Genomic DNA, 66,714 nt, shown 5'->3' on the forward strand with positions numbered 1-66,714 from the left:
TAAGGAGAGAGAGATGGGGGATAAGAGAGAGAGATGGGGGATAAGAGAGAGAGATGGGGGATAGATGGGGGGAGAGAGAGATGGGGGATAAGGAGAGAGAGATGGGGATAAGGAGAGAGAGATGGGGGATAAGGAGAGAGAGATGGGGGATAAGGAGAGAGATGGGGGATAAGGAGAGAGATGGGGGATAAGGAGAGAGAGATGGGGGATAAGGAGAGAGAGATGGGGGATAAGGAGAGAGAGATGGGGGATAAGGAGAGAGAGATGGGGGATAAGGAGAGAGAGATGGGGGATAAGGAGAGATACACTGAACATAAATATAAACGGAACATGTAAAGTGTTTCATGAGCTGAAATAAAATATCTCAGAAATGTTCCATACACACAAAACACTTATTTAGCTCAAATTATGCGCACAAATTTGTTTATGTCCCAGTTAGGGAGCATTTTCTCCTTTGTCAAGATAATCCATTCACCTAACAGGAGTGGCATATCAAGAAGCTGATTAAAAGTCATGATCATTTCACAGGTGCACCTTGTGCTTGAGACAATAAAAGGCCCCTCTAAAATGTACAGTTTTGTCACAACACAATGCCACAGATGTCTCAAGTTATGAGGAAGTGTGCAATTGGCATGCTGACTGCAGGGATGTCCATCAGCGCTGTTGCCAGAGAATGTAATGTTAAATTCTCTACCACGATGTTGTTTTAGAGAATTTGGCAGTACATCCAACCAGCCTCACAATGGCAGATCATGTGTAACCACGCCAACCCAGGACCTTTACTTCCTGCTTCTTCACCTGCGGGATTGTTTGAGACCACCCGGACAAATGATGAAACAGCCTCAGGGAAGCTCATCTGTGTGCTCGTCGTCCTCACCAGGGTCTTGACCTGACAGCAGTTTGGTGTCGTAACCCACTTCAGTAGGAAAATGATCACCTTCGATGGCCACTGGCACGCTGGAGAAGTGTGCTCTTCACGGGATGAATCCCGGTTTCAACTGTACCGGGCAGATGGGTGAGTGGTTTGCTAATGTCAAGGATGTAAACAGAGTGCCCCATGGTGGTGTTGGGGTTATGGTATGGTCATAAGCTACAGACAACGAACACAATTGCATTTTATTGATGGCAATTTGAATGCACAGAAATACGGTGACGAAGCCGCCCGAGTGGCGCAGTGGTCTAAGGCACTGCATCGCAGCGCTAGCTGTGCCACTAGAGATCCTGGTTCGAGTCCAGGCTCTGTTGCAGCCGGCCACGACCGGGACACCCATGGGTGCACAATTGGCCCAGCGTCGTCCAGGTTAGGGGAGGGTTTGGCCCAGCGTCGTCCAGGTTAGGGGAGGGTTTGGCCCAGCATCGTCCAGGTTAGGGGAGGGTTTGGCCCAGCGTCGTCCAGGTTAGGGGAGGGTTTGGCACAGCGTCGTCCAGGTTAGGGGAGGGTTTGGCCCAGCATCGTCCAGGTTAGGGGAGGGTTTGGCCCAGCATCGTCCAGGTTAGGGGAGGGTTTGGCCCAGCATCGTCCAGGTTAGGGGAGGGTTTGGCCCAGTGTCGTCCAGGTTAGGGGAGGGTTTGGCCCACGGAGTCCCTCCGGCAGTTGCAGCGATGGGACAAGACTGTAACTACCAATTGGATACCAGGAAATTGGGGAGAAAAAGGGGTGGAAAATTAAATATGACAAAAATAAATAATTAAAAAACATGAGATCCTGAGGCCAATTATGGTACCATACATCCACCGCCATTTCAGCATGGTAATGCACGGCCCCATGTCGCAAGGATCTGTACACAATTCCTGGAAACTGAAAATGTCCCAGTTCTTCCATGGCCTCCATACTCACCAGACATGTCACCCATTGAGCATGTTTGGGATGCTCTGAATCGACGTGTATGACAGCGTGTTCCAGTTCCCTCCGATAACCAGAAACTTCACACAGCCATTGAAGAGGAGTGGGACAACATTCCACTGGCTACAATCAACAGCCTGATCAACTCTATGTGAAGGAGATGTGTCGTGCTGCATGAGGCAAATGGTCACACTAGATACTGACTGGTTCTTTGATCCACGTACCTACCTATTTTAAAGACATCTGTGACCAACAGATGCATATCTATATTCCCAGTCATTTGAAATCTATAGATTAGGGCCTAATGATGTGCCAGTCGCTGGTTCGAATCCCCAAGCCAACTAGGTGAAAAATCTGTAGACGTGCCCTTGAGCAAGGCACCCTAATTAACCCAAATTGCTCTGGATAAGAACATCTGCTAAATGATTAAACCATTTTAAATAATGTAGATGGACAGTCTTCTGTTAAAAGAGAGAAAGTGAGGCACGGTATGAGCGTTTACACAGCGCGTGTCCATTTGTATGGTGCAAGGTTCAGGGGCGCAAATCTGGGCGGTAAGAGTGACTGCGTGCAGTGTGACCTGTCATCAGCAATCCATCCCATCTCACACACAACGGCAGGGCAATTTGAGGCAGATAGCGTGGGGAGGGTAGGGGTTTCCCCTCCCTGAAACGAGATCGGGACTTAAGCTTTACGGGCTGCTATGTACCTCCAATACGTGACAGAGGGAGATGTGAGGAGGAGAGGAAGGCAAGTTAGAGTTATTATAGAACAGCTTCGTCCATTGGAGAAAACCGCCAAGGTCATCATGTGGACACACACACGCACGCACACAAGCCTAAATAGAATATACAGGGCATTCGGAAAGTATTCAGACCCCTTGACTTTTTCCACATTTTGTTACGTTACAGCCTTATTCTAAAATGGATTTAAAAAAAGATTTCCCTCATCAATCTACACACAATACCCCATAATGACATCACAATACCCCATAATGATGAAGTGAAAAAAGTTTTTAGAATTCTTTACGAATGTAAAAAATGGAAACAGAAATAGCTTATTTACGTAAGTATTCAGTCCCTTTGTTGTGAGACTCGAGAATGAGCTCCGGTGCATCCTGTTTCCATCGATCATCCTTGAGATGTTTCTACAACTTGATTGGAGTCCACCTGTGGTAAATTCAATTGATTGGACATGATTTGGAAAGGCACACACCTGTCTATATAAGGTCCCACAATAGACAGTGTATGTAAAAGCAACAACCAAGCCATGTAGTCGAAGGACTTGTTCGTAGAGCACAGAGACAGGATTGTGTCGAGGCACAGATCTGGGGAAGGGTACCAAAACATATCTGCAGCATTGAAGGTCCCCAAGAACACAGTGGCTTCCATCATTCTTAAATGGAAGAAGTTTGGAACCACCAAGGCCCTTCCTAGAGCTGGACGCCCGGCCAAACTGAGCAATTGGGTGTGAAGGGCCTTGGTCAGGGAGGTGACCCAATGGTCACTCTGACAGAGACGCAGAGTTCCTCTGTGGAGATGGGAGAACCTTCCAGAAGGACAACCATCTCTGCAGCATTCCACCAATCAGGCCTTTATAGTAGAGTGGCCAGACGGGAACTACTCCTCAGTAAAAAGGCACATGACAGCCTACTTGGAGTTTTCCAAAAGGCACCTAAAGATTCTCAGACCATGATAAACAAGATTCTCTGGTCTGATGAAACCAAGATTGAACTCTTTGGCCTGAATGCCAAGTGTCACGTCTGGAGTAACCTGGCACCATCCCTACGGTGAAGCATGGTGGTGGCATCATCATGCAGTGGGTGTTTTTCAGCGGCAGGGACTGGGAGACTAGTCAGGATCAAGGGAAAGATGAACGGATTAAAGTACAGAGAGATCCTTGTTGAAAACCTACTCCAGAGCACTCATGACCTCTGACTGGCCCAGCCAGATTTGCAGAGAAGAATGGGAGAAACTCGCCGAATACAGGTGTGCCAAGTTTGTAGCATCATATCAAAGAAGACTCGAGGTTGTAATCGCTGCCAAAGGTGCTTAAACAAAGTACTAAGTAAAGAGTCTGAATACATATGTAAATGTAATTTCAGTTTATGTTTAATAAATTAGAAAACATTTCTAAAAATCCGTTTTTGGCTCGTCATTATGGGGTATTGTGTGTAGATTACTGAAATTGTATTTTATTTTATTTTAAATAAAGCAGCAACGTAACAATATGTGGAAAATGTCAAGGGGTCTGAATACTTTCCGAACTCACTGTGACACCACACAGAGATAACAAGCACGACACCACACAGAGATAACAAGCACGACACCACACAGAGATAACAAGCACGACACCACATAGAGATAACAAGCACGACCCCACTCAGAGATAACAAGCACGACCCCACTCAGAGATAACAAGCACGACCCCACTCAGAGATAACAAGCACGACCCCACTCAGAGATAACAAACAAGCACGACACCACACAGAGAAAACAAGCACGACACCACTCAGAGATAACAAACAAGCACGACACCACTCAGAGATAACAAACAAGCACGACACCACTCAGAGATAACAAACAAGCACGACCCCACTCAGAGATAACAAACAAGCACGACCCCACTCAGAGATAACAAGCACGACCCCACTCAGAAATAACAAACAAGCACGACCCCACTCAGAGATAACAAACAAGCACGACACCACTCAGAGATAACAAACAAGCACGACCCCACTCAGAGATAACAAACAAGCACGACCTCACTCAGAAATAACAAACAAGCACGACACCACTCAGAGATAACAAACAAGCACGACACCACTCAGAGATAACAAACAAGCACGGCACCACTCGGCTAACAAACAAGCACGACACCACTCGGCTAACAAACAAGCACGACACCACTCGGCTAACAAACAAGCACGACACCACTCGGCTAACAAACAAGCACGACACCACTCGGCTAACAAACAAGCACGACACCACTCAGAAATAACAAACAAGCACGACACCACTCAGAGATAACAAACAAGCACGACACCACTCAGCTAACAAACAAGAACGACACCACTCAGCTAACAAACAAGCACGGCACCACTCAGCTAACAAACAAGCACGGCACCACTCAGATAACAAACAAGCACGACACCACTCAGATAACAAACAAGCAAGACACCACTCAGATAACAAACAAGCACGACACCACTCAGATAACAAACAAGCACGACACCACTCAGAAATAACAAACAAGCACGACACCACACAGAGATAACAAACAAGTACGACACCACTCAGAGATAACAAGCACAACCCCACTCAGAGATAACAAGCACAGAGATAACAAGCACAACCCCACTCAGAGATAACAAGTACAACACCACTCAGAGATAACAAGTACGACACCACTCAGAGATAACAAGTACGACACCACTCAGAGATAACAAGTACGACACCACTCAGAGATAACAAGTACGACACCACTCAGAGATAACAAGTACGACACCACTCAGAGATAACAAGCACGACACCACTCAGAGATAACAAGCACGACACCACTCAGAGATAACAAGCACAACCCCACTCAGAGATAACAAACAAGCACGACACCACTCAGAGATAACAAACAAGCAGAGTGCTGACACGGGGATATGCTGTTCTGTTTACACAACCACACTATGATCAGACTCCTGTACAGACAGTTAGGTGGCACTCGATCTTCTCTTAAAACCTGTTAGGGAAGTCGAGAATTTAAGCAGCTTTTCGCAGCTTTTTGTTAAAAATCACTCAACATTTCAGCGCCCTGCTATTCATGCCAGGAATATAGTATATGCATATGATTAGTATGTGTGGATAGAAAACACTCAGACGTTTCTACAACTGGTTAAATCATGGCTGTGACTATAACAGAACGTGCGTTTCATCGAAAAGTGCATGAAAATCTGATCACTGAAAATGGAAATAAATATCCATGCGCGACTTCAAGGAATTGTTCAAAGTGAACCAAATTAAATTAGGCCGAGGTTGCAGTGCCTACAGCTTCCACACGTTGTCTAGAGTCTTGTTATTTGATTCAGCTTTGATTCTTGGTCTAACCGAATCAAGGGAACCGATTCCCTCCGGTCTCCGACCGGATGTTTTGGTCGAGCTCTCTCGAAGACATTTTTTCGAGACGGACATCTATAGAATTTACATCGCCTCCTGATGAATTGTATCGCTTATTAACGTGTACTAATACCTAAAGTTGCATTACAAAAGTATTTCGAAGTGTTTTGTGAAAGTTTATCGTCGACTTTTTTAATTTTAAAAAATGACGTTACGTTAGAAAAAGCTATTTTTTTCCGTTGTTCACACAGTATTCTTAGATCGATATCTAGGCTATATATTGACCGATTTAATCGAAAAAAGACCCTAAATGATGTTTATGGGACATCTAGGAGTGCCAAGAAAGAAGCTCGTCAAAGGTAATGAATGTTTTATATTTTATTTCTGCGTTTTGGTTTGCGCCGGCTAACTGTCGTGTTAGGTGACGTTGCAGTATTTTGAGGGTGCATGGTATCAGATAATAGCTTCTCATGCTTTCGCCGAAAAGCATTTTACAAATCTGACTTGGTGGATAGATTCACAACGAGTGTAGCTTTAACTCAGTATATTGTATGTGCATTTTAATGAAAGATTGAGTTTTATCAAAAACGATACGTGGCGCACTTGAAATTTCCGTTGATATATGTTCCCACCACGGGACCACTGCCCTAACAACTTCTCACCTTTCATTCTTTTTCATTGCGTCTTCCCCTAAACTGCAGAATCAGAGCTGAGAGAATTTTGCCATTTTAAAGCAAATTTCCTGAATTTCTACATATTCTGCCTTGGAGCTGGGATAATTTTGTTTTAAAGCTAATTTCCTGAAATTCTACATCGATCGGGTTTAAGTCTGGCTCAGAATGTCCTTGAGTGGCCGAGCCAGAGCCCAGACTTGAACCCAACGAATATATCTCTGGAGAGACCTGAAAATAGCTGCGCAGCAACGCTCCCCAACGAACATGACAGAGCTTGAGAGGATCTGCAGAGATGAATAGGAGAAACTAGACCAAATACAGGTGTGTCAAGCTTGTAGCGTCATAAACAAGAAGACTTGAGGCTTTAAATCGCTGCCAATGGTATTTCAACAAAGTACTGAGTAAAGGGTCTAAATACTTATGTAAATGTGATATTTAGGTTAAAAAAATTATAAATTAGCAACCGTTTCTAAAAAAAATAAGTTTTTGCTTTGTCATTATGGGGTATTCTGTGTAGATTGATGATTTTATTTGATACATTTTAGAATAAGGCTGTCACCTAAAACAATGTGGAAAAAGTCAAGGGGTTTGAATCATTTTCGAAGGCACCATATGTCTCCTTAACTCATCTCCTCACCCAAGACACTACAGAGTCATTTGCTCACTGAAAGAGTATCCCGCACCCCCTACCCCAACAGACACGCCTCCCCAGCCCTCTCCAGATGAGAGGCGGTATGTTAAGCCCTGTCCGGCCTCAGAGCCCCAGTGAGAATGAGGCTCCGGTTACCATTGTTTTGAAAAGTGTAAAGTGTCCAGCTGAAAAGGCATTTTGAGGATGACAGTACTCAGACTGGAATAGACCCGACAGAACTCTAGTGTCAAAGAGCGGAGACACGAACAGGCGCTCTCTCTGACTTTCATACACTACACGAGTGACACACACACACACACACACACACACACACACACACACACACACACACACACACACACACACACACACACACACACACACACACACACACAAGTTATTGGATGTTAGTGCTGTTATTTTCACTCCTGAGATTAAACATCTACTGTAAATCTGTTTAGAAATCCACGTGTGAATTAATCACCGTCTCACATTACTACACAGAACAACACAAAGCTCAGTAGTAATTACATACACTGTTATAACCCAACAATGACCCCAATAATTACATACACTGTTATAACCCAACAATGACCCCAATAATTACATACAATGTTATAACCCAACAATGACCCCAGTAATTACATACACTGTTATAACCCAACAATGACCCCAATAATTACATACAATGTTATAACCCAACAATGACCCCAATAATTACATACAATGTTATAACCCAACAATGACCCCAATAATTACATACACTGTTATAACCCAACAATGACCCCAATAATTACATACACTGTTATAACCCAACAATGACCCCAATAATTACATACAATGTTATAACCCAACAATGACCCCAATAATTACATACAATGTTATAACCCAACAATGACCCCAATAATTACATACAATGTTATAACCCAACAATGACCCCAATAATTACATACAATGTTATAACCCAACAATGACCCCAATAATTACATACAATGTTATAACCCAACAATGACCCCAATAATTACATACAATGTTATAACCCAACAATGACCCCAATAATTACATACAATGTTATAACCCAACAATGACCCCAATAATTACATACAATGTTATAACCCAACAATGACCCCAATAATTACATACAATGTTATAACCCAACAATGACCCCAATAATTACATACAATGTTATAACCCAACAATGACCCCAATAATTACATACACTGTTATAACCCAACAATGACCCCAATAATTACATACAATGTTATAACCCAACAATGACCCCAATAATTAATAATTACATACAATGTTATAACCCAACAATGACCCCAATAATTACATACAATGTTATAACCCAACAATGACCCCAGTAATTACATACAATGTTATAACCCAACAATGACCCCAATAATTACATACAATGTTATAACCCAACAATGACCCCATAATTACATACAATGTTATAACCCAACAATGACCCCAGTAATTACAACAATGACCCCAATAATTACATACACTGTTATAACCCAACAATGACCCATACACTGTTATAATTACATACAATGTTATAACCCAACAATGACCCCAATAATTACATACAATGTTATAACCCAACAATGACCCCAATAATTACATACAATGTTATAACCCAACAATGACCCCAATAATTACATACAATGTTATAACCAACAACAATGACCCCAGTAATTACATACAATGTTATAACCAACAAACAATAATTACATACAATGTAATAACAACAATGACCCCCAATAATTACATACAATGTTATAACCAACAATGATAATAATTACATACAATGTTATAACCCAACAAACCCCAATAATTACATACAATGTTATAACCCAACCAATAATTACATACAATGTTATAACCCAACAATGACCCCAATAATTACATACAATGTTATAACCCAACAATGACCCCAATAATTACATACAATGTTATAACCCAACAATGACCCCAATAATTACATACACTGTTATAACCCAACAATGACCCCAATAATTACATACAATGTTATAACCCAACAATGACCCCAATAATTACATACAATGTTATAACCCAACAATGACCCCAATAATTACATACAATGTTATAACCCAACAATGACCCCAGTAATTACATAATGTTATAACCCAACAATGTTATAATTACAACACTGTTATAACCCAACCCCAATAATTACATACAATGTTATAACCCAACAATGACCCCAATAATTACATACAATGTTATAACCCAACAACGACCCCAATAATTACATACAATGTTATAACCCAACAATGACCCCAATAATTACATACAATGTTATAACCCAACAATGACCCCAATAATTACATACAATGTTATAACCCAACAATGACCCCAATAATTACATACAATGTTATAACCCAACAATGACCCCATACACAATGTTATAACCCAACAATGACCCCAATAATTACATACAATGTTATAACCCAACAATGACCAATAATTAATAATTACAATACACATACAATGTTATAACCCAACAATGACCCCAATAATTACATACAATGTTATAACAACAATGACCCCAATAATTACATACAATGTTATAACCCAACAATGACCCCAATAATTACATACAATGTTATAACCCAACAATGACCCCAATAATTACATACAATGTTATAACCAATAATTACAACAATGACCCAACAAATAATTACATACAATGTTATAACCCAACAATGACCCCAATAATTACATACACTGTTATAACCCAACAATGACCCCAATAATTACATACAATGTTATAACCCAACAATATAAACCCAACAATGCTACCCCAATAATTACATACAATGTTATAACCCAACAATGACCCCAATAATTACATACAATGTTATAACCCAACAAACCCCAATAATTACAATGTTATAACCCAACAACCCCAATAATTACATACAATGTTATAACCCAACAATGACCCCAATAATTACATACAATGTTATAACCCAACAATGACCCAATAATTACATACAATGTTATAACCCAACAATGACCAATAATTACATACAATGTTATAACCCAACAATGACCCCAATAATTACATACAATGTTATAACCCAACAATGACCCCAATAATTACATACAATGTTATAACCCAACAATGACCCCAATAATTACATACAATGTTATAACCCAACAATGACCCCAATAATTACATACAATGTTATAACCCAACAATGACCCCAATAATTACATACAATGTTATAACCCAACAATGACCCCAATAATTACATACAATGTTATAACCCAACAATGACCCCAATAATTACATACAATGTTATAACCCAACAATGACCCCAATAATTACATAATAATTACATACAATGTTATAACCCAACAATGACAATAATTACATACAATGTTATAACCCAACAATGACCCCAAATGTTATAACCCAACAATGACCCCAATAATTACATACAATGTTATAACAATGACCCCAATAATTACATAATGTTATAACCCAATGACCCCAATAATACATACAATGTTATAATACAATGTTATAATAACCCAACAATGACCCCAATAATTACATACAATGTTATAACCCAACAATGACCCCAATAATTACATAATGTTATAACCCAACAATACAATAATTACATACAATGTTATAACCCAACAATGACCCCAATAATTACATACAATGTTATAACCCAACAATGACCCCAATAATTACATACAATGTTATAACCCAACAATGACCCCAATAATTACATACAATGTTATAACCCAACAATGACCCCAATAATTACATACAATGTTATAACCCAACAATGACCCCAATAATTACATACAATGTTATAACAATGACCCCAATAATTACAATGTTATAACCCAACCCCAATAATTACATACAATGTTATAACCCCAATAAACAATGTTATAACCAACAATGACCCCAATAATTACATACAATGTTATAACCCAACAATGACCCCAATAATTACATACAATGTTATAACCCAACAATGACCCCAATAATTACATACAATGTTATAACCCAACAATGACCCCAATAATTACATACAATGTTATAACCCAACAATGACCCCAATAATTACATACAATGTTATAACCCAACAATGACCCCAATAATTACATACACTGTTATAACCCAACAATGACCCCAATAATTACATACAATGTTATAACCCAACAATGACCCCAATAATTACATACAATGTTATAACCCAACAATGACCCCAATAATTACATACAATGTTATAACCCAACAATGACCCCAATAATTACATACAATGTTATAACCCAACAATGACCCCAATAATTACATACAATGTTATAACCCAACAATGACCCCAATAATTACATACAATGTTATAACCCAACAATGACCCCAATAATTACATACAATGTTATAACCCAACAATGACCCCAATAATTACATACAATGTTATAACCCAACAATGACCCCAATAATTACATACAATGTTATAACCCAACAATGACCCCAATAATTACATACAATGTTATAACAACAATGACCCCAATAATTACATACAATGACCCAACAAATAATTACATACAATGTTATAACCCAACAATGACCCCAATAATTACATACAATGTTATAACCCAACAATGACCCCAATAATTACATACAATGTTATAACCCAACAATGACCCCAATAATTACATACAATGTTATAACCCAACAAACCAATAATTACAACAATGACCCAACAATAATTACATACAATGTTATAACCCAACAATGACCCCAATAATTACATACAATGTTATAACCCAACAATGACAATAATTACATACAATGTTATAACCCAACAATGACCCCAATAATTAATTACATACAATGTTATAACCCAACAATGACCCCAATAATTACATACAATGTTATATATGTTATAACCAACAATGACCCCAATAATTACAATGACCCCAATAATTACATACAATGTTATAACCCAACAATGACCCCAATAATTACATACAATGTTATAACCCAACAATGACCCCAATAATTACATACAATGTTATAACCCAACAATGACCCCAATAATTACATATGTTATTACATAATTACATACAATGTTATAACCCAACAATGACCCCAATAATTACATACAATGTTATAACCCAACAATGACCCCAATAATTACATACAATGTTATAACCCAACAATGACCCCAATAATTACATACACTGTTATAACCCAACAAAGACCCCAATAATTACATACACTGTTATAACCCAACAATGACCCCAATAATTACATACAATGTTATAACCCAACAATGACCCCAATAATTACATACAATGTTATAACCCAACAATAATTACATACAATGTTATAACCCAACAATGACCCCAATAATTACATACAATGTTATAACCCAACAATGACCCCAATAATTACATACACTGTTATAACCCAACAATGACCCCAATAATTACATACAATGTTATAACATACCAACAACAATGACCCCAATAATTACATACAATGTTATAACCCAACAATGACCCCAATAATTACATACACTGTTATAACCCAACAATGACCCCAATAATTACATACAATGTTATAACCCAACAATGACCCAACAATAATTACATACACTGTTATAACCAATAATTACAACAATGTTATAACCCAACAATGACCCCAATAATTACATACATGTTATTATAACCCCAATAATTACAATAACCCAACAAATAATTACATACACTGTTATAACCCAACAATGACCCCAATAATTACATACAATGTTATAACCCAACAATGACCCCAATAATTACATACAATGTTATAACCCAACAATGACCCCAATAATTACATACACTGTTATAATTACATACAATGTTATAACCCAACAATGACCCCAATAATTACATACAATGTTATAACCCAACAATGACCCCAGTAATTACATACAATGTTATAACCCAACAATGACCCCAATAATTACATACAATGTTATAACCCAACAATGACCCCAGTAATTACATACAATGTTATAACCCAACAATGACCCCAATAATTACATACACTGTTATAACCCAACAATGACCCCAATAATTACATACACTGTTATAACCCAACAATGACCCCAATAATTACATACAATGTTATAACCCAACAATGACCCCAATAATTACATACAATGTTATAACCCAACAATGACCCCAATAATTACATACAATGTTATAACCCAACAATGACCCCAGTAATTACATACAATGTTATAACCCAACAATGACCAATAATTACATACAATGACCCAACAATAATTACATACAATGTTATAACCCAACAATGACCCCAATAATTACATACACTGTTATAACCCAACAATGACCCCAATAATTACATACACTGTTATAACCCAACAATGACCCCAATAATTACATACAATGTTATAACCCAACAATGACCCCAATAATTACATACACTGTTATAACCCAACAATGACCCCAATAATTACATACAATGTTATAACCCAACAATGACCCCAATAATTACATACAATGTTATAACCCAACAATGACCCCAATAATTACATACACTGTTATAACCCAACAATGACCCCAATAATTACATACAATGATATAACCCAACAATGACCCCAATAATTACATACAATGATAACCTTACATAAAATATCAAATTCCGTGAGCTTTATTTTGTCTACTAAGCAAAAGATGACTTACCGAACAAAATTGGGCTTTCATTTACCATTTTCAATTAATCACTCCCACAAGGAATTAACCATATCGTGCTCTTCATTCTGGACCACAAAATAAAAGGTAGGTATTACACTCATCCAAATATAGGCTTCCTTTCCCAAATGTGACAAGTCCAGGAATATTAGCAGCAAATCTCTATATTTAGGAAGATGGGGGAGCAATTCCACTATAACACCTTCCCCTAAGCTATGGTGTCAACTAATATGTTACTGTACGTCCATTTCTCATTCTGCGAAGTATATACATGGATTTAGTGATTGTAACACAGAAGAGAGGTACAGGGGGGCAAAAAAGTATTTAGTCAGCCACCAATTGTGCAAGTTCTCCCGCTTAAAAAGATGAGAGGCCTGTAATTTTCATCATAGGTACACTTCAACTATGACAGACAAAATTAGAAGAAAAAAAAATCCAGAAAATCACATTGTAGGATTTTTTATGAATTTATTTGCAAATAATGGTGGAAAATAAGTATTTGGTCAATAACAAAAGTTTATCTCAATACTTTGTTATATACACTTTTTCATGCTGAAAGACCCAGCCACGTTTCATCTTCAATGCCCTTGCTGTCTGCTAAATGACTTAAATGTAATATAATGTAAATGTCTGATGGTAGGCTTTTTTACTTTGGTCCCAGCTCTCTGCAGGTCATTCACTAGGTCACCCCGTGTGGTTCTGGGATTTTTGCTCACCGCTCTTGTGGTCATTTTGACCCCACGGGGTGAGATCCTGCGTGGAGCCCCAGATTGAGGGAGATTATCAGTGGTCTTGTATGTCTTCCATTTCCTAATAATTGCTCCCACAGTTGATTTCTTCAAACCAATCTGGCCCTCACACCATGATCACCTAATCATTCACCTCTCCTCTTAGTCGGTGCTGTACATAAGAATGTGTTCTCAGCCAATTTAACTGGTAGACTAAGGGTTAAATGATCTAAATGTGGCATTCTGAGAAACTTAATTGCAGATTCAGTCTTCCCAGCCTGGTGCAGGTCTACAATTTTGTTTCTGGTGTCCTTTGACAACTATTTGGTCTTGGCCATATTGGAGTTTGGAGTGTGACTGTGAGGTTGTGGACAGGTGTCTTTTATACTGATAACAAGTTCAAACAGGTGCCATTAATACAGGTAACGAGTGGAGGACAGAGGAGCCTCTTACAGGTCTGTGAGGACAGAAATATTGTTTTTTTTGTAGGTGACCAAATACTTATTTTCCACCATATAATTTGCAAATAAATTCATAAAAAAATACCCACAATGTGATTTTCTGGATTTTTTTTCTCATTTTGTCTGTCATAATTGAAGTGTACCTTTCATGAAAATTACAGGCCTCTCATCTTTTTAAGTGGGAGAACTTGCACAATTGGTGGCTGACTAAATACTTTTTTGCCCCACTGTACATGAATTTAGTGATTGTAACACAGAAGAGAGGTACAGGGAACAGTATTAACCCTGACTTCATCACACACATAGAGGATTAATCCTGAACACATGTAGTCCCCATAACAACCGCCCCCTGGCGCCATCCCTCTCCTTTCATTCTACCCTTTACCCTTTACCCCCTTACCCCTTTACCCGTGGCCCTTTACCCCTTTACCCGTGGCCCTTACCCCTTTACCCGTGGCCCTTACCCCTTTACCCGTGGCCCTTACCCCTTTACCCGTGGCCCTTTATCCCTTTACCCGTGGCCCTTACCCCTTTACCCGTGGCCCTTACCCCTTTACCCGTGGCCCTTACCCCTTTACCCGTGGCCCTTACCCCTTTACCCGTGGCCCTTTACCCCTTTACCCATGGCCCTTACCCCTTTACCCGTGGCCCTTTACCCCTTTACCCATGGCCCTTACCCCTTTACCCGTGGCCCTTTACCCCTTTACCCATGGCCCTTACCCCTTTACCCGTGGCCCTTTACCCCTTTACCCATGGCCCTTACCCCTTTACCCGTGGCCCTTACCCCTTTACCCGTGGCCCTTTACCCCTTTACCCGTGGCCCTTACCCCTTTACCCATGGCCCTTACCCCTTTACCCATGGCCCTTACCCCTTTACCCATGGTCCTTACCCCTTTACCCGTGGCCCTTTACCCCTTTACCCATGGCCCTTACCCCTTTACCCGTGGTCCTTACCCCTTTACCCATGGCCCTTACGCATGGCCCTTACCCCTTACCCCTTTACCCATGGCCCTTACCCCTTACCCGTGGCCCTTAACCCTTACCCGTGGCCCTTGCCCCTTACCCACGGCCCTTAACCCTTACCCACGGCACTTAACCCTTACCCGTGGTCCTTACCCTTTACCCACGGCCCTTAACCCTTTACCCATGGCCCTTACCCCTTTACCCACGGCCCTTAACCCTTACCCGTGGCCCTTAACCCTTACCCATGGCCCTTAACCACCCCTTTACCCACGGCCCTTACCCCTTACCCACGGCCCTTATACCCCCTTACCCACCACGGCCCTTAACCCTTACCCACGGCCCTTAACCCTTACCCCCACGGCCCTTAACCCTTACCACGGCCCTTAACCCTTACCCACCACGGCCCTTAACCCTTTACCCACGGCCCTTAACCCTTTACCCACGGCCCTTACCCCTTACCCACGGCCCTTAACCCTTACCCACGGCCCTTACCCCTTACCCACGGCCCTTAACCCTTACCCACGGCCCTTACCCACGGCCCTTACCCCTTACCCACGGCCCTTAACCCTTACCCACGGCCCTTACCCCTTACCCACGGCCCTTAACCCTTACCCACGGCCCTTACCCCTTACCCACGGCCCTTACCCCTTTACCCACGGCCCTTAACCCTTACCCACGGCCCTTACCCCTTACCCACGGCCCTTAACCCTTACCCACGGCCCTTACCCACGGCCCTTACCCCTACCCACGGCCCTTACCCCTTACCCACGGCCCTTACCCCTTACCCACGGCCCTTACCCCTTACCCCTTACCCAAGGCCCTTACCCATGGCCCTGGTCCTTCCTTCCACCGTCTCTCTGACCTCAATAATGTAAGCTACAGGCTTATGTCTGTCTGTTTTTAAACAAGGACAGTCTGGGATTCAATTACAACATCATGTGTTTTAGGGGTCCTCTGCATTTCTAAAATATTCCCCTACAACACTGACACACATGCACACGCACACATGGTCAAACTACCCAGCGTTCCAAAACCATTAACAGCTCCCATAGACAGACAGACACAACCCTGTGTGGCTGTTATCTCCTCACCATGTTACCCCTGAACTCCCTTCACCGCTAACCTCTCCAAAATAACCATTGCGCCAATGTGTGATTGTATATTACAACATCACATCTCTTCCCTCCCCTCTACCCCTGATTCTGGCTACCACACAAAGGAACCAAAAATAACACATTGGGGGACATCAATCCTTGCCGGACCCTGAGCCATGTAACCCTAAACCCTTCCCCTTTAATGCTCCCTATCCACTCTGTCTCATCTCTCCTTATACCAGGGAGGGGGGAACAACAAATATTTCCCTACAAAGGCCAGAGTTCAGACAGCAACAGTTGTCACTCTCTGCACACACACACAAAGTCATTAATGCGAGTGAAACTTGGCAAACGCCTGGAGATAACGGAGGGAGATTACCCCGCTAACCTATAAATCAGAACCAGACATCTAGAGCCAGGGGGCTGTCATCGCCTCCTAAGCCCCAGCATCTTAACCCTTCCCGGGGCTGGAAACTCACCGGGGCCCCGGGCCTGACCCACTATTAACCCCAGAGGGTTAAAGCCTTGGCTTAGACAAGGGTGAAAGAAAGATGAGTGCACGCATGCACACGATGAAGGGACCACAAAGGGAGCCGCGGAAAGGCCTTTATAAGCAAGCATTCTAGGTCAGTGGTGTCGTGTAATGTACATAAATAAACAAAAACCCTAAATCAGATTATAAAAAGAAAGTGCAAACGGAACGATTAAATTGACGAGGGATGTGAGTGTGTGTGTGGTGATACAAGACTGCTATGGAGTTTCAGATGTGTATAAATACACTAGAAAACACACTACAAACACCCAGCTGCCCTGTTGGCTCCCAATCACTGGAAACTAACTACTTGGCGTCCAGTCGTCAGAAGTCAAGGTCTCTTTTTCAAAGTGGCTTCTTAGAACTATTTTCAGTGTTCTATTCTAGTTTATACCATTGGAGTAGGGATTGTATCAACCACAGAACCAGAACCTCCGCTATTTTCAGTGTTCTATTCTAGTTTATACCATTGGAGTAGGGATTGTATCAACCATAGAACCAGAACCTCCGCTATTTTCAGTGTTCTATTCTAGTTTATACCATTGGAGTAGGGATTGTATCAACCATAGAAACAGAACTTCTGCTATTTTCAGTGTTCTATTCTAGTTTATACCATTGGAGTAGGGATTGTATCAACCATAGAACCAGAACCTCCGCTATTTTCAGTGTTCTATTCTAGTTTATACCATTGGAGTAGGGATTGTATCAACCATAGAACCAGAACCTCCGCTATTTTCAGTGTTCTATTCTAGTTTATACCATTGGAGTAGGGATTGTATCAACCATAGAACCAGAACCTCCGCTATTTTCAGTGTTCTATTCTAGTTTATACCATTGGAGTAGGGATTGTATCAACCATAGAACCAGAACCTCCGCTATTTTCAGTGTTCTATTCTAGTTTATACCATTGGAGTAGGGATTGTATCAACCATAGAACCAGAACCTCCGCTATTTTCAGTGTTCTATTCTAGTTTATACCATTGGAGTAGGGATTGTATCAACCATAGAACCAGAACCTCCGCTATTTTCAGTGTTCTATTCTAGTTTATACCATTGGAGTAGGGATTGTATCAACCATAGAACCAGAACCTCCGCTATTTTCAGTGTTCTATTCTAGTTTATACCATTGGAGTAGGGATTGTATCAACCATAGAACCAGAACCTCCGCTATTTTCAGTGTTCTATTCTAGTTTATACCATTGGAGTAGGGATTGTATCAACCATAGAACCAGAACCTCCGCTATTTTCAGTGTTCTATTCTAGTTTATACCATTGGAGTAGGGATTGTATCAACCATAGAACCAGAACCTCCGCTATTTTCAGTGTTCTATTCTAGTTTATACCATTGGAGTAGGGATTGTATCAACCATAGAACCAGAACCTCCGCTATTTTCAGTGTTCTATTTAGTTTATACCATTGGAGTAGGGATTGTTCTAGAACCAGAACTTCTGCTATTTTCAGTGTTATTCTAGTTTATACCATTGAGTAGGGATTGTATCAACCATAGAACCAGAACCTCCGCTATTTTCAGTGTTCTATTCTAGTTTATACCATTGGAGTAGGGATTGTATCAACCATAGAACCAGAACCTCCGCTATTTTCAGTGTTCTATTCTAGTTTATACCATTGGAGTAGGGATTGTATCAACCATAGAACCAGAACCTCCGCTATTTTCAGTGTTCTATTCTAGTTTATACCATTGGAGTAGGGATTGTATCAACCATAGAACCAGAACCTCCGCTATTTTCAGTGTTCTATTCTAGTTTATACCATTGGAGTAGGGATTGTATCAACCATAGAACCAGAACCTCCGCTATTTTCAGTGTTCTATTCTAGTTTATACCATTGGAGTAGGGATTGTATCAACCATAGAACCAGAACCTCCGCTATTTTCAGTGTTCTATTCTAGTTTATACCATTGGAGTAGGGATTGTATCAACCATAGAACCAGAACCTCCGCTATTTTCAGTGTTCTATTCTAGTTTATACCATTGGAGTAGGGATTGTATCAACCATAGAACCAGAACCTCCGCTATTTTCAGTGTTCTATTCTAGTTTATACCATTGGAGTAGGGATTGTATCAACCATAGAACCAGAACCTCCGCTATTTTCAGTGTTCTATTCTAGTTTATACCATTGGAGTAGGGATTGTATCAACCATAGAACCAGAACCTCCGCTATTTTCAGTGTTCTATTCTAGTTTATACCATTGGAGTAGGGATTGTATCAACCATAGAACCAGAACCTCCGCTATTTTCAGTGTTCTATTCTAGTTTATACCATTGGAGTAGGGATTGTATCAACCATAGAACCAGAACCTCCGCTATTTTCAGTGTTCTATTCTAGTTTATACCATTGGAGTAGGGATTGTATCAACCATAGAACCAGAACCTCCCATTTTCAGTGTTCTATTCTAGTTTATACCATTGGAGTAGGGATTGTATCAACCATAGAACCAGAACCTCCGCTATTTTCAGTGTTCTATTCTAGTTTATACCATTGGAGTAGGGATTGTATCAACCATAGAACCAGAACCTCCGCTATTTTCAGTGTTCTATTCTAGTTTATACCATTGAGTAGGGATTGTATCAACCATAGAACCAGAACCTCCGCTATTTTCAGTGTTCTATTCTAGTTTATACCATTGGAGTAGGGATTGTATCAACCATAGAACCAGAACTCTGCTATTTTCAGTGTTCTATTCTAGTTTATACCATTGGAGTAGGGATTGTATCAACCATAGAACCAGAACCTCCACTATTTTCAGTGTTCTATTCTAGTTTATACCATTGGAGTAGGGATTGTATCAACCTAGAACCAGAACCTCCGCTATTTTCAGTGTTCTATTCTAGTTTATACCATTGGAGTAGGGATTGTATCAACCATAGAACCAGAACCTCCGCTATTTTCAGTGTTCTATTCTAGTTTATACCATTGGAGTAGGGATTGTATCAACCATAGAACCAGAACCTCCGCTATTTTCAGTGTTCTATTCTAGTTTATACCATTGGAGTAGGGATTGTATCAACCATAGAACCAGAACCTCCGCTATTTTCAGTGTTCTATTCTAGTTTATACCATTGGAGTAGGGATTGTATCAACCATAGAACCAGAACCTCCGCTATTTTCAGTGTTCTAGTTTATACCTAGGGATTGTATCAACCATAGAACCAGAACCTCCCTATTTTTGTTCTATTCTAGTTTATACCATTGAGTAGGGATTGTATCAACCATAGAACCAGAACCTCCACTATTTTCAGTGTTCTATTCTAGTTTATACCATTGGAGTAGGGATTGTATCAACCATAGAACCAGAACCTCCGCTATTTTCAGTGTTCTATTCTAGTTTATACCATTGGAGTAGGGATTGTATCAACCATAGAACCAGAACCTCCACTATTTTCAGTGTTCTATTCTAGTTTATACCATTGGAGTAGGGATTGTATCAACCATAGAACCAGAACCTCCACTATTTTCAGTGTTCTATTCTAGTTTATACCATTGGAGTAGGGATTGTATCAACCACAGAACCAGAACCTCCGCTATTTTCAGTGTTCTATTCTAGTTTATACCATTGAGTAGGGATTGTATCAACCATAGAACCAGAACCTCCATTTTCAGTGTTCTATTCTAGTTTATACCATTGAGTAGGGATTGTATCAACCATAGAACCAGAACCTCCGCTATTTTCAGTGTTCTATTCTAGTTTATACCATTGGAGTAGGGATTGTATCAACCATAGAACCAGAACCTCCACTATTTTCAGTGTTCTATTCAGTTTATACCATTGGAGTAGGGATTGTATCAACCATAGAACCAGAACTTCTGCTATTTTCAGTGTTCTATTCTAGTTTATACCATTGGAGTAGGGATTGTATCAACCATAGAACCAGAACCTCCACTATTTTCAGTGTTCTATTCTAGTTTATACCATTGGAGTAGGGATTGTATCAACCATAGAACCAGAACCTCCGCTATTTTCAGTGTTCTATTCTAGTTTATACCATTGGAGTAGGGATTGTATCAACCACAGAACCAGAACCTCCGCTATTTTCAGTGTTCTATTCTAGTTTATACCATTGGAGTAGGGATTGTATCAACCATAGAACCAGAACCTCCGCTATTTTCAGTGTTCTATTCTAGTTTATACCATTGGAGTAGGGATTGTATCAACCATAGAACCAGAACCTCCGCTATTTTCAGTGTTCTATTCTAGTTTATACCATTGGAGTAGGGATTGTATCAACCATAGAACCAGAACCTCCGCCAATTCTATAGAAGGGGATAATCCGGTGTACATCAACGATAACTTACAAAGTGGCAGCTCAGCTCTTAAAACAAGTATATAGGAAAGGCCCTTCGGTTAAGTCTGGTCCCATCTACTGTCAAATAATGAAGCTATAGACTAACACCAAAACCCCAGGCTCAGGGCTACACGGATACAGAGGGAAACTGGTTTGGATAGATATATTACACCTGGTAACGATACCTGTATCACTCACTCAATCTCACACAGCTGCATCACACACAAGCCCTGACCTCTATTAGGGAACACAACGTGGCCGTAAGGGGATCACAATAAACATCTCCCCGAGGATCACTGGAACACCACTGAGCTGACAGAGGTTATTTTTAGAGATCATTACATGAACACAGGCATGGTGTACTGTTACAGGTCAACCCCTAACTAAAATGTTAACTTTATGTCACTATGTGTACTGTCTATTAACAGGGTTCTGCCCAAAGAATGTAAGAGGGTCGCTGCACCACCTTGTACACTGACTGTGCAACTATTTACATAATACAACAACAATACAAATGTGTATACAGTACCAGTCAGAAGGTTGGACACACCTACTCATTCAAGGGTTTTTCTTTGTTTTTTTAGACTATTTTCTACATTGTAGAATAATAGTGAAGACATCACAACTGTGAAATAACACATATGGAATCATGTAGTAACCAAAAAAAGTGTTAAACAAATCAAAATGGATTTTATATTTGAGATTCTTCAAAGTAGACACCCTTTGCCTTGATGACAGCTTTGCACACTCTTTACATTCTCTCAACCAGCATCATGAGGCAGTCACCTGGAATGTATTTCAATTAACAGGTGTGCCTTGTTAAAAGTTCATTTGTGGAATTTCTTTCCTTCTTAATGCATTTGAGCCAATCAGCTGTGTTGTGGCAAGGTAGGGGTGGTATACAGAAGATAGCCCTATTTGGCAAAAGACCAAGTCCATATTATGTCAAGAACAGCTCAAATAAGCAAAGAGAAACGACAGTCCATCATTACTTTAAGACATGAAGGTCAGTCAATTTGGAAAATTTCAAGAACATTGAAAGTGCAGTCCTAAAAACCATCAAGCGCTATGATGAAACTGTCTCTCATGAGAACCGCCACAGGAAAGGAAGACCCAGAGTTACTTCTGCTGCAGAGGATAAGTTCATTTGAGTTACCAGCCTCAGAAATTGCAGCCCAAATAAATGCTTCACAGAGTTCAAGTAACAGACACATCTCAACATCAACTGCTCAGAGGAGACTGTGTGAATCAGGCCTTCATGGTCAAATGGATGCAAAGAAACCACTTCTAAAGGACACCAGTAAGAAGAAGATACTTTTTTGGGCCAGGAAACATGAGCAATGGACATTAGACCAGCGGAAATCTGTCCTTTGGTCTGATGAGTCCAAATTTGAACGGATGATCTCCACATGTGTGGTTCCCACCGTGAAGCATGGAGGAGGAGGTGTGATGGTGCTTTGATGGTAACACGGTCAGTGATTAATTTAAAATGAAAGACACACTTAACCAGCATGGCTACCACAGCATTCTGCAGCGATATGCAATCCCACCTGGTTTGCGCTCAGTGGGACTATAATTTGTTTTTCAACAAGACAATGACCCAACACACCTCCAGGCTGTGTAAGGGCTGTTTTACCAAGAAGGAGAGTGATGGTGCTGCATCAGATAACCTATGAGATGGTTTGGTATGAGTTGGAGAGCAGAGTGAAGGAAAAGCAGCCAACAAGTGCTTAGCCTATGTGGGAACTCCTTCAAGGCTGTTGGAAAAGCATTCCAGGTGAAGCTGGTTGAGAGAATGCCAAAAGTGTGCAAAGCTGTCATCGAGGCAAAGGGTGGCTACTTTGAATTATCTCAAATATAAAATATATTTAGATTTGTTTAACACTTTTTTGGTTACTACATGATTATATGTTATTTCAGTTTTGACATCTTCACTATTATTCTACAATGGAGAAAATTGTCATACTAAAGAAAACCCTTTGAATGAGTAGGAGTGTCCAAACATTTGACTGGTACTGTATCTTTATTTATAAAATTTAAGGTCTTTTTTTTCTTCTCTAGATTGCAGGAAATGGCAGTCACAGGTGTTATAAAATACAAACATCTGAGGCACTGCCCTCCTTGGGGCCAAACCCCACCGTCATACTCAGCAGCGCTACCTTGGTAAAATAAATCTAATCAGCTGGATGTCACAGCATTCCCTCCTGTGTCTGGGGCTACAAGAGAAAGTACAGATACTGTCACTACCTCTAGTTGTGCGTGTGTTTGTGGTCTTAGAGTGCCCTCTAGTGGTATTTGCCCTACATTTCATAATCCAGACTTCGTCCTCTCTGTCTTTGTCAGACTCACCTCTCGGGCCTTGTGCAACCTTAAAGAACCTTGGGGGGGGGGTGTCACGTTTAAGGAGCTCCTTTAGCACCCCGGACTCAGTGACTGCCTGCAGGGAGAAACTTTGTACTGGGGAAGAGGGAGGAGCATCGGGGCGAGTCGCATTAGAAGGAGTGGGAGATGAGGAAATGTTGGACGGGCAAGGAGGCATGGCTGAGTCAAAATAGGAATCCGGACTTAATGAAGTGGTGATTAAAGAGCTCAGCCGTGTGCTCCTGGTCAGTAACAACCACAGATGTATTTTAGGGGCCTCATATATAGGCCTATACCTATGCATAAACTATGTTGGCGTTTTGAATGAATCACTTTAGAAAGCGCTGTCCATTTTGTTACTAGGCTTTTATACTCAATTTCAACCTGTTGTTGAACTCCTTTCCACAACATAAATCCATCACAATGATGTGAGTTTTAAAAGCAGGATACTGTTTTGATGATAAATGTTTGATGTGATTTGTTATTGGATTTGAATTGATGTCAGAGTGGCTAGATGAGCAATAGAGCTCTGAGTACCAGGCCATTAGGACCTGCTGGAAGAACAATAGAGCCCTGAGTACCAGGCCATTAGGACCTGATGGAGGAACAATAGAGCCCTGAGTACCAGGCCATTAGTGACCTGATGGAGGGATGGAGGGACAATAGAGCCCTGAGTACCAGGCCATTAGGACGTGATGGAGGGACAATAGAGCCCTGAGTACCAGGCCATTAGTGACCTGATGGAGGGACAATAGAGCCCTGAGTACCAGGCCATTAGTGACCTGATGGAGGGACAATAGAGCCCTGAGTACCAGGCCATTAGGACCTGATGGAGGGACAATAGAGCCCTGAGTACCAGGGCATTAGTGATCCGATGGAGGGACAATAGAGCTCTGAGTACTAGGCCATTAGGACCTGCTGGAGGAACAATAGAGCCCTGAGTACCAGGCCATTAGGACCTGATGGAGGGACAATAGAACCCTGAGTACCAGGCCATTAGGACCTGATGGAGGGACAATAGAGCCCTGAGTACCAGGCCATTAGGGACCTGATTGAGGGACAATAGAGCCCTGAGTACCAGGCCATTAGGGACCTGATTGAGGGACAATAGAGCTCTGAGTACTAGGCCATTAGGACCTGCTGGAGGAACAATAGAGCCCTGAGTACCAGGCCATTAGGACCTGATGGAGGGACAATAGAGCTCTGAGTACTAGGCCATTAGGACCTGCTGGAGGAACAATAGAGCCCTGAGTACCAGGCCATTAGGACCTGATGGAGGGACAATAGAACCCTGAGTACCAGGCCATTAGGACCTGATGGAGGGACAATAGAGCCCCGAGTACCAGGCCATTAGTGACCTGATGGAGGGACAATAGAGCTCTGAGTACCAGGCCATTAGTGACCTGATGTAGGGACAATAGAGCCCTGAGTACCAGGCCATTAGGACCTGATGGAGGAACAATAGAGCCCTGAGTACCAGGCCACCTGATGGAGGGAACCTACCAGGCCATTGGATGGGACAATAGAGCCCTGAGTACCAGGCCATTAGAACCTGATGGAGGGACAATAGAGCTCTGAGTACCAGGCCATTAGGACCTGATGGAGAAACAATAGAGCCCTGAGTACCAGGCCATTAGGACCTGATGGAGGGACAATAGAGCCCTGAGTACCAGGCCATTAGGACCTGATGGAGGAACAATAGAGCCCTGAGTACCAGGCCATAAGGACCTGATGGAGGAACAATAGAGCCCTGAGTTGAGTACCAGGCCATTAGGACCTGATGGAGGAACAATAGAGCCCTGAGTTGAGTACCAGGCCATTAGGACCTGATGGAGGAACAATAGAGCCCTGAGTTGAGTACCAGGCCATTAGGACCTGATGGAGGAACAATAGAGCCCTGAGTTGAGTACCAGGCCATTAGTGACCTGACGGTCCTTAGTGAGTTGGAGTGCATAAGAGGAGATTACCGTGACTCAGAGGCCGTGGTGGAAAAACTGCCCAAATGTCATAATTGAGTAAAAAGTAAAGATACTTTAATAGAAAATTACTCAAGTAAGTGAGTCACCCAGTAAAATACTACTTGAGTAAAAGTCTAAAAGTATTTGATTTTAAATATACTTAAGTATCAAAAGTAAATGTAATTTCATATTCTTGATATTAAGGAAACCAGACGGCACAATTGTTTTTAGTTTTTATTAACGACTAGCCAGGGACCATTTTGCTATCCTGCTAAGCATTCAACATTCAACGAGGTACTTTTGGCTGCCAGGAAAAATGTATGGAGTAAAAAGTATATTATTTTTTTTAGGAATGTAGTGAAGTAAAAGTAGTCAAAAAATATAAATAGTAAAGTACAGATAACACAAACAACTACTTTAAAGTACTACCTAAGTACCTTTACACAACTGCTCAGAAGTCATGTGGAATTTTAACTCAGTCATCGTCTAAGTCTGACTCAGTATTACACACACCTCGTTCCGGGGTTCTGTAGTCTTCAGGCTGAAGGACATGACAGTGAGAGGTGGAGGCGGCAGGTCTTTGACCTCGGTGACCAGGTCGATATGCAACGCCATCACTAACACCAACTCACTCGCTGGCTGCTCAGCTCTACAGGGGACAGGAGAGAGGGTTAAGGTGCGTGTTAGTGGTGTGTGTGTGCGTGCGTGGGAGGGGGTGTGAGCATATGTGTGTTTGTGTATAGGTGTATGCAGTGCGTGTTTGCGTGACTGTCTCAGAGCGTGAGTGTCTCAGAGAGCGTGTGTAGTCAGAGCGTGTGTGTAGTCAGAGCGTGTGTGTACGTGAGCTCTTGATGTCCAGCTAGCAGGGTCCTTTGACCTTCCTGCGAGGAGGAAGTGTTCCCGGCTGGAGGTGTTGGTTCCAAACACCTGGAGAAACAGCTTCAGGTCGGAGGGCAGAGACGACTATTCAGCTTGCAGGAGAAATACAATAACAATGGATACGATGGGAGTGTGTGTGTTTGTGTGAATAGTCGTCTCTGCCCTCCGACCTGAAGGTGTTTCTCCAGGTGTTTGGAACCAACACCTCCAGCCGGAAACACTTCATCCTCGCAGGAAGGTCAAAGGACCCTGCTAGCTGGACATCAAGAGCTCACGTACACACAGACGGATTTGTGAAATTGCTTTCCCTGACATTTTGCGGTTACGCGAGGCTTGGTGATCTCAGAATCAGTAGGATATTTAACAAACACTCAAATAGGCAACAGATGCAGGAACAGCATGAGGCTGAGTGAATCACTCATTCTGGTTCTTCCTTCAAAATAAGATAAATTACAATGCAGGTTAAAGACATTCTTTCTGATTGTCTTTAGCATGCAGTCTCTCCTCTTGCTACACATAATTTTGTACGAATTAAGTGGATTATAATACATTTATATATTTGCAAGAGTTGATGCCTTTTTCATTAGGGCAAATCTGGTCTGTGATATTGAGTTAGAAATGTAAAACTTTAGAGTACTTAAACATCACATACATTGCAAGTCTGCCCTTTTTTGACCTTTAGGCTACACTTTACAATAGGACTCAACTCTGACTGACCGCAGCATCTATCAGTAGTATAAACTGTGACACAAATTGGTGGGTTTTCACACCTAGTCAAGCTATTAGACTATCCTTTGGTAAATGAATGGTGTGAATGTTTCAGCCAGTCTCTCTCCTATCACATTAAAGTCTTGCATTGGGCAACAACAACAACAACAACAACAACAACAAATCTGTCGGTCGGTCCCGGAGTTGAGAGAGAAGTTGGGCAAATACAACGACGCAATTACACTTGACATGTGGACTGACGATTTTCGAAAAATAGGATACTTGTACCTTACAACCCATTTACATAATGAAGAGTGGATGTTATCCACTACGGAGTGGGACAGTGCAGCTCAAACTGCAGAGAACAGAAGACCAGCTACTGTGAAAGAATACTTGTGGATCATGTTGATTTCATCTATTGCATGAAGAGGCCTAATGGTCCACCTGGTCATTGTGTGGTTCCAAGGTTAAAGCCTCACGTTCAGATGGAGGTGTGGTTTCAGAGAGAAGCCAGCTGTTAGCCTGCGACCAGGTACGGTGGTTAAAGACTCACGTTCAGATGGAGGTGTGGTTTCAGAGAGAAGCCAGCTGTTAGCCTGCGACCAGGTATGGTGGTTAAAGCCTCACGTTCAGATGGAGGTGTGGTTTCAGAGAGAAGCCAGCTGTTAGCCTGCGACCAGGTACGGTGGTTAAAGACTCACGTTCAGATGGAGGTGTGGTTTTAGAGAGAAGCCAGCTGTTAGCCTGCGACCAGGTACGGTGGTTAAAGCCTCACGTTCAGATGGAGGTGTGGTTTCAGAGAGAAGCCAGCTGTTAGCCTGCGACCAGGTACGGTGGTTAAAGCCTCACGTTCAGATGGAGGTGTGGTTTCAGAGAGAAGCCAGCTGTTAGCCTGCGACCAGGTACGGTGGTTAAAGACTCACGTTCAGATGGAGGTGTGGTTTCAGAGAGAAGCCAGCTGTTAGCCTGCGACCAGGTATGGTGGTTAAAGCCTCACGTTCAGATGGAGGTGTGGTTTCAGAGAGAAGCCAGCTGTTAGCCAGCGGTGTTAAAGACTCACGTTCAGATGGTGTGGTTTTAGAGAGAAGCCTGTTAGCCTGCGACCAGGTACGGTGGTTAAAGCCTCACGTTCAGATGGAGGTGTGGTTTCAGAGAGAAGCCAGCCTGCGACCAGGTACGGTGGTTAAAGCCTCACGTTCAGATGGAGGTGTGGTTTCAGAGAGAAGCCAGCCTGCGACCAGGTACGGTGGTTAAAGCCTCACGTTCAGATGGAGGTGTGGTTTCAGAGAGAAGCCAGCCTGCGACCAGGTACGGTGGTTAAAGCCTCACGTTCAGATGGAGGTGTGGTTTCAGAGAGAAGCCAGCCTGACCAGGAGGTGGATAAAGCCTCACGTTCAGATGGAGGTGTGGTTTCAGAGAGAAGCCAGCCTGCGACCAGGTATGGTGGATAAAGTCTTATTCCTGCACAGCAATCTGAAGAATTCCAGTGATGAATGGATTGTTTCTGAAGTGAATGTTTTAGTAAATTTGTTGTCTAATATTAGAATTCTCTTTAAAGAGATTTGAGTTGTCAATGTGCAACATGGCATTGTGGGGGGGAAAAAAATGTCATGGTATGGCCTTTTTTTCGCAAATGCTGAAAAACAGCAGACAAATTAATGAATGCAGGAAAAGAGGAATTCTTCATTAGATTATAATAATAAATGCCTTCTGAGAATGTTAAAGTCCAACAGTTATGGGAGGGGTTAGAAATGTGGCTGTCAGAAGTATTACGATGTAAATTAACTTTTAATCCATCTGTCTGCATATTTCAAGACATATGGCATAAGGGTGCAGTGAGATACGATAGTTTTCGTCAAAACATCTTGAAAAAACATATACTTAAAAACTGAAAATCAACCAACGTCAGCCTATTATCCAATGTTGAAAGTGCGTGTGGACGACAGAGAGAAACAAAATGGTGTAGTTTGAGGCCACGTGGCCGAGTGTGATACGGTCGCTGGAGATGGGGGTGTGAGCAGGTGGGTCTGGACTTCTGTAATGTAGTTTCCCTTTGTATGTGTATGTTCTGTATCGTCTAAAAATATATATTTTTAAATCGTACAAAAAAAAATGTAATAAAGATGACAAGCTTGCGACACGCATCCGATTATTCATTATGAAAAGAAAACCCAGCTTTATGCTGACAAATAGCCTACTAAACAGGCCAAGCCCAAACATATATATTAAAATTGCCTAAATAAACTAGAATATTTCATAAATAAACAAAGTAGCTCAGCTCACCTTTTTCCCCCTCCCTATCCTCGCTGGACTCTCTTTCATTCAGTTTCTTCTACACATCAGCAAAGGACTCAGAAACACACTCTTTCTAAAGAGGGGTTCCCACTCCTTCACACTGTGGTAAATCAAGTCCGTTTGTTATTTAGAACCATTTATGTTTCTTAGAGGGAGAGAAACCAAATAGCCCACCGTGCCAATTTTTCAAAAATCATCAGTCCACATGTCAAGCGTAAATGCACCATTGTATTTACCCAAGTTCTCTCTCAACTCCGGGACCGACCGCCAGCGTTTTGATAGTGCAACCCTCAGTAACAGTCCAGATGAAAAATGATCAGGCCTACTGTACATCTTACTGTTGAACGAAAGTCAAGGTTGGAACTGTTGCTGTTCAAATACAATACATATGTCTTACTCTGAACTGGAATAAACAGATTGGTCTTCATCTGTGTGATGTGACCAACAAGCATGTCTATATTCTGGGCTCTGTTTTAGACAGTAAAACAATGAGGTGATGCTCAGCCTTGAAACTGTTCCTGTACGTTTAAGTACGTCAGAGTTGAACACCCTGACTCACATTGGTATGTGGTACCAAACTGGACCAGAACATCTCCTGCTTTCTCAGTCAGGCAGGAGACCACTTCCTGTTGTAGTTGAACACCCTGACTCACATTGGTATGTGGTACCAAACTGGACCAGAACATCTCCTGCTTTCTCAGTCAGGCAGGAGACCACTTCCTGTTGTAGTTGAACACCCTGACTCACATTGGTATGTGGTACCAAACTGGACCAGAACATCTCCTGCTTTCTCAGTCAGGTAGGAGACCGCTTCCTGCTGTAGAGGAGCTACCCAGAACTGTGTGAGTGGGTTCTCAGTCAGGTAGGAGACCACTTCCTGCTGTAGAGGAGCTACCCAGAACTGTGCGAGTGGGTTCTCAGTCAGGTAGGAGACCGCTTCCTGCTGTAGAGGAGCTACCCAGAACTGTGTGAGTGGGTTCTCAGTCAGGTAGGAGACCGCTTCCTGCTGTAGAGGAGCTACCCAGAACTGTGTGAGTGTGTTTGCCTCAAAAAGCATCTTGCTTCAATCAGTTTATTCCAGTTAAGAATAAAAATTATTATTGTATTTCAACAGCAACAGTTCCAACCTAGACTAGTCTTCAACAGTAAAATGAACAGTAGGCCGGATCATTATTCGTCTGGACTGTTACTGAGGGTTGCACTATCTGAAGCTAGCTTGCTTTGGCGAATGTTAGCTATTAGCTGTGTACAAGGCCAGCGGATTGTTTGAAAGATAAACTCACATCTACTACTATGAGAGTTAGTTAGTACTCCCTTATTTCTGCTTATCATCCATCACCTGTTATAAAATGACAACAATGTCTTGCTAGCTGACTTACTTTTCCACTGTCGAAGCACTGTTTCCTGAAGCACTGTTTCCTGAAGCACTGTTTCCTGAAGCACTGTTTCCTGAAGCACTGTTTCCTGAAGCATTCTGCCCTGTTCTGAAATAACTCTCTGGGTTTACCATCATGTTGTGGATGTTTGGTCAGGGCATGTCCTTTTACTCATTTGTTCGTTATGAGAGACTCATTAGTCAGCACTTCCCCCGCACAGAGCACATTGTGGGCGCTCCTCGTTATAACTTTGTACACACACACACACGACTATCACCTCGTATTTGACCTTCTCTCCCTTGGCTCTGTTGAGCTGCCAAACCAGTCATCCCCTGAAAGCACATTCAGGGCAGGGAAGTGACTACCTGCTTTTAGCCACGCGGGTGTATTTACATACACTAGTGTTACTTCCTATTGTATTGGGTTGCACAAGAACAGTCTGTGGGAAGCCAGAAGTTAAATAAAATGAAAATACATTTTAAAATCCGTTGGTCATTATGACCTGGGAATTTGAGACAATATCTAAAGTAACATATTATACTGAACAGAAATATAAACACAACATGTAAAGTGTTGGTCCCGTGTTTTAGCTGAAATAAAAGATCCCAGAAATGTTCCATACGCACAAAAACCTTCGCTCTCCAACTTTGTGCAGAAATCTGTTTACATCCCTGTTAGTGAGCATTTCTACTTTGCCAAGATAATTATTTCTCTCAAATTCTGTGCACAAATTTGTTTGGGTCTGTTAGTGAGCATTTCTCATTCGCCAAGATAACCCATCCACCTGACAGGTGTGGCATAACAAGAAGCTGATTAAACAGCCTGATCAATACACAGGTGCTCCTTGTGCTGGGATCATTCCCCCCCACCTTTATTTAACCAGGTAGGCAAGTTAAGAACAAGTTCTCATTTACAACTGTGACCTGGCTAAGAAAGCAAAAGCAGTTCGACACAAACAACAACACAGAGTTACACATGGAGTAAAACAAACATACAGTCAATAATACAGTAGAAAAATAAGTCTACATACGATGTGAGCAAATAATATATAATAATATATGCCATTTAGCAGACGCTTTTATCCAAATGAGGTGAGATAAGGGAGGTAAAGGCAAAAAAAAGAAAGGCCATGGTGGCGAAGTAAAACACTGAAATGGTAGATTTGAAGTGGAAGAATGTGCAAAGTAGAAATAATGGGGTGCAAAGGAGCAAAATAAATAAATAAATACAGTAGGGGCAGAGGTAGTTGTTTAGGCTAAATTATAGATGGGCTATGTACAGGTGCAGTAATCTGTGAGCTGCTCTGACAGCTGGTGCTTAAAGCTAGTGAGGGGGATAAGTGTTTCCAGTTTCAGAGATTTTTGTAGTTCATTCCAGTCATTGGCAGCAGAGAACTGGAAGGAGTGGCGGCCAAAGGAAGAATTGGTTTTGGGGATGACCAGAGAGATATACCTGCTGGAGCGTGTGCTACAGGTGGGTGCTGCTATGGTGACCAGCGAGCTGAGATAAGGGGGGACTTTACGTAGAAGGGTCTTGTAGATGACCTGGAGCCAGTAGGTTTGGCGACGAGTATGAAGCGAGGGCCAGCCAACGAGAGCGTACAGGTCGCAGTGGTGGGTACCATATGGGGCTTTGGTGACAAGAGATGGCACTGTGACAGACTGAATCCAACTTATTGAGTAGGGTATGGCCACTCTAAAATGTGCAGTTTTGTCAAACAACACAATGCCACAGATGTCTCAAGTTGAGGGAGCGTGCAATTGGCATGCTGACTGCAGGAATGTCCACCAGAGCTGTTGCAAGAATTTAATGTTAATTTCTCTACTATAAGCCACCACCAATATCATTTTTGAGAATATGGCAGTACATCCAACCGGCCTTACAACCGCAGCCACGTGTAACCACCAGCCCAGGACCTCCACATCAGACTTCTTCACCTGCAGGATCGTCTGAGACCAGACACTCGGACAGCTGATGAAACCGAGGAGTATTTCTGTCCATAATAAAGTCCTTTTGTTGGGAAAAACAAATTCTAATTGTCTGGGTCTGGATCCCAAGTGGGTGGGCCTATGCCCTCCCAGACCTACACCCCTGCCCAGTCATGTGAAATCCAGATTAGGGCCTAATGAATTTATTTAAATTAACTGATTTCCTGATATGAACTGTTAACTCAGTAAAATTGTTGCGTTTATATTTTTGTTCAGCATATTAAAATAGACTTACCAAACATGGATCTGTTGTAAAGCAGAGGAAGTTTGGAAAGTCTGTTTAATAATACATTTCTTTAGATATTGTCTCAAATTCACCCTGTCACAATGACCAACCGGCATGTCCACTGACACATTCAATTGAAAAGGAACTTGGGGAGGCTCCAAGATAGCAGCTTGAACGCCCGCTTCCGACAGAGATCTGCATACCAACTTTTGAAAGATAGTGAAGTGTATTATTTTGAACTAACAAACGAATAATTTGCTTGCTAAAAACACCAGGTTATTGATGATTTAATATTATATTTTCCAAAATGTCAGCGCGCTGACAGAAAGATAAATCTTATGGCTACCTACTCAGCTCGCAATGCTCAGGCATCATCCAATGTCGTTACATAGGAGGCAAATGCTTTGATTGACAACTGCCACAACTATACTGGTCTGACAGACTCTATGACACTTACCGTGTCAGACGAGGATTTTCCTTCTTTGCCTATAACTCCAAGAAAGGCATGTTTGGAACTGGGCCCAGATGCCACTGCCAATAATGATCTTATCGCCACTCTTTCCAGGCTCATCAATGCAAGGTCCGATGCCTTAGAGAAAATGGTTGGCGACAACTCAATGAAAATCGAGGGCTTACATTTTTTTTAAAAGTTGAAATGGAACTTCTGACTTCCTGTTTCGGTGTAACCCAATTACAATAGGAGCAACGCTAATGTATGTAAACAGACCCGCGTTGCTAAATTTCGTTAGCGACAGACCACTTTCTAAAATGTCATCATCACAGAGTAGCTAGCCAGCTAACTGTGGGTAATTATTCATATTACGATCATTCTGTGTAAATGTACCGAAATCTAGTAATTCTGGAAAAGCTAGCTAACGTTAACTGGCTAATAGTTTCTTTGTTGTTAGTGAGAGCTATTGTAACGTTAGCTGACAGCATGAGCTTGCTGGCTAAGCCGTATTTGCATGTTCCCTCTTGTCTAGCTCGCTAACATGCTTGTTTGTTTACAGTAACTTTCCGTTCAGACTCACTGCCGCCTGGATTGTCCTTCTCTGTGTTAGAAGCCGGAGCCATTGCTATTTATTGACAACCTTCATCTCTCTTGGTACACAGCTCAACACAACAGAAGTTACCGCGCCAAATATTCTTCCCGTTGAAAGTCATTTCCAGGAAATGACGTGGCATGAAAGCAGCCATTCGCTGGTGTTTTCGAGGCTTGTCCAGAGAGGAAGAGGCAAAGCGAGAGGATTTACTCTGCTCGAAATCTGTCCACCAAAATAAAACCACCTATTGAAGAGTTGTATGGAGGATAATGAGAGAGTGAAGAATTTGGTCAACAAAAAAATGTACTTGCTACGTGATGTTTATTTGATCAAATAGAAGTTCCGTAATGGTTAGTTTGTTAAGAATGCACTGATATAAGTGGACTCACCTGGCATTTTGGCAATTAGAAACAATAGGACTTTAAATCGGAGTTCTGCCTGTTGTTCACACGCATATCTGCCCTCTCATTGGCGAGGAGTGATCACATCTTGTCTCGCCTCTCCCGTCTGGCTTCCATCTTTGAGGACATGTATTTCCATTGTTTCAGCGGTCTCTTTTCAATACATAATCTTTGGCGCTTGGTATAACAATGTGTGTGGTCCAATGTCCGCTTGATGGCAATGTTGTTTCATCGTTGATGTAGGTTAGTACGGTAGACCTAACCCTGTAGGTTAAAACCGGGATAACCTTGAATTCAATTTACAATGTATTCCTCACTTTATTAGTATGGGGTCTGGACTGTGAGGAATGTTGGTGATGGTGATGGTTAAAGTTTGTTTATTGCTTGTTTCATCATCAAGAACACTTGTGCTCTCGGCCACATGATGCCAATACACACACCATCCCTCTCTCTCTCTCTCTCTCTCTCTCTCTCTCTCTCTCTCCTCTCTCTCTCTCTCTCTCTCTCTCTCTCTCTCTCTCTCTCTCTCTCTCTCTCTCTCTCTCAATTAAATTAAATTCAATTCAAGGGCTTTATTGGCATGGGAACGATGTGTTAACATTGCCAAAGCAAGTGAGGTAGACAACTCTCTCTCTCTCTCTCTCTCTCTCTCTCTCTCAATTAAATTCAAGGGGCTTTATTGGCATGGGAAACATATGTTAACGTTGCCAAAGCAAGTGAGGTCGATAATATACAAAAGTGAAATAAACAATAAAAATTAAGAGTAAATATTACACATACAGGAGTTTCAAAATAACAAAGACATTACAAATGTAATATTATGTATATATACAGTGTTGTCTGTCTCTCTCTCTCTCTCTCTCTCTCTATATATATATATATATATATATATATATATATATATATATATATATATATATATATATCACTCATTCTCACACACACAGTCCAACCTCCGTCCATGACCCCTATCTCCCACCTCTCTTTTGACAAGTGAGGGAACATTAATCTGAAGAGAGGCAAGGACTATTTACAGATGCTTTGACAGCAGAAAGTGTCGCCTTTTTATCGCAATGAAGCTTGTTTCCATGGTGACCCTGGCGGGACTCTGTGCTCGCACAAAAGATTCCCCTGTCCCAGATTTGGAGGATGAAAGCGCGCTCGGGCTTGTGGGCCACGCAGACGCATATTGGCACGGTAGTTCTACAATGCGTTCAAACATTAGTCCTACAAAAGATCCATTGTCGCCCATGCTCTGGTCTGGCAGGTCTCTACTATTCTGCTTTGTTCTTGTTTTTGGATTATTGAAGGAATTAACACAGACAACGTTGTGTGATAGGCTAAGGCATATTCTGTAGAACAGAGCCATCTGAGCTTTAGAAAACAATACCCTATAGCCAGTGGTGTAAAGTACTCAAGTAAAAATACTTTAAAGTACTACTTCAGTCGTTTTTTGTAGTATCTGTATTTTACTTTACTATTTATATTTTTTGACTACTTTTACTTCACTACATTCCTAACGAAAACAATGTACTTTTTACTCCATACATTTTGCCTGACACCCAAAAGTACTCGTTACATTTTGAATGCTTAGCATGACAGGAAAATTACCAATTCACCACCTATTAAGACGACATCCCTGGTCATCCCTACTGCCTCTGATCTGGTGGACTCACTAAACAGAGAACATCCCTGGTCATCCCTACTGCCTCTGATCTGGAGGACTCACTAAACAGAGAACATCCCTGGTCATCCCTACTGCCTCTGATCTGGAGGACTCACGAAACAGAGAACATCCCTGGTCATCCCTCCTGCCTCTGATCTGGTGGACTCACTAAACAGAACATCCCTGGTCATCCCTACTGCCTCTGATCTGGAGGACTCACTAAACACAGAACATCCCTGGTCATCCCTACTGCATCTGATCTGGAGGACTCACTAAACAGAGAACATCCCTGGTCATCCCTACTGCCTCTGATCTGGCAGACTCACTAAACAGAGAACATCCCTCGTCATCCCTACTGCCTCTGATCTGGAGGACTCACAAAACACAGAACATCCCCTGGTCATCCCTACTGCATCTGATTTGGAGGACTCACTAAACAGAGAACATCCCTGGTCATCCCTACTGCCTCTGATCTGGAGGATTCACTAAACACAGAACATCCATGGTCATCCCTACTGCCTCTGATATGGAGGACTCACTAAACAGAGAACATCCCTGGTCATCCCTACTGCCTCTGGTCTGGCAGACTCACTAAACAGAGAACATCCCTGGTCATCCCTACTGCCTCTGATCTGGAGGATTCACTAAACACAGAACATCCATGGTCATCCCTACTGCCTCTGATATGGAGGACTCACTAAACAGAGAACATCCCTGGTCATCCCTACTGCCTCTGGTCTGGCAGACTCACTAAACAGAGAACATCCCTGGTCATCCCTACTGCCTCTGATCTGGAGGACTCACGAACCAGGGAACATCCCTGGTCATCCATACTGCCTCTGGTCTGGCAGACTCACTAAACAGAGAACATCCCTGGTCATCCCTACTGCCTCTGGTCTGGCAGACTCACTAAACAGAGAACATCCCTACTGCCTCTGGTCTGGAGGACTCACTAAACACAGAACATCCCTGGTCATCCCTACTGCCTCTGGTCTGGAGGACTCACTAAACACAGAACATCCCTGGTCATCCCTACTGCATCTGGTCTGGCAGACTCACTAAACGGAGAACATCCCTGGTCATCCCTACTGCCTCTGATCTGGAGGACTCACTAAACAGAGAACATCCCCTGGCCATCCCTACTGCCTCTGATCTGGAGGACTCACTAAACAGAGAACATCCCTGGTCATTCCTACTGCCTCTGATCTGGAGGACTCACTAAACAGAGAACATCCCTGGTCATCCCTACTGCCTCTGATCTGGAGGACTCACTAAACAGAGAACATCCCCTGGCCATCCCTACTGCCTCTGATCTGGAGGACTCACTAAACAGAGAACATCCCTGGTCATCCCTACTGCCTCTGATCTGGAGGACTCCCTAAACAGAGAACATCCCCTGGCCATCCCTACTGCCTCTGATCTGGAGGACTCACTAAACAGAGAACATCCCTGGTCATTCCTACTGCCTCTGATCTGGAGGACTCACTAAACAGAGAACATCCCTGGTCATCCCTACTGCCTCTGATCTGGAGGACTCACTAAACAGAGAACATCCCCTGGCCATCCCTACTGCCTCTGATCTGGAGGACTCACTAAACAGAGAACATCCCTGGTCATCCCTACTGCCTCTGATCTGGAGGACTCCCTAAACAGAGAACATCCCTGGTCATCCCTACTGCCTCTGATCTGGTGGACTCACTAAACAGAGAACATCCCCTGGCCATCCCTACTGCCTCTGATCTGGAGGACTCCCTAAACAGAGAACATCCCTGGTCATCCCTACTGCCTCTGATCTGGAGGACTCACTAAACAGAGAACATCCCTGGTCATCCCTACTGCCTCTGATCTGGAGGACTCACTAAACAGAGAACATCCCCTGGCCATCCCTACTGCCTCTGATCTGGAGGACTCCCTAAACAGAGAACATCCCTGGTCATCCCTACTGCCTCTGATCTGGTGGACTCACTAAACAGAGAACATCCCTGGTCATCCCTACTGCCTCTGATCTGGAGGACTCACTAAACAGAGAACATCCCCTGGCCATCCCTACTGCCTCTGATCTGGAGGACTCCCTAAACAGAGAACATCCCTGGTCATCCCTACTGCCTCTGATCTGGTGGACTCACTAAACAGAGAACATCCCCTGGCCATCCAAAAATAACATTTAAATACAATGGTGCCGTCTGGTTTGCTTAATATAAGGAATTTTAAATAATGTATAATTTAACATTTGTACTTTATTATAAATTGGGTGGTTTGAGCCATGAATGCTGATTGGTTAAAAGCTGTGGTATATCAGACCACATACCACACAGTATGTATGACAAAACCAGTATTTTTACTGCTCTTATTATGTTAGTAACCTTTTCATAATAACAATAAGGCGCCTCGCGGGTTTACGGTACTTGGCCAATATACCATGGCTAAGGGCTGTATCCAGGCAATCCGCATTGCGTTGTGCTTTAGGACAGCCCTTGGCCATGGTATATTGGCCATATACCACACCCCCTCGAAGCCTTATTGCTTAAGTATATTTGAGCAATTACATTTCCTTTTGATACTTGAGCATATTTAAAACCAAATACTTTTAGACTTTTACTCAAGTAGTATTTTACTGGGTGACTTTCACTTTTACTTGAGTAATCCTCTATGAAGGTATATTTACTTTAACTCAAGTATGACAATTGGGTACTTTTTCCACCACTGCCGATAGCACACTATCTGCTATAAAACATCAACTTTATGTAGTGTTGTGCCTTCAGTGTTACTCAATGCATTATTGAACTTGGTTTATGTAGGCTAGACTGAGAGGCATATAATCAGAGAGCCGATGTGTCACGTGTCTGGATATTTAGGGTGTGAGTTTATTTGTTTTAAAGATATTCCAGGGAATGCTAATTTTGTCTCAAGATACCAAATGTGGTCACAGCTTTAGTAACCTGGACACATTGCTATCTACTCGTTAATTTAACCCACTTGGCCACAGAACAAGATCCACTAATTGGACATGACTGTAGTTGGTGAACCATGTGCCCGCTGTCCCCCGGTGTGGCCGGTCACGCATGTGTGTTTGCTCATGCATGTCCGACACAGGCCGGCGGTTTTTAAAAACGAACGTGCACGCCTCACTCGGCTACACTCGTGCGCAGAGTGTCTGAGTGCCCGTGTCTCGGTGCCTGTTGGTGACGGTTGGAACGAGGGAAGGGAAAAGCCAGGACCGTTTTTTTATACAGTCAACGTTTGACGGACAAATACGAGTCTCTAATCATGGTGGGGCGGACAAGCAATGGAACGCAAGATTACGCAGGTGCTTCTGGTGCACCCTGTGCGTCCGGACGCAGGAGAGGAGCAGGCACCGTAAGTCAGCCAACCAACAATAGTATACTTGTAACCTCTACCTGTACTATGGCCTCAGCCAAGATATCTGGACCTTTATGGCACAGGACACAGTGGAATTGGGCTATCCTTTAATTGTGGTTGTTGGTTCAAGCCTTTAGATGTCAGTCATGTAAAAAAACGAAGTAGACCTATCAGGTAGGCCTACTTTTTCCCAGATTATTTTTGTGGCTGTACTAAGGTAGTGGCTGTAGTCTCTGGCTGTAGAAAGGTAGTGGCTGTGGCTGTCGTCTCTGACTGTACCCACACTGTGCCTGTAGTCTCAGACTTGTAGTCTCTGACTATGCAACAGTGTCCTTTATGTTCTTGTAGAGGTATTTTAAGATAGACAGATGTAGAGTCAGAGAGAATCTTATATAAAGTGGATGGAAAGAGAGGAGAGAAGTAAAGATGGAGAGAGAGGTAAAGATGGAGAGGTAAAGATGGAGAGAGAGGTAAATATGGAGAGGTAAAGATGGAGAGAGGTAAATATAGAAATATGGAACGAGAGGAGAGAAGTAAAGATGGAGAGAGAGGTAAAGATGGAGAGGTAAAGATGGAGAGAGGTAAATATAGAAAGATGGAACGAGAGGAGAGAAGTAAAGATGGAGAGAGAGGTAAAGATGGAGAGAGGTAAATATAGAAAGATGGAACGAGAGGAGAGAAGTAAAGATGGAGAGAGGTAAAGATGGAGAGAGAAGTAAAGATGGAGAGAGGTAAATATAGAAAGATGGAACGAGAGGAGAGAAGTAATAATAATAATAATATATGCCATTTAGCAGACGCTTTTATCCAAAGCGACTTACAGTCATGTGTGCATACATTCTATGTATGGGTGGTCCCGGGAATCGAACCCACTACCCTGGCGTTACAAGCGCCATGCTCTACCAACTGAGCTACAGAAGGACCGAAGTAAAGATGGAGAGAGAGGTAAAGATGGAGAGAGAGGTAAAGATGGAGAGAGAGGTAAAGATGGAGAGAGAGGTAAAGATGGAGAGAGAGGTAAAGAGGGAGAGAGGTAAAGATGGAGAGAGGTAAAGATGGAGAGAGGTAAAGATGGAGAGAGAGGTAAAGATGGAGAGAGAGGTAAAGATGGAGAGAGAGGTAAAGATGGAGAGAGAGGTAAAGATGGAGAGAGGTAAATATAGAAAGATGGAACGAGAGGAGAGAAGTAAAGATGGAGAGAGAGGTAAAGATGGAGAGAGGTAAAGATGGAGAGAGGTAAAGATGGAGAGAGAGGTAAAGATGGAGAGAGAGGTAAAGATGGAGAGAGAGGTAAAGATGGAGAGAGAGGTAAAGATGGAGAGAGGTAAATATAGAAAGATGGAACGAGAGGAGAGAAGTAAAGATGGAGAGAGAGGTAAAGATGGAGAGAGAAGTAAAGATGGAGAGAGGTAAATATAGAAAGATGGAACGAGAGGAGAGAAGTAAAGATGGAGAGAGAGGTAAAGATGGAGAGAGAGGTAAAGATGGAGAGAGGTAAATATAGAAAGATGGAACGAGAGGAGAGAAGTAAAGATGGAGAGAGAGGTAAAGATGGAGAGAGAAGTAAATATAGAAAGATAGGGAGAGAGGTAAAGATGGAGAGAGAAGTAAAAATAGAAAGATAGAGAGAGAGGTAAAGATGGAGAGAGAAGTAAATATAGAAAGATGGAGAGAGAGGTAAAGATGGCGAAAGAAGTAACGAAGGAGATAAATGTAAATATAGAAAGATGGAGGTAAAGATGGAGAGAGAATTAACGAAGGAGATAAATGTAAATATACAGGGCATTCGGAAAGTATTCAGACCCCTTCCCCCACGTTGTTACATTACAGCCTTATTCTAAAATGGATTAAATCAAATAAATCCTCAATATAATGACAAAGCGAAATGTATTAAAAATTAAAAATAAACAGAAATACCTTATTTACATAAGTATTCAGACCGTTTGCTATGAGACTCTAAATGGAGCTCAGGTGCATCCTGTTTCCATTGATCATCCTTGAGATGTTTTTACAACTTGATTGGAGTCCACCTGTGGTAAATTCAATTGATTGGACATGGTTTGGAAAGGCTCACACCTGTCTATATAAGGTCCCACAGATGACAGTGCATGTCAGAGCAAAAACCAAGCCAAGAATTGTCCGTAGAGCTCCGAGACAGGATTGTGTTGAGGCACAGATCTGGGGAAGGGTACCAAAACAATTCTGCAGCATTGAAGGTCCCCAAGAACACAGTGGCCTACATCATTCTTAAATGGAGGAAGTTTGGAACCACCAATACTCTTCCTAGAGCTGGCCGCCTGGCCAAACTGAACAATTGTGGGAGAAGGGCCTTGGTCATAGGGGTGACCAAGAACCTGACAGAGCTCCAGAGTTTCTCTGTGGAGATGGGAGAACCTTCGAGAAGGACAACCATCTCTGCAGCACTCTACCAATCAGGTCTTTGTGGTAGCGTCGCAAGACGGAAGCCACTCCTCAGTAAGAGTCACATGACATCTCGCTTGGAGTTTTCCAAAAGTACCTAAAGGACTGTCAGACCACAAAAAACAAGATTATCTTTTCTTATGAAACCAAGATTGAACTCTTTGGCCTGAATGTCAAGCGTCAAGTCTGGAGGAAACCTGGCACCATCCCTACGGTGAAGAATGGTGGTGGCAGCATATTGCTGTGGGGACGTTTTTCAGCCTCAGGGACTGGGAGACTCGTCAGGCTTGAGGGAAAGATCAACGGAGCAAAGTACAGAGAGATCCTTGATGAAAGCCTGCTCCAGAGCACCCAGGACCTGACTGGGGCGAAGGTTCACTTTCCAACACCCCAACGACCCTAAGCACACAGTCAAGACAATGCAGGAGTGGCTTCAGGACAAGTCTCTGAATGTCCTTGAGTTGCCCAGCCAGAGCCTGGACTTGAACCTGATCGAACATCTCTGAAGAGACCTGAAAATAACTGTACAGCAACACTCTCCATCCAACCTGATAGAGTTTAAGAGGATCGACAGAGAAGAATGGGAGAAACTACCCAAATACAGGTTTGCCAAGCTTGTAGCGTCATAACCAAGAAGACTCAAGGCTCTACTCACTGCCGAAGGTGCTTCAACAAAGTAAAGGGTCTGAATACTTATGTAAATGTGGTGTTTCAGTTCTTTATTTTTAATAGATTTGCTAAAAATTCTAAAAACCGGTTATCCACTTTAGACTAAGGCTGTAATGTAACAAAGCGAGGATAATATGGTCTGAATACTTTCTGAATGCACTGGACAGAGAAGTAAAGATTGAGAGAGGGAAAATAAATGTAAAGATTGAGAGAGGGGAGAGAAATGTAAAGATTGAGAGGGGAGAGAACTGTAAAGATTGAGAGAGGGGAGAGAACTGTAAAGATTGAGTCAATCACCACCTTCCGGAGTCAATCACCACCTTCCGGAGACACCTGAAACCCCACCTCTTCAAGGAATACCTAGGATAGGGTAAGTAATCCTTCTCACCCCCCTAAAAGATTTAGATGCACTATTGTAAGTGGCTGTTCCACTGGATGTCATAAGATGTATGCACCAATTTGTAAGTCGCTCTGGATAAGAGCGTCTGCTAAATGACTTAAATGTAATGTAAATGTAAATTGAGAGAGGGGAGAGAACTGTAAAGATTGAGAGAGGGGAGAGAAATGTAAAGATTGAGAGAGGGGAGAGAAATGTAAAGATTGAGAGAGGGGAAAGAAATGTAAAGATTGAGAGAGGGGAGAGAAATGTAATGATTGAGAGAGGGGAGAGAAATGTAAAGATTGAGAGAGGGGAGAGAAACGTAAAGATTGAGAGAGGGGAGAGAAATGTAATGATTGAGAGAGGAGAGAAGTGTAAAGATTGAGAGAGGGAGAGAAATGTAAAGATTGAGAGAGGGGAAAGAAATGTAAAGTGAGAGAGGGGAGAGAAATGTAAAGATTGAGAGAGGGAGAGAAATGTAATGATTGAGAGAGGGAGAGAAATGTAATGATTGAGAGAGGAGAGAAATGTAAAGATTGAGAGAGGGAGAGAAATGTAAAGTGAGAAGGGGAGAGAAATGTAATGATTGAGAGAGGGGAGAGAACTGTAAAGATTGAGAGAGGGGAGAGAAATGTAAAGATTGAGAGAGGGGAGAGAAATGTAAAGATTGAGAGAGGGGAGAGAAATGTAAAGATTGAGAGAGGGGAGAGAAATGTAAAGATTGAGAGAGGGGAGAGAAATGTAAAGATTGAGAGAGGGGAGAGAAATGTAAAGATTGAGAGAGGGGAGAGAAATGTAAAGATTGAGAGAGGGGTGAGAAATGTAATGAGAGAGGGAGAGAAATGTAAAGATTGAGTGAAATGTAAATATTGAGAGAGGGGAGAGAAATGTAAAGATTGAGAGAGGGGAAAGAAATGTAAAGATTGAGAGAGGGGAGAGAAATGTAATGATTGAGAGAGGGAGAGAAATGTAATGATTGTAAGGGAGAGAAATGTAAAGATTGAGAGAGGGAGAGAAATGTAAAGTGAGAGAGGGAGAGAAATGTAATGATTGAGAGAGGGGAGAGAAGTGTAAAGATTGAGAGAGGGGAGAGAAATGTAAAGATTGAGAGAGGGAGAGAAATGTAAAGTAGGGAAAGAAATGTAAAGATTGAGAGAGGGGAGAAATGTAATGATTGAGAGGGGAGAGAAATGTAAAGATTGAGAGAGGGAGAGAAATGTAAAGATTGAGAGAGGGGAGAGAAATGTAAAGTGAGAGGGGAAAGAAATGTAAAGATTGAGAGAGGGGAGAGAAATGTAATGATTGAGAGAGGGAGAGAAATGTAAAGATTGAGAGAGGGGAGAGAAACGTAAAGATTGAGAGAGGGGAGAGAAATGTAATGATTGAGAGAGGGGAGAGAAGTGTAAAGATTGAGAGAGGGGAGAGAAATGTAAAGATTGAGAGAGGGGAGAGAAATGTAAAGATTGAGAGAGGGGAGAGAAATGTAAAGATTGAGAGAGGGGAGAGAAACGTAAAGATTGAGAGAGGGGAGAGAAATGTAATGATTGAGAGAGGGGAGAGAAGTGTAAAGATTGAGAGAGGGGAGAGAAATGTAAAGATTGAGAGAGGGGAGAGAAATGTAAAGATTGAGAGAGGGGAGAGAAATGTAAAGATCAGAAAGATTCACCTCCATGTTCCTGCTGGTTTATAGGAATAGAGGTTAAAGGTTAAAGCTCTCTCCTTCTCTGTACTGTATATCATTGCAAATCAGTAGGAAACAGTATACTGTTCCCGTATATTCTTAAACGGTCTCCTCTGCTCCCCCCAACCCCTTGTTTTCTCTCATAACACCTGATCCTAAAAGCACGGGATAGGTGTCTACTACTATAACAGCCTCCTGCTTTCACCTATCCCGATGTGGTCAAGGAGGAAAGGTGACAAGAAACTGGAGCTGATTAAGACTGTTGGGACACAGCACAGGGAGGAACCATTCCAACCTTTGAACACATAGTGGTGTCTCAACAGTCTACTCTAAAGAGGGCTTCCTTCATTTGCACTGATGTGAAAGAACCGGGTATATGAAAGCAACCTCCTTAGTGTGCATGTATGTGCCATGATTACTTTCACCTATAGTGTGTTTTCAGAGGAGAGGAGAGGAGAGGAGCTACTGTAGACTATTGACATATAGCCTCCTAGACACGAATACTCACTGCCATCCTTCAATGATGGTCCTAGCCAGCTCAGCCAATCCGTATCACCCATGCAAATGAGACGGTGGGAGCTGTGCACTGATTGGAGTTCTCTCTCTCCCCTTTGTCATCGCCATGGCAAGAGTTTGGAGACGCTTGGCTGCTGGTCTGTGAGCGAGGGATCACTCTGCCAAAGGGAGGAGGAGAGGGAGGAGAGAGGGAGGGAGAGAGGAGAGAGAGTAGGGCAGAGTGGGCGGGGATACAGGGGGAAGTGAAGAGAGGGGAAAGAGGCCGAGAGAGGAAGCGAGAGAGGGAGGTAGAGAGAAATAGAGAGAGATTGGGTGAGAGACAGAGAAATAGAGAGAGGCATCATCTCTCTGATGCTGAGTCACAGACAGGGGGTGCAGCCGCTGTATCCCATGAGCCTTTAGGGGAAACATGGAGGAGCTCGAGCACACCTGCCCCCAGCTGGTCACGGTAGGGTCTGTGTGTGTGTGTGTGTGTGAGTGGAGGGGAGGGGGGCTAGCTCATCTCCTTGTTGTTTTGAAACAGATCCACTGTCTGTGTGTGTCTTTGGGGGATGTTCTGAATGCTGAGTGGACTGTGTATTTCTGTGTGTTGGAGGGTGGGGGGTTGGGTGTGTTTCCCAGTATTGGCAGGGGTACGTGTGTATAAGCAGTCAAGCATAGATCTCCTGACATGGACACAAAAGCTCAAGAAAACAGGGGCGATGCCAGCCCCATTCAGTCTCTCTCTCTCTCTCTCTCTCTCTCTCTCTCTCTCTCTCTCTCTCTCTCTCTCTCTCTCTTTCTCTCATCTGTTTGCATCTCTCCCTTTTATTCTTTGTGCCTCTCTCCTGCTCTTCATCATCTCACCCCTCTCCCTCTGTCTCGCTCTTTCTTTACTCCATCACAGCGTTGTTGTTTTCTTAGTTAACCCTTTTTACTCTAGACGTTCTCTGCTTGTGCCAGTGTAAGGGTGTAGTAAGCATGCTCGCTGCGGTCACTCTGATTGGCCGATCGACCGAGGCATCCGCCTGCCCTTTGTCCGCTCTGGGCTCCTCCCCGATTTCACCTTGCAGTGGATTGTGGGAGAAGAGTTACCTCAATGCGTCCTCCTCACTGTTCCGTTCTCTCCATCTGTTGCCATGGGGATGGGAGCTCACACGGGAGCTCTCTACCTCCTCTTTGTTCTATCTTATCCCTTATCCGGATGGAATACGTAGAGGTGGAATTACCTTCATATATCTTGTGTTATGGGAGTATATCTATGATGTCATTGGGGATGTCACTGGGGAAGTCATGCATGTTAGATTTTCTCTTTCTCTCCCGCTCTAGAGAACGAGAGCCAGAGAGATGTCAACAATGTAAACATATGTTTCTCATGCCAATAAAGCAATTTGAATTTAATTTAATAGAGAGAGAGAGAGATGGAGTTCCATTTTAGCCAGAAGTAAATCAATACCACTGAGTGCTGCTTGTCCCATCTCCATGTAATTGATAGTTGTAATAGAGAATAGATATTAGACCTGATCAATAATCTAATGGACATTACTAAGCCAGAGAGAGGGGATGGCAATCAAGAAGGGGACAACATTTTTTAATCTCCTCCATCTCTCGCTTTCTCTATCTCCCACTCCTCTCTCCGTCCCCCTTTCAAATGAAATTGGATTCTTTCTGCCTCTTTTGCTTTTCAGGTTAATCTTTCCTCTCCATTCTCTTCTTCTCTCTCTTTGCTACTCTCTTCATCTATCATGTTGTTCCTCTGTAAATCCATACCATTTGTGGTTTGTTGTGAAGAGTAAAATGGTTTTGTAGATGTGAATTTGATGTGCTGTTTTAATATGCTGATGTTAACGCTGTAACACTGAACCAATAAAGTGTCTAACAGTTAAATCTCTTCCTCTGTTAAGTCAATTCAGTTAAATTCAATTGGCTTTATTGACATGGGAAACATATATACATTGCCTAAGCAAGTGGAATAGATAAACAAAAGTGAAATAAACAATAACAAATTAACAGTAAACATTACACTCACAAAAGTTTCAAAAGAATAAAGACATTTCAAATTTCATATGTCTGTCTATATACAGTGTTATAATCATGTACAAATAGTTAAGGTACAACATGGAAAATAAACAAACATAAATCTAGGTTGTATGGGTCTCTCTCTCTCTCTCTCTCTCTCTCTCTCTCTCTCTCTCTCTCTCTCTCTCTCTCTCTCTCTCTCTCTCTCAGATGCTGACAGAGCCTGCTATCTTTGCCAAGGACACCAGCTGTGAGTGCCGCGCCCCTCATGAGAAACTCTCCATCACTCAGGCCCGCAGAGGCACCCCAAGTATACCTCCTCTTCTGGTCCAAGCTCCATCACTAGTTTATCACTGCTCCTCCTCTTATCCTCATTCTTCATCCTCTCTTCTTCCCATCCTCAGTATTTTCACTCATAACCATCCGTTCTTCTTTTCCACATCCTCCTCACTTTCTCCTCCTCCTCTCCTCTATGATAGTGGTATATATGTGTTAGATGTAAACTCTGTGTGTGTCCTCTAGATGTAAACTCTGTGTGTCCTCTAGATGTAAACTCTGTGTGTGTCCTCTAGATGTGAACTCTGTGTGTCCTCTAGATGTAAACTCTGTGTGTGTCCTCTAGATGTAAACTCTGTGTGTGTCCTCTAGATGTAAACTCTGTGTATCCTCTAGATGTAAACTCTGTGTGTGTCCTCTAGATGTAAACTCTGTGTGTCCTCTAGATGTAAACTCTGTGTGTGTCCTCTAGATGTAAACTCTGTGTGTGTCCTCTAGATGTAAACTCTGTGTGTGTCCTCTAGATGTAAACTCTGTGTGTCCTCTAGATGTAAACTCTGTGTGTGTCCTCTAGATGTAAACTCTGTGTGTCCTCGAGATGTATACTCTCTGTGTGTCCTCTACATGTAAACTCTGTGTGTGTCCTCTAGATGTAAACTCTGTGTGTCCTCTACATGTAAACTCTGTGTGTCCTCTAGATGTAAACTATGTGTGTGTGTCCTCTAGATGTAAACTCTGTGTGTCCTCTACATGTAAACTCTGTGTGTGTCCTCTAGATGTAAACTCTGTGTGTCCTCTACATGTAAACTCTGTGTGTCCTCTAGATGTAAACTCTGTGTGTGTCCTCTAGATGTAAACTCTGTGTGTCCTCTAGATGTAAACTCTGTGTGTCCTCTAGATGTAAACTCTGTGTGTCCTCTAGATGTAAACTCTCTGTGTGTGTCCTCTAGATGTAAACTCTGTGTGTCCTCTAGATGTAAACTCTGTGTGTCCTCTAGATGTAAACTCTGTGTGTGTCCTCTAGATGTAAACTCTGTGTGTCCTCTACATGTAAACTCTGTGTGTCCTCTAGATGTAAACTCTGTGTGTGTCCTCTAGATGTAAACTCTGTGTGTCCTCTAGATGTAAACTCTGTGTGTCCTCTAGATGTAAACTCTGTGTGTCCTCTAGATGTAAACTCTGTGTGTCCTCTAGATGTAAACTCTGTGTGTCCTCTACATGTAAACTCTGTGTGTCCTCTAGATGTAAACTCTGTGTGTCCTCTAGATGTAAACTCTGTGTGTGTCCTCTAGATGTAAACTCTTTGTGTCCTCTAGATGTAAACTCTGTGTGTCCTCTACATGTAAACTCTGTGTGTCCTCTAGATGTAAACTCTGTGTGTGTCCTCTAGATGTAAACTCTGTGTGTCCTCTAGATGTAAACTCTGTGTGTCCTCTAGATGTAAACTCTGTGTGTCCTCTAGATGTAAACTCTCTGTGTGTGTCCTCTAGATGTAAACTCTTTGTGTCCTCTAGATGTAAACTCTGTGTGTCCTCTACATGTAAACTCTGTGTGTCCTCTAGATGTAAACTCTGTGTGTGTCCTCTAGATGTAAACTCTGTGTGTCCTCTAGATGTAAACTCTGTGTGTCCTCTAGATGTAAACTCTGTGTGTCCTCTAGATGTAAACTCTGTGTGTCCTCTAGATGTAAACTCTGTGTGTCCTCTAGATGTAAACTCTCTGTGTGTGTCCTCTAGATGTAAACTCTGTGTGTCCTCTAGATGTAAACTCTGTGTGTCCTCTAGATGTAAACTCTGTGTGTGTCCTCTAGATGTAAACTCTGTGTGTCCTCTACATGTAAACTCTGTGTGTCCTCTAGATGTAAACTCTGTGTGTGTCCTCTAGATGTAAACTCTGTGTGTCCTCTAGATGTAAACTCTGTGTGTCCTCTAGATGTAAACTCTGTGTGTGTCCTCTAGATGTAAACTCTGTGTCCTCTAGATGTAAACTCTGTGTGTCCTCTAGATGTAAACTCTGTGTGTGTACTCTAGATGTAAACTCTGTGTGTCCTCTAGATGTAAACTCTCTGTGTGTCCTCTAGATGTAAACTCTGTGTGTGTCCTCTAGATGTAAACTCTGTGTGTCCTCTACATGTAAACTCTGTGTGTCCTCTAGATGTAAACTCTGTGTGTCCTCTAGATGTAAACTCTGTGTGTCCTCTAGATGTAAACTCTGTGTGTCCTCTAGATGTAAACTCTGTGTGTCCTCTAGATGTAAACTCTGTGTGTCCTCCAGATGTAAACTCTGTGTGTTTCCTCTACATGTAAACTCTGTGTGTCCTCTAGATGTAAACTCTGTGTGTCCTCTACATGTAAACTCTGTGTGTCCTCTAGATGTAAACTCTGTGTGTCCTCCAGATGTAAACTCTGTGTGTTTCCTCTACATGTAAACTCTGTGTGTCCTCTACATGTAAACTCTGTGTGTCCTCTACATGTAAACTCTGTGTGTCCTCTAGATGTAAACTCTGTGTGTCCTCTAGATGTAAACTCTGTGTGTTTCCTCTTCAGTGGACCGTCCAGTGCGTGTATATGCAGATGGAATATTTGATCTGTTCCACTCCGGTCATGCCAGAGCCCTGATGCAGGCCAAGAACCTCTTCCCCAATGCATACCTCATAGTGGGAGGTATGTACACACACACACACACATGTAGATATGTACGGATATACATTTATAAACATGTGGATATAATGACTCTTAGCTAAACATATATGTTATTCATACTCTCTGTTACCTTTGTGACTTTGTGTGTGTGTGTCAGTGTGCAGTGATGAGCTGACCCACAAGTACAAGGGTTTCACAGTGATGACGGAGGATGAGAGGTACGAGGCTCTGAGACACTGTCGCTATGTCGACGAGGTGGTCCGAGACGCACCATGGACGCTCACACAGGACTTCCTGATGAAACACCAGGTGTGTCTGACTGTTTCCATCACACTTGTTTATTCAGCGTTCTCTGACTGTGTATCTAGAGTAATGTGCTAGCGTGCACGGCTCTTTTCTGGGTCTCACTTTATCTGCATTCGCTTTCTTCCTGCTCTGGGATTCTTGTCTTCCTCTTCTGTGATTCTTGTCTTCCTGTTCTGTGATTCTTGTCTTCCTGCTCTGTGATTCTTGTCTTCCTGTTCTGTGATTCTTGTCTTCCTGTTCTGTGATTCTTGTCTTCCTGCTCTGTGATTCTTGTCTTCCTGCTCTGGGATTCTTGTCTTCCAGTTCTGTGATTCTCGTCTTTCTGCTCTGGGATTCTTGTCTTCCTGTCCTGTGATTCTTGTCTTCTTGTTCTGTGATTCTTGTCTTCCTGTTCTGTGATTCTTGTCTTCCTGCTCTGGGATTCTTGTCTTCCTGTCCTGTGATTCTTGTCTTCTTGTTCTGTGATTCTTGTCTTCCTGTTCTGTGATTCTTGTCTTCCTGTTCTGTGATTCTTATCTTCTTGTTCTGTGATTCTTGTCTTCCTGTTCTGGGATTCTTGTCTTCCTGTTCTGTGATTCTTGTCTTCTTGTTCTGTGATTCTTGTCTTCCTGTTCTGGGATTCTTGTCTTCCTGTTCTGTGATTCTTGTCTTCCTGTTCTGGGATTCTTGTCTTCCTGTTCTGTGATTCTTGTCTTCCTGTTCTGTGATTCTTGTCTTCTTGTGTTCTGATTGTTTCTCAGATCGATTTTGTGGCTCATGACGATATCCCATACTCCTCAGCAGGAACTGAGGACGTCTACAAACACATCAAGGAGGCAGGTGTGTGTATGTGTGTGTGTATGTGTGTGTATGTGTATGTGTATGTGTGTGTGTGTGTGTGTGTGTGTGTGTGTGTGTGTGTGTGTGTGTGTGTGTGTGTGTGTGTGTGTGTGTGTGTGTGTGTGTGTGTGTGTGTGTGTGTGTGTGTGTGTGTGTATATATGTGTGTGTATATATGTGTGTGTATGTGTGTGTAAAGCTCTATTCAGAATCAGTTTCAGGTATCCATACGTCTGGAGATCCTTGAATTAGCCGAAATGTCTAGAACGTTCCGCTGGCTTTCAGCAGCGACAATTTGATTAGATGTTCCATTCGAAGAACGCTCCCCCACGTGCCCGTAGGAGGGGTGCAGCGTGTTATGTTTGTTACTGTTCACTGACTGCAAAGACTTGTTGTGTACCGTTTTGCTAGTTTGCAATTTTGCAGAAAATAGATGAAAAATGTAATTCTGTTTTGCCAGAATTGTGCTGTAATCTTTGAAGGCGTTACATCTCCTCTGCTTGAACAAATGACTGTATGGCCTCAACACTCTCCTCCTAAGCAAGTCATTTGATTGGTTTGACGTGTTGCGAGGAATCACTCATTTACAAATGGGGTTTACAGAGAGAGACTTTTAGAGACTTTCTGCCATTGACTTCAGCAGGCTTACAGATTAGGGAAGGATGATTCTCGACGATCAGTGTGTGTGTGCGCATGTTCAACTGTGTGGGTGTTTATTTGTAATACAGTGCCTTACGAAAGTATTCGGCCCCCTTGAACTTTGCGACCTTTTGCCACATTTCAGGCGTCAAACATAAAGATATAAAACTGTATTTTTTTGTGAAGAATCAACAACAAGTGGGACACAATCATGAAGTGGAACGACATTTATTGGATATTTCAAACTTTTTTAACAAATCAAAAACGGAAAAATTGGGCGTGCAAAATTATTCAGCTCCTTTACTTTCAGTGCAGCAAACTCTCTCCAGAAGTTCAGTGAGGATCTCTGAATGATCCAATGTTGACCTAAATGACTAATGATGATAAATACAATCCACCTGTGTGTAATCAAGTCTCCGTATAAATGCACCTGCACTGTGATAGTCTCAGAGATCCGTTAAAAGCGCAGAGAGCATCATGAAGAACAAGGAACACACCAGGCAGGTCCGAGATACTGTTGTGAAGAAGTTTAAAGCCGGATTTGGATACAAAAAGATTTCCCAAGCTTTAAACATCCCAAGGAGCACTGTGCAAGCGATAATATTGAAATGGAAGGAGTATCAGACCACTGCAAATCTACCAAGACCTGGCCGTCCCTCTAAACTTTCAGCTCATACAAGGAGAAGACTGATCAGAGATGCAGCCAAGAGGCCCATGATCACACTGGATGAACTGCAGAGATCTACAGCTGAGGTTTGAGACTCTGTCCATAGGACAACCATCAGTCGTATATTGCACAAATCTGGCCTTTATGGAAGAGTGGCAAAAAGAAAGCCATTTCTTAAAGATATCCATAAAAAAGTGTCGTTTAAATTTTGCCACAAGCCACCTGGGAGACACACCAAACACGTGGAAGAAGGTGCTCTGGTCAGATGAAACCAAAATTGAACTTTTTGGCAACAATGCATAACGTTATGTTTGGTGTAAAAGCAACACAGCTCATCACCCTGAACACACCCATCCCCACTGTCAAACATGGTGGTGGCAGCATCATGGTTTGGGCCTGCTTTTCTTCAGCAGGGACAGGGAAGATGGTTCAAATTGATGGGAAGATGGATGGAGCCAAATACAGGACCATTCTGGAAGAAAACCTGATGGAATCTGCAAAAGACCTGAGACTGGGACGGAGATTTGTCTTCCAACAAGACAATGATCCAAAACATAAAGCAAAATCTACAATGGAATGGTTCAAAAATAAACATATCCAGGTGTTAGAATGGCCAAGTCAAAGTCCAGACCTGAATCCAATCGAGAATCTGTGGAAAGATCTGAAAACTGCTGTTCACAAATGCTCTCCATCCAACCTCACTGAGCTCGAGCTGTTTTGCAAGGAGGAATGGGGGAAAATTTCAGTCTCTCGATGTGCAAAACTGATAGAGACATACCCCAAGCGACTTACAGCTGTAATCGCAGCAAAAGGTGGCGCTACAAAGTATAAACTTAAGGGGGCTGAATAATTTTGCACGCCCAATTTTTCAGATTTTGATTTGTTAAAAAAGTTTGAAATATCCAATAAATGTCGTTCCACTTCATGATTGTGTCCCACTTGTTGTTGATTCTTCACAAAAAAAATACAGTTTTATATCTTTATGTTTGAAGCCTGAAATGTGGCAAAAGGTCGCAAAGTTCAAGGGGGCCGAATACTTTCGCAAGGCACTATATATTTAGAATATGTGTGGGTGTTTATTTGTAATATATTTATAATATGTGTGGGTGTTTATTTGTAATATATTTAGAATATGTGTGGGTGTTTTATTTGTAATATATTTAGAATATGTGTGGGTGTTTATTTCTAATATATTTAGAATATGTGTGGGTGTTTATTTGTAATATATTTAGAATATGTGTGGGTGTTTATTTGTAATATATTTAGAATATGTGTGGGTGTTTATTTGTAATATATTTAGAATATGTGTGGGTGTTTATTTGTAATATATTTAGAATATGTGTGGGTGTTTATTTGTAATATATTTAGAATATGTGTGGGTGTTTATAATATATTTAGAATATGTGTGGGTGTTTATTTATTATATGTACGTGTGTGTGTGTTCCAGGCATGTTCGTGCCGACCCAGCGGACGGAGGGTATCTCGACCTCTGACCTGATCACTCGTATCGTACGAGACTACGACCTCTACGCTAGACGCAACCTACAGCGAGGCTACACCGCTAAAGAGCTCAACGTCAGCTTCATCAACGTAAGTGTGTGTGTCTGTGCGCTGTCTACCCTTAACGGAACTGTCGCTTGTGTGTGTCTGTGCGCTGTCTACCCTTAACAGAACTGTCGCGCATGTGTGTCCGTGTACACTTAGAACACAACTGATAACTGTCAAAAATCACAGACATACAGTACAGCCAACCTCCCTCCACCCTCCTTCCACCAACCTCCCTCTCTTCAACCTCCCTCTCTTCAACCTCCCTCTCTACAACCTCCCTCTCTCCAACCTCCCTCTCTTCAACCTCCCTCCCTCCCTTCAACCTCCCTCCCTCCCTTCAACCTCCCTCCCTCCCTTCAACCTCCCTCCCTTCAACTTCCCTCCCTTCAACCTCCCTCTCTTCAACCTCCCTCTCTTCAACCTCCCTCTCTTCAACCTCCCTCTCTTCAACCTCCCTCCCTCCAACCTCCCTCTCTTCAGCCTCCCTCTCTTCAACCTCCCTCTCTTCAACCTCCCTCCCTTCAACCTCCCTCCCTTCAACCTCCCTCCCTTCAACCTCCCTCTCTTCAACCTCCCTCCCTTCAACCTCCCTCCCTTCAACCTCCCTCTCTTCAACTTACCTCCCTTCAACCTCCCTCTCTTCAACCTCCCTCTCTTCAACCTCCCTCTCTCCAACCTCCCTCTCTTCAACCTCCCTCTCTTCAACCTCCCTCCCTTCAACCTCCCTCTATCCAACTTCCCTCTCTTCAACCTCCCTCTCTTCAACCTCCCTCTCTTCAACTTCCCTCTCTTCAACCTCCCTCTCTTCAACCTCCCTCTCTTCAACTTCCCTCTCTTCAACCTCCCTCTCTTCAACCTCCCTCTCTTCAACCTCCCTCCCTTCAACCTCCCTCTCTTCAACCTCCCTCCCTTCAACCTCCCTCTCTTCAACCTTCCCTCTCTTCAACCTCCCTCTCTTCAACCTCCCTCTCTTCAACTTCCCTCTCTTCAACCTCCCTCTCTTCAACCTCCCTCTCTTCAACCTCCCTCCCTTCAACCTCCCTCCCTTCAACCTCCCTCTCTCCAACCTCCCTCTCTTCAACCTCCCTCCCTTCAACCTCCCTCTCTTCAACCTCCCTCCCTTCAACCTCCCTCTCTCCAACCTCCCTCTCTCCAACCTCCCTCTCTCCAACCACCCTCTCTTCAACCTCCCTCTCTTCAACCTCCCTCCCTTCAACTCCCCTCCCTTCAACTCCCCTCCCTTCAACCTCCCTCTCTTCAACCTCCCTCCCTTCAACCTCCCTCTCTCCAACCTCCCTCCCTTCAACCTCCCTCCCTTCAACCTCCCTCCCTTCAACCTCCCTCTCTTCAACCTCCCTCTCTTCAACCTCCCTCTAACCTTCCTCAGGAGAAGAAGTACCGCCTGCAGAATCAGGTGGACCGTATGAAGGAGGCAACATTTCTCCAACCTTCCTACAACCTTCCTACAACCTCCCTCCAACAGTCCTACAACCTTCCTCCACCCTCCGCCCAACCTTCCTCCAATCTCCCCCCAAGCTCCCTCCAACCTTCCTCTAACCTTCCGTTCACCCCCAACCTCCCTCCAACCTGTTGATCATATCACTCCATCATTTTACGTCCTCCCTTTTCTCCATCCTTTCTTTTAGTTTATCTCAACTAGGGTGAACATGATAGGAGATATTGTACAGCGATCGACTGCAGTGTGACTTTTTGCAGTGTGACTTTTTGCAGTGTGACATCCAGTGAGCAGGCCTACAGTGTTACAGAGCTCTCCAGATAGAGACTGACTTCGTAGACAAACAGACACAGTTCTCTGTGCTTATAGAATAATATAATAGACTGTGTCTGCCCTATGCATTCTGTTTCTAGCTGCATCATTCTGTAACATGGTGCCTGCTGACTGACTGTGCCCTAGTGGAGACTTAACAGAGAGAAACACTGCCCTCTAGAGGAGTTGTAGTGTAGCTGCATCCTTCCTGGGTGACGAGGAGAGATGGCTACTTAAGACTATTGAAATGCACCCCGTTGCCATAGCGACTGCATAAATGAATGGATGTTACACCATTTCAACAATGGTAACACCAAGGAATTCAGCTCCCTCCCTCCAACATCTCTCCAACCTCCCCCCAACCTCCCTTCAACTTTCCTCCAACCTTCCTGCCTCCCTCCCTTCAATTTTCCTCCAACCTCGCTCCAACTTCTTCCAACCTCCCTCCAACATTTCCCCAACCTTCCTGCCTCCCTCTCTCATTCCTTCAACTTTCCTCCAACCTCTCTCCAACCTTCTACCAATCTCGCTCCCTCCAACCTCTCTCCAAGCTCCCTCCAACATTCCTCCATCATCTCCCAACCTCCAACCTTCCCCAACCTCCCTCTCTCCCTACAACCTCTCTCCCTCCAACCTCCATCCAACCTCCATCCAACCTTCCTCAGGAGAAGAAGTACTGCCTTCAGAACCAGGTGGACCGTATGAAGGAGAAGGTGAAGACGGTGGAGGAGAAGAGTAAACACTTTGTCTACCGCGTGGAGGAGAAGAGCCATGACCTCATACAGAAGTGGGAGGAGAAATCACGGGAGTTCATTGGTAACTTTCTGGAACTGTTCGGCCCAGATGGAACATGGGTAAGTAAGGCCTGTCTCTCATGCTCCGCTCATGCAAATTTTTCAATCACTCATCTGACATGTCACTTCCTTGTCCACAAATCTAATCTGTGAACTAAACTGTGTACCTCCAACTAGACTAGTCTTTGAAGTGAAAGTACTCTCACATACCGGTCTCTGTCTCTCTCTGACTTTCTCTCTCTCTCTCTCTCTCCATCCCTCCACCATATCCTCGCTATCCCTCCACCCTATCCTCTCTCCTCTCTCCCCTACCCCCCTCCCTCCATCACTCTCTATCCCCTACCCCCCTCCCTCCATCACTCTCTATCCCTCCCCCTATCCTCTCTCCACACCTTCCCTTCCTCTCTTTCCATCACTCTCCTTTCGCCCCCTCTCTCTCCATCCCTCTACCCCCCAACAGAAACAGGTGTTTAGTGAGCGTAGTGGTCGGATGATCTCCTACGCCACGTCACCTCGCGGGTCACCTAGCAACAGTCCACCCAGGCAACTGTCTCCATCCCGTTCCCCATCTCCTCCCTCTTGCTGGTCTCGGCCCAGGCCAGCCTCCCCCTCCTCACCCAAAGAGGCCTCAGCCTCCTTCAGTAGCATGAGTGAAGAAGATGAGAACGACAAGTAGTGCCCCCCGGACTGTGGAACACATGCCATGTTCAAAACAACTGGGAAGTCGGAAATCTTTGACTTCCAACTTTAGTAAATTCAAAACCATTTAGAACGTGGAAAAAAACGAGCTCCGACTGGTGAAATCGTTTTCAACAGTAAACTAACTCGGAATTCCAAATCGGAAACTCTGATATCTTTCTAGAATTCCCTGAAGATCACCCCCCCACACACACACTCTCTATCATCTTCTTCCACACACTGACAGCAATGATGGGATGCTGAAACTGTATCTTCCAGGAAGTAGATATGCAAGACAGAGGTGGGTCATGGGAAATGTAGTCTAGTGCTACAGCACAAAGAAGCCATCACAGTCTATGTTGCCTGGGCAATGAAGCAGATGGGAGTGTAGAGAAGATGATGCGACTGATCTGTTTTCGATTGCTCAGGTCTGACAGAGGCAGTAAATAAAATAGTGCCTGTTGATCATATCACTTCATCCTTTTATGTCCTCCCTTTTTCTCTATCCTTTCTTTTTTAAATCTCATTGTGAGAACAACTAGGGTGAACATGATAGGAGATATTGTACAGCGATCGACTGCAGTGTGACTTTTTGCAGTGTGGCATCCAGTGAGCAGGCCTACAGTGTTACAGAGCTCTCCAGATAGAGACTGACTTCATAGACAAACATACACAGTTCTCTGTGCTTATAGAATAATATAATAGACTGTGTTTGCCCTATGCATTCTGTTTCTAGCGGCATCATTTTGTAACATGGTGCCTGCTGACTGACTGTGCCCTAGTGGAGACTTAACAGAGAGAAACACTGCCCTCTAGAGGAGTTGGAGTGTAGCTGCATCCTTCCTGGGAGAGAAGGAGAGATGGCTACTTAAGACTATTGAAATACACCCCACCGAATCATTCATTCATTTGCCATAGGGACTGTATAAATTATGTATGTAACATTTTTTTTTTTTGGGGGGGGGGGCAGGTAGGTTAGCAGTTAAGAGTGTTGGGGGCCTGTAACTGAAATGTCGCTGGTTCGAATCCTCGAGTTCACTAGGTGAAACATCTGTTGATGTGCCCTTGAGCTAGGTACTGAACCCTAATTGCTCTGGATAAGAGCGTCTGCTAAATTACTCAACAATGGTAACAACATGGGACTCAGTACCTGATTGGTGATTGCATAATTAACAGAACATTTGGAACTTCAGTATCAGGGAGGTTTGTCTCCCCCCCCTTTCCCAATGTGGCCGCCTGCCCGGCCCTTCTCTTGTAAACAGCTACAGAAACTGATCTAGCAATTCAGTAGCATTTAGAATGTACAATTGTGACTGAGCTTATTCCGGGACCTTCCTTAGAGACCAGAGAACAAAGGTTATAGTCCCAGTATGGCCAGTGTTATCCACAAAGCCCTGGCGTGGCCATAGAATCAGGTGGCTGGAACAAAAACCAGTACCGGCCATTTGTGGATTGGCTTGTTCACCTCTGCTGTGGTAGAATCAAGATGGTCTCTGGCCTAGCTAGTCACAACACCACACAGAACTGTGAACTCTTCAACTCAATGTCTCTAGTATGACACAACTGTTCCACAGCAGAAAGCCACATGAAACCACTTGCTACCACACAACTCCTGATCCGCCTTAGAGAGGTTCTTGTCCTGTATGTAACCTAGGTAACCCTGCACTGAATGTCTGTTTCTGTTTGTTATGTTCTTATTTTATAATGGCTTCATATGTAAATAAATAGAAAAGGAAAATCATTGAAAGAGAAGCAGCTTGGTGATTGTTTCCTCTCAATTCTCTCTTTTTCAGCAGATACAGACTTGCACACACACACACACACACACACACACTCTCACACACACACACACAGTTGTTCTTTTTACTGTAGGTTTGAATAATTTACAGTAGGTATTAAAGTGGGTATTACAATAGGTATTGTAGTAGGTATGACAATAGGTATTCTAGTAGGTATTACAGTAGGTATTACAGTAGGTATTACAGTAGGTATTCTAGTAGGTATTACAGTAGGTATTACAGTAGGTATTCTAGTAGGTATTACAGTAGGTATTCTAGTAGGTATTACAGTAGGTATTGTAGTAGGTATTGTAGTAGGTATTACAGTGGGTATTCTAGTAGGTATTACAGTAGGTATTACAGTAGGTATTGTAGTAGGTATTACAGTGGGTATTACAGTAGGTATTACAGTAGGTATTCTATTAGGTATTACAGTAGGTATTCTATTAGGTATTACAGTAGGTATTCTATTAGGTATTACAGTAGGTATTCTATTCGGTATTACAGTGGGTATTACAGTAGGTATTGTAGTAGGTATTCTATTAGTTATTACAGTAGGTATTCTATTAGTTATTACAGTAGGTATTCTATTAGGTATTACAGTAGGTATTACAGTAGGTATTCTATTAGGTATTACAGTAGGTATTCTATTAGGTATTGTAGTAGGTATTACAGTAGGTTTTACAGTAGGTATTCTATTAGGTATTACAGTGGGTATTCTATTAGGTATTACAGTAGGTATTCTATTAGGTATTACAGTAGGTATTCTATTCGGTATTACAGTGGGTATTGCAGTAGGTATTGTAGTAGGTATTCTATTAGTTATTACAGTAGGTATTCTATTAGTTATTACAGTAGGTATTCTATTAGGTATTACAGTAGGTATTACAGTAGGTATTGTATTAGGTTTTACAGTAGGTATTGTGGTAGGTATTACAGTTGGTATTGTATTAGTTATTACAGTAGGTATTGCATTAGGTTTCACAGTAGGTATTCTGTAGGTTTTACAGTAGTTATTGCAACTTTATCTCATGCTGAATACCTCTACAGTATGTTGTTGTATTGTGTTGTATAAGCTAACCGCTACTGTACCATGTATGCATCCACAAGTTACTGTTTGTTTTGTGTTAACATACATATATATGCATTATCTTTCTCTACGGGGAGAATGTCATTAATGCCAAGTGCTCAGTCATCTCCTTACATCAGTGATACAGTAGGATACATGAGAAATCTACTTCGATTTATTAAAAAATTATAATAATGATTAAATTCGACATTTCAATGTTTCCATTGCATTTACAACTCTACCGATAGTTTTGTCACAAAAACTGTAAAATAAATAAATATATATATATATATGCTCTGTAGCCAACAGCTTGCAGATACAGTGCAGGGAGGCTAATCTACATATTGGATAAGAGCGAGAATTTGTCAAACGGCAGTCAAACATCAATGATCATGTCACCAGAATTACACCCTCGATATTTATTGGAAAGGAGCATCAAGATCACAGTGCACTTTCACCACCCTGTGAAGTTCATCGTAACTTATTTCATCTGTAGCCTAATAAACTACATGGTTTTCCGAGTCGTAGTGGGAGGACCACACAACAAGTTCTTCGACATGATGGTAATATCAATATTTGTGCATAAAGCTGTTTCCCTCACCATTTCTTGCATAAAAAAAGATCCCATCATGTCGAACAAAGTAATTATCCGTCTGAATTTATAAAATTTTATTTTTACCATACTTGACTTTCCTTCAAAAAAAAGGGCAATTATTTCGCTCATATTGTAATTAATTATAGATCATATTTCATAGAAATCTTGAAACACTGGACAGTTACTTTAAATACAAGGCTGAGTCAGTGTGGCGTCGTTAGCGATAGTCTTGGTGAGATAATGAGTGTTCATAGTTGCTTGCCGGGTTGATGGTGCCACGTGACGTAGCCTTCATTAGAATTGGTCATGTACCGTTAGCATGGTCGTATCAGGGTGTGGAAGCAGCAGGGAATGGACTTGGACTGAAACTAACCACCAGGGCATGGTTTCTACGTCTCCCTCTTGTCGGGTCTTTAGAATCCTTAATGTGATGACATGCTATTTTTCCAAATCGATTACCTAACGTTAAATTGATTACGTGATTTAATTTAATCATGCAACAATTAACTCATTAATAACAAGGGGCACCACAGAGAAGTTTATTTAAGGAGTTCCGTCTTCCGAATGAACTCTTAGAGCGACTCGGAATGGTTCCCCATCTCTTACATTTCAGGCATTAATTATTATTTACCTTCTATCAGTCTCATCTGAATGTCGTAAAATTCTTGGTTATGTCACGCCCTGACCATAGATTACTTTGTATGTTTCTATTTTTCGTTTGGTCAGGGTGTGATGTGGGTGGGTATTCTATGTTGTATGTCTAGGTGTTGTGTTTCTTTGTTTCGGCCTTGTATGGTTCCCAATCAGAGGCAGCTGGTTATCGTTGTCTCTGATTGAGAAACATACTTAGGTATTCTGTTTTCCCACTTTTGTTTGTGGGTAGTTGTTTTCTGTTTAGTGTCACCTTGCAGAGCTGTTTAGTTTCTTCCATTCACTTCGTTATTTTGTTTTGTGTGTTCAGTTAATAAATGAACATGGACACTTACCACGCTGCACATTGGTCCCATATTTCATACTCGTCGCCAGACGATGCAGAGATCCGTTACAGGTTATCTGCATGAACCCTAGTTTCCATAATGAGTCAGAAATATACAAATTGGCTTAATTATTTATTTACTAACAAAATAAATCACAGAAATACATAAACAAACAGATATTGGTTACTAACAATGATAGAAAAGTCCCTAGCGGACTTAGCCAATATGACGGCTTGGTGGACAAAAAGGAGAATAGTTGTAATTTATATATTTACGCCCATATGTCGTTGTCTTCCTCACTGTTGGAATCCTTGATAGTCCTTTAGGGTTCATCAGGGTCTCTGGTTAACTTTCCCAGGAGTCACAATGTCTTTCATGGATGTACGTGGTTAAATTGGATACTTCAGAGTACCATTCGGAAGTGTTCTCATAGATGCGTCAACGTTTGTTGGTATTCTTGTTCTACATTTACGTCATTTCTAGCTGCAGACTAGTAATTATACGTCTAAGATTTGCTCTTATTCTGTAGTGATCGATAGTCTCAGAGTTGAACCATTTCCAGACGTGTAGCCAATGCTCCGCATAGTATGGTCTTGTCCTTTGGTAGAGTTGTAGTGCCAACTATTTCAACATGTTGCGTCAGCTGCATGTTTTCTAGAATTCGAAATTCAACCATTTGCAACCCTAGCTTAGTTTGCGTGGTCTGCTGTGAATTTCATCAGGATTTTATACATTTCAGTAGAAAGGGGCAGTTCCATGATGCCGACGGAATGTCAATGCTCACGTGGGTGTGGACACTGACTAGCTAATTTTCATATGAAAATTCATACTCTCATTTAGAAGGTTAACACATTGCATCTTTTCACAAATAGTTTAATCACATATGTGTCACAATATTTAGATGTAAACCTGACAGCTGAGAAATGTACACTTTAAGAGATACCTTTGTGTTTCTTATCCTTCGTGAGATCACCAAAATAAACACACTCATCTTAACTGTGTCCACAGACCATTCCCAAAAGTGTCAATATTGCTTAATTATCCCGTTTTGGGGATTTAGGAGTTTGGCCAAGTCTATCTTCAATACTGCATGGCAGTTTCTACCAGGTCTTTATGATCCTCCCCCCAGGACACGTCAGACACTCTCTTTCTGATAATAGAATAAAAATGCATCCGTTTGTTCTGGATTCTTTCAGTAACATAAATAACATACTTAATGCATAATAATTCTAATTTGTTTATTCCCGTTCCTGAAATGACTTAAAGTGTTCTTATACCCGAGTGGCGCAGTGGACAAAGGCACTGCATCGCAGTGTTGCGGTATGACCGGGAGTCCCATAGGGCGACGCACAATTGGCCCAACGTCATCCAGGTTAGGGGAGGGTTTGTCAGGGGGGGGGTTTACTTGGCTCATCGCGCTCTAGCGACTCCTTGTGGCGGGCCGGGCGCCTGCAGACTGACCGTGGTCATCAGTTGCACAGTGTTTCCTGACACATTGGTGCAGCTGGCTTCCAGAAAAAGCAAGCAGATGTTAAGAAGCACGGCTTGGCCATGTTTCTGAGGACGCATGACTCGACCTTCGCCTCTGCCGAGCCCTTTGGGGAGTTGCAGCTACGAGACTAGATCGTAATCACAAAATTGGGAAGAAAGAGGGTATATATTGCAACAAATATTGAAATAAAATGTTCTGATAATGTTCATATAGTTTAATTTACTGCAAAACTCTCTTTTCTGTAACTTGCTGTCAGAGCATGCCACTGTAACCAGATGCCACTGATGCCAGCTGTGCCCAATCAAAACTGTGTCCCCAAAGGGAGGAAGAGAAAAACATCTTTATTCCTTTTCTCCGTCGGATCTGAAACCAAACCATCAGCCTCAGTCTCAGCCTGATGCTTTGTAGGGGAAAGGAACACTAGTTCTATTCCGTGGGACTGAACAAACAGACTGGAGCTGGACACTAATTTGGACGCTTATAAGAAATGCCGCTACGTCCTCCGACAAACCATCAAACAGGCAAAGCGTCAATACAGGACTAGGATGGAGTCCTACTAGACTGGCGCTCGTCGGATGTGGCAGGGTTTGCAAACTATTACGGACTACAAAGGGAAACACAGCCACGAGCTGCTCAGTGAAGCGAGCCTACCCAACAAGTTAAAATGCCTTTTATGCGCACTTTGAGGCAAGCAACTCTGAAACATGCATGAGAGCACCAACTGTTCTGGATGACTGTGTGATCACACTTTTCGAATCCGATGTGAGCAAGACCTTCAAACAGGTCAAAAAGCCACTCGGCCAGACGGATTACCATGACGTGTACTCAAAGCATACACAGACCGACTGGCAAGTGTCTGACATTTACAACCTTTCCCTGACCTAGTCTGTAATACCTACATGTTTCAAGGAGACCACCATAGTTGCTGTGCTCAAGAAAGGGAAGGTAACCTGCCTAAATGATTACCTCCCCGTAGCACTCAAGTCGGTAGCCATGAAGTGCTATGAAAGGCTCACAACCCCATTATCCCGGGAACCCTAGACCCACTCCAATTTGCATACCACCCCAACAGATGACGCAATCTCAATCGCACTCCACACTGCCCTTTCCCACCTGGACAAAAGGAACACCTATGTGAGAATGCTATTTATTGACTACAGCTCAGCGTTCAACACCATAAAGCTCACAAAGCTCATCATCCTCCACGCTGATCCTCCAAACGGGGGCCCCTCAGGGGTGCGTGCTCAGTCCCCTCCTGTACTCCCTGTACGGCCAGGCACAACTCCAACACCATCATTAAGTTTGCTGATGACAACAGTAGTAGGCCTGATCCCCGACAACAACGAGACAGTCTATAGGGGACGTCAGAGACGTGGCCGTGTGGTGCCAGGACACCAACCTCTCCCTGAACATGATCAAGACAAAAGGAGATGATTGTGGACTACAGGAAAAGGAGGACTGAGCACGCCCCCATTCTCATTGACGGGGCTGTAGTGGAGCAGGTTGAGTTTTTCAAGTTCCTTAGTATCCACATCACCAACAAACTAACATGGTCCAAGCCCCCCAAGAAAGTTGTGAAGAGGGCAGGACAAAACCTATTCCCAATCAGGAGACTGAAAAGATTTGGCATGGGTCCTCAAATCCTCAAAAGGTTCTACAGATGCACCAGAGAGCATCCTGACTAGTTGCATCACTGCCTGGCATGGAAACTGCTCGGGCCTCTGACCACAAGGCACTACAGAGGGTAGTGCGTACGGCCCAGTACATCACTGGGGCCAAGCTTCCTGCCATCCAGGACCTCTATACCAGGCCGTGTCAGAGGACTCCAGCCACCCAAGTAATAGACTGTTCTCTCTGCTACCGCACAGCAAGCGGTACCGGAGCACCAAGTCTAGGTCCAAGAGGCTTCAAAACAGCTTCTACCCCCAAGCCATAAGACTCTAGAACATCTAATTAAGTGGCTACCTAGACTATTTGCATTGCCCACCCCTCTTTTAAGCTGCTGCTACTCCGTTTATTATCTATGCATAGTCACTTTAATTACGACTAACCAGTGCCCCCGGACACTGACTTGGTACCAGTACCCCCTGTATATAGCCTCGCTATTGTTATTTTACTGCTGCTATTTAATTATTTGTTACTTTTCTTTGTTATTTTTCTTAAAACTGCATTGTTGGTTAAGGGCTTGTAAGTAAGCATTTCAGTGTACGGTACCTGTATTCGGTGCACGTGACAAATACAATTAGATTTGTAAGGGCTATTTGACCAAGAAGGAGTGACGGAGTGCTGCATCAGATGACCTGGCCTCCAGAATCATCTCAACCCAAATGATATGGTTTGGGATGAGTTGAACCGCAGAGTGAAGGAAAAGCAGCCAACAAGTGCTCAGCATATGGGGGAACTCCTTCAACACTGTTGGAAAAGCATTCCAGGTGAAGCTGGTTGAGAGAATGCTAAGCATGTGCAAAGCTGTCATCAAGGCAAAGGGTGGCTACTTTGAAGGATCTCAAATACAACATTATTTGTCTGACACTTTGTTCTTTACATGATTCCATGAGTTATTTCATAGTTTTGGTGTCTTCACTATTATTTTAATATGTAGAAAATAGTAATGAATTAGTGGGTGTGTCCAAACTTTT

The 66,714-nt window shown here is 42.7% G+C and overlaps 2 protein-coding genes and 3 long non-coding RNA genes across 17 annotated transcripts in view; 2 read left to right on the forward strand and 3 right to left on the reverse strand.

Moving 5' to 3' along the window:
• Positions 1-26,643: 26,643 nt before the first annotated feature.
• LOC118383099 (uncharacterized) lies at positions 26,644-35,514 on the reverse strand. The gene is made up of 2 exons (XR_004825481.2): positions 31,684-35,514; positions 26,644-27,071 (listed from the first exon to the last, which is right to left on the reverse strand). It is a non-coding gene; the product is annotated as an uncharacterized LOC118383099 (long non-coding RNA).
• Positions 27,382-29,989, forward strand: LOC127917324 (uncharacterized). Of its 5 annotated transcripts, none has more exons than XR_008097134.1 (3): positions 27,382-28,944; positions 29,150-29,283; positions 29,414-29,989. It is a non-coding gene; the product is annotated as an uncharacterized LOC127917324 (long non-coding RNA). The 5 variants fall into 5 exon arrangements; XR_008097151.1 differs by having other exon boundaries at positions 29,150-29,255; positions 29,386-29,989; XR_008097139.1 differs by having other exon boundaries at positions 29,150-29,188; positions 29,386-29,989.
• A 4,568-nt stretch (positions 35,515-40,082) lies between the features above and the next one.
• On the forward strand, positions 40,083-59,905 carry LOC118382388 (choline-phosphate cytidylyltransferase B-like). Of its 6 annotated transcripts, none has more exons than XM_052500573.1 (8): positions 40,083-40,361; positions 48,239-48,338; positions 50,851-50,967; positions 51,104-51,255; positions 51,993-52,071; positions 54,824-54,966; positions 56,312-56,393; positions 56,427-57,500. In XM_052500573.1, exons 1-8 carry the CDS (start codon positions 40,272-40,274, stop codon positions 56,516-56,518), a joined length of 855 nt encoding a protein of 284 aa, XP_052356533.1. In that variant the 5' UTR covers positions 40,083-40,271; the 3' UTR covers positions 56,519-57,500. The 6 variants fall into 6 exon arrangements, with proteins under 6 accessions (XP_052356533.1, XP_052356529.1, XP_052356523.1 ...); XM_052500563.1 differs by lacking the exon at positions 56,312-56,393 and adding an exon at positions 57,947-59,905 and having other exon boundaries at positions 40,130-40,361; positions 48,239-48,278; positions 57,358-57,546; XM_052500562.1 differs by lacking the exon at positions 56,312-56,393 and adding an exon at positions 57,947-59,905 and having other exon boundaries at positions 40,131-40,361; positions 57,358-57,546.
• Positions 54,985-56,292, reverse strand: LOC127917392 (uncharacterized). 2 transcript variants are annotated; one of them, XR_008097244.1, is made up of 4 exons: positions 56,112-56,292; positions 55,962-56,006; positions 55,541-55,630; positions 54,985-55,510 (listed from the first exon to the last, which is right to left on the reverse strand). It is a non-coding gene; the product is annotated as an uncharacterized LOC127917392 (long non-coding RNA). The 2 variants fall into 2 exon arrangements; XR_008097234.1 differs by having other exon boundaries at positions 54,985-55,630.
• A 2,797-nt stretch (positions 59,906-62,702) lies between the features above and the next one.
• LOC118369597 (organic solute transporter subunit alpha-like) overlaps positions 62,703-66,714 on the reverse strand; it is an 18,855-nt gene continuing 14,843 nt past the window's right edge. For all 3 annotated transcript variants that reach the window (XM_035754102.2, XM_035754095.2, XM_052500588.1), the window contains one exon: positions 62,703-66,714. This exon is cut by the window's right edge and continues 888 nt beyond it. The gene's annotated coding sequence lies outside the window, so the exon portion shown is untranslated.

The sequence above is a fragment of the Oncorhynchus keta genome, chromosome 4 (genome assembly GCF_023373465.1).
Source record: "Oncorhynchus keta strain PuntledgeMale-10-30-2019 chromosome 4, Oket_V2, whole genome shotgun sequence".
In the NCBI taxonomy this organism is placed as follows: domain Eukaryota; kingdom Metazoa; phylum Chordata; class Actinopteri; order Salmoniformes; family Salmonidae; genus Oncorhynchus; species Oncorhynchus keta.

Coding starts and splice junctions, on each gene's coding strand:
- LOC118382388 (XM_052500562.1), top strand. CDS start 40,272: ATGGTGGGGCGGACAAGCAATGGAACGCAAGATTACGCAGGTGCTTCT. Junction 40,362..48,238: donor GCAGGAGAGGAGCAGGCACC/GTAAGTCAGCCA, acceptor TCTCTCTCTCAG/ATGCTGACAGAGCCTGCTAT. Junction 52,072..54,823: donor CAAACACATCAAGGAGGCAG/GTGTGTGTATGT, acceptor TGTGTGTTCCAG/GCATGTTCGTGCCGACCCAG.